The 62785-nt window shown below is 43.5% G+C and overlaps 1 protein-coding gene and 1 long non-coding RNA gene across 2 annotated transcripts; one reads left to right on the plus strand and one right to left on the minus strand.

Moving 5' to 3' along the window:
- Positions 1 to 36477: 36477 nt before the first annotated feature.
- LOC123169104 (pentatricopeptide repeat-containing protein At5g06540) lies at positions 36478 to 38466 on the minus strand. Its single transcript, XM_044586949.1, has one exon. It carries the CDS (start codon positions 38414 to 38416, stop codon positions 36617 to 36619), a length of 1800 nt encoding a protein of 599 aa, XP_044442884.1. The 5' UTR covers positions 38417 to 38466; the 3' UTR covers positions 36478 to 36616.
- An 871-nt stretch (positions 38467 to 39337) lies between these two features.
- LOC123171066 (uncharacterized) lies at positions 39338 to 41576 on the plus strand. Its single transcript, XR_006485266.1, has 3 exons — positions 39338 to 39549; positions 39626 to 40142; positions 40751 to 41576. It is a non-coding gene; the product is annotated as an uncharacterized lncRNA (long non-coding RNA).
- The last annotated feature ends 21209 nt before the right edge of the window (positions 41577 to 62785 follow it).

Below are 62785 nucleotides of genomic sequence, written 5' to 3' on the forward strand. Positions count from 1 at the left end.
GCCCGAGGGCCATCTTTATTTTAAACCCCCGGGCCAGTGCTCCTCTAAGTATTGGTCCAAACTGTCAGTCGCCGGTGGCCACCAGGGGCAACTCTGGTCTGGCCTATCGGAAGCTTGGACAATCCGGTGTGCCCTGAGAACGAGATATGTGCAGCTCCTATCGGGATTTGTCGGCACATTCGGGAGGCTTTGCTGGTCTTGTTTTACCATTGTCGAGATGTCTTGTAAACCGGGATTCCGAGACTGATCGGGTCTTTCCGGAAGAAGGTTTATCCTTCGTTGACCGTGAGAGCTTATGATGGGCTAAGTTGGGACACCCCTGCAGGGTATTATCTTTCGAAAGCCGTGCCCGCGGTTATGAGGCAGATGGGAATTTGTTAATGTCCGGTTGTAGATAACTTGTCACTTGACCCAATTAAAATACGTCAATCGCGTGTGTAGCCGTGATGGTCTCTTCTCGGCGGAGTCCGGGAAGTGAACACGGTCTGTGTTATGCATGACGTAAGTAGGTGTTCAGGATCACTTCTTGATCATTGCTAGATGACGTCCGTTCCGTTGCTTCTCTTCTCGCTCTCATTTGCGCAAGTTAGCCACCATACATGCTTTTGCCGCTGCAGCTCCACCTCTTTGCACCTCCTTGTTCTACAAGCTTAAATAGTCTTGATCTCGCGGGTGTGAGATTGTTGAGTCCCCGTGACTCACAGATACTTCCAAAACCAGTTGTAGGTGTCGACGAAGCCAGTGCAGATGATGGCGTCGATCTCAAGTGGGAGTTCGACGAGGAACGTGGTCGTTACTATGTGTCTTTTCCTGATGATCAGTAGTGGAGCCCAGTTGGGACGATCGGGGATCTAGCATTTGGGGTTGTCTTATTTTCATCTGGATTTTGACCGTACTCGGTCTATATGATTGTATTTTGGATGATGTATGAATGATAGTTATGTATTGTGTGAAGTGGCGATTGTAAGCCAACTCTTTATCCCATTCTTGTTCATTACATGGGATTGTGTGAAGATGACCCTTCTTGCGACAAAACCACTATGCGGTTATGCCTCTAAGTCGTGCCTCGACACGTGGGAGATGTAGCCGCATCGTGGGCGTTACAGGATCATGCATTACGGTACGAGTAAACTGACTTGCCGGTAACGAGATTGAACAAGGTATTGGGATACCGACGATCAAATCTCGGGCAAGTAACGTACCGATTGACAAAGGGAATTGTATACGGGATTGATTGAATCCTCGACATCGTAGTTCATCCGATGAGATCATCGTGAAACATGTGGGAGCCAACATGGGTATCCAGATCCCGCTGTTGGTTATTGACCGGAGAGTCGTCTCGGTCATGTCTGCATGTCTCCCGAACCCGTAGGGTCTACACACTTAAGGTTCGGTGACGCTAGGGTTGTAGAGATATTAGTATGCGGAAATCCGAAAGTCGTTCGGAGTCCCGGATGAGATTCCGGACGTCACGAGGAGTTCCGGAATGGTCCGGAGGTAAAGATTTATATATGGGAAGTCCTATTTTGGCCACCGGAAAATGTTTGGGATTTTTCGGTATTGTACCGGGAAGGTTCTAGAAGGTTCCGAAGTGGGGCCCACCTGCATGGGGGACCCACATGAACGTGGGTAGTGGGGGCAAGGCCCCACACCCCTGGTCAAGGCGCACCAAGATCCCACCTTAAAGGAATAAGATCATATCCCGAAGGGATAAGATCAAGATCCCTAAAAAAGGGGGATAACAATCGGTGGGGAAGGGAAATGATGGGATTTCTTTCCCCCACCTTTGCCAACGCCCCAATGGACTTGGAGGGCAAGAAACCAGCCCCCTCCACCCCTATATATAGTGGGGAGGCGCATGGGAGCAACACCCCAAGCCCTGGCGCCTCCCTCCCTCCCGTGACACCTCTTCCTCCCCGCTTGCGCTTGGCGAAGCCCTGCCGGGATCCCGCTACTTCCACCACCAGGCCATCGTGCTGCTGGATCTCCATCAACTTCTCCTCCCCCTTGCTAGATCAAGAAGGAGGAGACGTCCTCACTCCGTACGTGTGTTGAACGCGGAGGTGCCGTCCGTTCGACGCTAGGATCATCGGTGGTTTGGATCACGACGAGTACGACTCCATCAACCCCGTTCTCTTGAACGCTTCCGCTCGCGATCTACAAGGGTATGTAGATGCACTCCTCCCCTCTCGTTGCTAGCATCTCCTATATTGATCTTGGTGACACGTAGGAAAATTTTGAACTTCTGCTACGTTCCCCAACAGTGGCATCATGAGCCAGGTCTATGCGTAGATTCTATGCACGAGTAGAACACAAAGTAGTTGTGGGCGATGATTTGTTCAATTTGCTTGCCGTTACTAGTCTTATCTTGATTCGACGACATTGTGGGATGAAGCGGCCCGGACCGACCTTACACGTACTCTTACGTGAGACAGGTTCCACCGACTGACATGCACTTGATGCATAAGGTGGCTAGCGGGTGTCTATCTCTCCCACTTTAGTTGGATCAGATTCGATGAAAAGGGTCCTTATGAAGGGTAAATAGCAATTGGCATATCACCGTTGTGGCTTTTTCGTAGGTAAGAAATGTTCTTGCTAGAAACCCATAGCAGCCACGTAAAACATGCAACAACAATTAGAAGACGTCTAACTTGTTTTTGCAGGGTATGCTATGTGATGTGATATGGCCAAAAGGATGTGATGTATGAGATTGATCATGTTCTTGTGATAGGAATCACGACTTGTATGTCGATGAGTATGACAACCGGCAGGAGCCATAGGAGTTGTCTTAATTTATTGTATGACCTGCGTGTCAATGAAAACACCATGTAATTACTTTACTTTATTGCTAACCGTTAGCCATAGTAGTAGAAGTAATAGTTGGCGAGACAACTTCATGAAGACACGATGATGGAGATCATGATGATGGAGATCATGGTGTCATGCCGGTGACGAAGGTGATCATGCCGCGCCTCAAAGATGGAGATCAAAGTTGCAAGATGATATTGGCCATATCATGTCACTTTATGATTTGCATGTGATGTTTGTCATGTTTACATCTTATTTGCTTAGAACGACGGTAGCATAAATAAGATGATCCCTCACTAAAATTTCAAGAGATGTGTTCCCCCTAACTGTGCACCGTTGCGAAGGTTCGTTGTTTCGAAGCACCACGTGATGATCGGGTGTGATAGATTCTAACGTTCGCATACAACGGGTGTTGACGAGCCTAGCATGTACAGACATGGCCTCGGAACACAAGCAAAACACTTAGGTTGACTTGACGAGCCTAGCATGTACAGACATGACCTCGGAACACAAGAGACCGAAAGGTCGAACATGAGTCGTATAGTAGATACGATCAACATGGAGATGTTCACCGATGATGACTAGTCCGTCTCACGTGATGATCGGACACGGCCTAGTCGATTCGGATCATGTATCACTTAGATGACTAGAGGGATGTCTATCTAAGTGGGAGTTCATTAAATAATCAGATGAACTTAATTATCATGAACATAGTCAAAAGGTCTTTGCAAATAATGTCGTAGCTTACGCTTTAGTTCTACTAAGATATGTTCCTAGAGAAAATTTAGTTGAAAGTTGATAGTAGCAATTATGCGGACTGGGTCCGTAAACTGAGGATTGTCCTCATTGCTGCACAGAAGGCTTATGTCCTTAATGCACCGCTCGGTGTGCTGAACCTCGAGCGTCGTTTGTGGATGTTGCGAACATCTGACATACACGTTTTGATGACTACGTGATAGTTCAGTGCGTAATGTTGAACGGTTTAAAATTGTGGCACCAAAGATGGTTTTGAAACGTCGCAGAACATATGAGATGTTCCAAAGACTGAAATTGGGATTTCAGACTAGTGCCCACGTCAAGAGGTATGAGACCTCTGACAAGTTTCTTAAGCCTGCAAACTAAGGGAGAAAAGCTCAATCGTTGAGCATGTGCTCAGATTGTCTGAGTACTACAATCACTTGAATCGAGTGGGAGTTAATCTTCCAGATGAGATAGTGATGGTTCTCCATAGTCACTGCCACCAAGCTATTAGAGCTTCGTGATGAACTATAACATATCAGGGATAGACATGATGATCCTTGAGCAACTCGCGATGTTTGACACCGCGAAAGTAGAAATCAAGTAGGAGCATCAATTGTTGATGGTTAGTAAAACCACTAGTTTCTAGAAGGGCAAGGGCAAGAAGGGATACTTCATGAAACGGCAAATCAGTTGCTGCTCTAGTGAAGAAACCCAAGGTTGAACCCAAACCCGAGACTAAGTGCTTCTGAAATGAGGGGAACGGTCACTGAAGCAGAACTACCCTAGATACTTCGTAGATGAGAAGGCTGGCAAGGTCGACAGAAGTATATTGGATATACATTATATTAATGTGTACTTTACTAGTACTCCTAGTAGCACCAGGGTATTAGATACCGGTTCGGTTGCTAAGTGTTAGTAACTCGAAATAAAAGCTGCGGAATAAACGGAGACTAGCTAAAGGTGAGATGACGATATGTGTTTCCAAGGTTGATGTGATCAAGCATCGCATGCTCCCTCTACCATCGAGATTGGGGTTAAACCTGAATAATTGTTATTTGGTGTTTGCGTTAAGCATAGACATGATTGGATTATGTTTATCGCAATACGGTTATTCATTAAAGGAGAATAATGGTTACTCTGTCTATTTGAATAATACCTTCAATGGTCTTGCACCTAAAATGAATGGTTTATTGAATCTCGATCGTAGTGATACACATGTTCATGCCAAAAGATATAAGATAGTAATGATAGTACCACATACTTGTGGCACTGCCACTTGAGTCATATTGGTATAAAACGCATGAAGAAGCTCCATGTTGATGGATCTTTGGACTCACTCGTTTTTGAAAAGATTGAGACATGCGAACCATGTCTATTAGTATATATGCATGAAGAAAGTCCATACAGATGGATCATTTGGACTCACTTGATTTTGAATCACTTGAGACATGCAAATCATACCACATGGGCAAGATGACTGAAAGGCCTCGTTTTCAGTAAGATGGAACAAGAGAGCAACTTGTTGGAAGTAATACATTTGATGTGTGCAGTCCAATGAGTGCTGAGGCACGCAGTGGATATCGTTATGTTCTTACTTCACAGATGATTTGAGTAGATGCTGAGAATATTTACTTGATGAAACACAAGTCTGAATTATTGAAAGGTTCAAGTAATTTCAGAGTGAAGTTGAAGATCGTCGTGACAAGAGGATAAAATGTCTGTGATATGATCATAGAGATGAATATCTGAGTTACGAGTTTGGCACACAATTAAGAAATTGTGGAAATTGTTTCACGACTAATACCGCCTGGAACACCATATTGTGATGGTGTGTCCGAACATCATAACTGCACCCTATTGGATATGGTGCATACCATGATGTCTCTTATCGAATTACAACTATCGTTTATGGGTTAGGCATTAGAGACAACCGCATTCACTTTAAATAGGGCACCACGCAATTCCGTTGAGACGACACCGTATGAACTATGGTTTAGAGAAACCTAAGCTGTCGTCTCTTAAAAGTTTGGGGCTGCGACGCTTATGTGAAAAAGTTTCAGGCTGATAAGCTCGAACCCAAAGCGGATAAATGCATCTTCATAGAATACCCAAAACAGTTGGGTATACCTCCTATTTCAGATCTGGAAGCAAAAGTGATTGTTTCTAGAAACGGGTCCTTTCTCGAGGAAAAGTTTCTCTCGAAAGAATTGAGTGGGAGGATGGTGGAGACTTGATGAGGTCATTGAACCGTCACTTCAACTAATGTGTAGCAGGGCACAGGAAGTTGTTCCTGTGGCACCTACACCAATTGAAGTGGAAGCTTATGATAGTGATCATGAAACTTCAGATCAAGTCACTACCAAACCTCATAGGACGACAAGGATGCGTACTACTTCAGAGTGGTACGTAATCCTGTCTTGGAAGTCATGTTGCTAGACAACAATGAACCTACGAGCTATGGAGAAGCGATGGTGGGCCCGGATTCCGACGAATGGCTTGAGGCCATAAAATCCGAGAGGATCCATGTATGAAAACAAAGTATAGACTTTGAAAGAACTACTTGATGGTCGTAAGGCTGTTGGGTACAGATGGATTTTAAAAGGAAGACGGACAATGATGGTAAGTGTCACCATTAAGAAAGCTCGACTTGTCGTTAAGATGTTTTCCGACAAGTTCAAGGAGTTGACTACGATGAGACTTTCTCACTCGTAGCGATGCTAAGAGTCTGTTGGAATTATATTAGCAGTTACTGCATTATTTATGAAATCTTGCAGATAGGATGTCAAAACATTGTTTCCTCGACGATTTTCTTGAGGAAAGGTTGTATGTGATACAACCAGAAGGTTTTGTCAATCCTGAAAGATGCTAACAAGTATGCAAAGCTCCAGCAATCCTTCTAAGGACTGGAGTAAGCATCTCGGAGTTGGAATGTACGCTTTGATGAGATGATCAAAGATTTTGGGTTTATACAAAGTTTATGAGAAACTTGTATTTCCAAAGAAGTGAGTGGGAGCACTATAGAATTTTTGATGAGTATATGTTGTTAACATATTGTTGATCAGAAATGATGTAGAATTTCTGGAAAGCATCCAGGGTTATTTGAAAAGTGTTTTTTAATGGAAAACCTGGATTAAGCTACTTGAACATTGAGCATCAAGATCTATAAGGATAGATCAAAAACGCTTAATAGTACTTTCAAATGAATACATACCGTGACAGGATTTTGAAGGAGTTCAAAATAGATCAGCAAAGAAGGAGTTCTTGGCTGTGTTACAAGGTGTGAGTATTGAGTAAGACTCAAGACCTGACCACGGCAGAAGAGAGAGAAAGGACGAAGGTCGTCCCCTATGCTTTAGACGTAGGCTCTACAGTATGCTATGCTGTGTACCGCACCTGAAGTGTGCCTTGCCATGAGTTAGTCAAGGGGTACAAGAGTGATCCAGGAATGGATCACATGACAGCGGTCGAACTTATCCTTAGTATCTAGTGGACTAAGGAATTTTCTCGATTATGGAGGTGGTAAAAGAGTTCGTCGTAAAGGGTTACGTCGATGCAAACTTTGACACTAATCTGGATGATTCTGAGTAGTAAACCGGATTCGTATAGTAGAGCAGTTATTTGGAATAGTTCCAAGTGGCGCGTGGTAGCTGCATCTACAAGATGACATAGAGATTTGTAAAGCACACACGGATCTGAATGTTGCAGACCCGTTGACTAAAACCTCTCTCGTAAGCATAACATGATCAAACCCTAGAACTCATTGAGTGTTAATCACATGGTGATGTGGACTAGATTATTGACTCTAGTAAACTCTTGGGTATTAGTCACATGGCGATGTGAACTTTGGGTGTTAATCACATGGTGATGTGAACAAGATTATTGACTCTAGTGCAAGTGGGAGACTGTTGGAAATATGCCCTAGAGGCAATAATAAAATGGTTATTATTGTATTTCCTTGTTCATGATAATTGTCTGTTGTTCATGCTATAATTGTATTAACTGGAAACCGTAATACATGTGTGAATACATAGACCACAACATGTCCCTAGTAAGCCTCTAGTTGACTAGCTCGTTGATCAATAGATGGTTATGGTTTCCTGACCATGGACATTGGATGTCATTGATAACGGGATCACATCATTAGGAGAATGATGTGATGGACAAGACCCAATCCTAAGCATAGCACAAGATCGTGTAGTTCGTTTGCTAGAGCTTTTCTAATGTCAAGTATCATTTCCTTAGACCATGAGATTGTGCAACTCCCGGATACCGTAGGAATGCTTTGGGTGTACCAAACGTCACAACGTAACTGGGTGGCTATAAAGGTGCACTACAGGTATCTCCGAAAGTGTCTGTTGGGTTGGCACGAATCGAGACTGGGATTTGTCACTCCGTATGACGGAGAGGTATCTCTGGGCCCACTCGGTAATGCATCATCATAATGAGCTCAATGTGACCAAGTGTTTGGTCACGGGATCATGCATTACGGTACGAGTAAAGTGACTTGCCGGTAACGAGATTGAACAAGGTATTGGGATACCGACGATCGAATCTCGGGCAAGTAACGTACCGATTGACAAAGGGAATTGTATACGGGATTGATTGAATCCTCGACATCGTGGTTCATCCGATGAGATCATCGTGGAACATGTGGGAGCCAACATGGGTATCCAGATCCCGCTGTTGGTTATTGACCGGAGAGTCGTCTCGGTCATGTCTGCATGTCTCCCGAACCCGTAGGGTCTACACACTTAAGGTTCGGTGACGCTAGGGTTGTAGAGATATTAGTATGCGGAAATCCGAAAGTCGTTCGGAGTCCCGGATGAGATCCCGGACGTCACGAGGAGTTCCGGAATGGTCCGGAGGTAAAGATTTATATATGGGAAGTCCTATTTTGGCCACCGGAAAATGTTCGGGATTTTTCGGTATTGTACCGGGAAGGTTCTAGAAGGTTCCGAAGTGGGGCCCACCTGCATGGGGGGACCCACATGAACGTGGGTAGTGGGGGCAAGGCCCCACACCCCTGGTCAAGGCGCACCAAGATCCCACCTTAGAAGGAATAAGATCATATCCCGAAGGGATAAGATCAAGATCCCTAAAAAGGGGGATAACAATCGGTGGGGAAGGGAAATGATGGGATTTCTTTCCCCCACCTTTGCCAACGCCCCAATGGACTTGGAGGGCAAGAAACCAGCCCCCTCCACCCCTATATATAGTGGGGAGGCGCATGGGAGCAGCACCCCAAGCCCTGGCGCCTCCCTCCCTCCCGTGACACCTCTTCCTCCCCGCTTGCGCTTGGCGAAGCCCTGCCGGGATCCCGCTACTTCCACCACCACGCCGTCGTGCTGCTGTATCTCCATCAACTTCTCCTCCCCCTTGCTGGATCAAGAAGGAGGAGACGTCCCCGCTCCATACGTGTGTTGAACGCGGAGGTGCCGTCCGTTCGGCGCTAGGATCATCGGTGATTTGGATCACGACGAGTACGACTCCATCAACCCCGTTCTCTTGAACGCTTCTGCTCGCGATCTACAAGGGTATGTAGATGCACTCCTCCCCTCTCGTTGCTAGCATCTCCTAGATTGATCTTGGTGACACGTAGGAAAATTTTGAATTTCTGCTACGTTCCCCAACATCCACAACCTTGTTACTTCCGCTATTTGGATTGAGGTAATTGGTACTTACGTTATTTTATGCATGTGATTTACCTCTGTTACAAATCCTTCGAGTACTGTGTGTGTCAGCATACCGATCCAGGGATGACACTTAAGCACAGAGACTTGACCGTCTGAGGTCGGGTCGCTACAGCCTATGCCGATACCTGAATGGAAGTAGGATAAGCTTGGCATGGATTTCATTACCGGATTTCCCAGAACCCGAACGGGATATGATTCTATCTGGATAGTAATTGATTCGCTTGACCAAAGTGGCTCACTTTATCCTAGTGAAAACCACCTATACAAGTGCGAAGTTGGCCAAGATATATATGACCAGGATCGTATGTCTGCATGGAGTTCCGAGGACCATCGCATCGGATAGAGGAACACAGTTTACCTCAAAGTTTTGGAATCAGCTGCACCAGACTTTGGGTACTAGGCTAGAGTTCAGTACAACCTTTCATCCGCGGACAGATGGATAGACCGAGAGAGTCAATCAGATTCTGGAGGACATGTTGAGAGCGTGTGCACTAGATTATGGATCTAGTAGGGATGATAATCTACCTTACGCGGAGTTCTCATACAACAACAGTTACCAAGCCAGTTTGAAGATGGCCCTTTTGAAGCTTTGTATGGGAGAAGGAGCCAGACACCGTCGATGTGGGATGAAGTTGGAGACCGTCGGTTGCTTGGACCAAATGTGATCAAGGAGTCAGAAGAGAATGTTAAGTTGATTCGAGATAGACTGAAGGTAGCTCAGTCGAGGCAGAAGAGTTATGCAGACTCAAAATGCAAGGAGGTAGTCTATGAAATCGGAGACAGAGCATATCTACGTGTGCCACCTTTGCGAGGAGTTAAACAATTGGAGTTAAGGAAAAGTTAGCCCCGAGATTTAAAGGACCCTACCGAGTTTTGGAGCGTATGAGAGAAGTGGCCTACAAGTTGGAGTTACCCGAAGGACTGTCAGGAGTTCATGATGTGTTTCACGTTTCCCAGTTGAAGAGTGCCATGTAGAGATGGCCAATATTCCCCTGTAAGGACGCTTGACCCAGGAAAGGATAATGATGTTCCACGAAGTGGAGTATGGACTTCATAAGTATAAGTTTTTATCTCGGTAGGTGGGATATCCCACGAGGATGAAGAGATGAATTACTATTGAATATAAAGGAGGTATGATGTTGGAAATATGGATCAATGGAAATTCCATGACGAGTCTGAGTAATCATGTCCTAGTTTGGTTCCAATAGAAGGAAGGAACACAATACAATTGGATGGATCTAAGAATACTAGGAAGTTGGAAGTTGGAATAATGATCAGTTGTTCGATGATGAGTTCAAGGACTACAAGTGATGAGATGGGCCATAACCCACAGGCCCCAGGACCTGCCAAGAAGCAAGCACATTCTTGCTGAAGGAAAAACCCTGGAAGAGGATATACCTTTGTCGACACACGATTTTATAGGAGTTTACGCAAAACCTGAGAGTTGTGAAGGAACGATAGATGTTTGTTTGGCTTGCAGAATCCATGGATTTATCCGAACTTAGTTCGCCGACAAGAAAAATTCTGCAATGCTTGTGAGGATGACAGAGTGTTAGAATGCGAGATTCGCTAAACCATATACATGGTAATGATTTGGGTGCGGGATGGATTGATCACCATACCAACTTACTCTTATTATTCGCCTTGCTATATGGGATGGTAAATCTGAGTGACTTACCTATAGTCGAGAGACGACGGTATTAAACCTTGTTTGAACCTTAGAATGGTATAAGTATTTTCCCTTGTACAAGGCAACTCTTGTCAACCGTAGGTTATACGGTGAGGTTCAACCCAGACCCATTTCCTGCAGGAGAAACCATAAATGGTTGACCACCATGAGATATCGATAGTTGTTTAGTATTGGCGCCAGACCCATCAGCTAAGAAGACCCAGTCTCGGAATAACCTTATCAAGATGAAAGGACAGAAGAATTGAGGAAAAGGTTATGCCGCTATCGGAAGAGCCAGAGAAGGAATTTTTTCCGAGAATTTGAGAAGACCAACCCTGTCAACAAGAAGGATGAAGTATATGAGTTTTGATGGAACCGTAACCATGTTTCTAAGGGTGGTAGCACCCCAGACCCCCTGTGATGATCGACGGATTTTGAGAAGACCCCAAACCTAACCTATTTCTTGCTAGCCTCTCCGAATCTCGAGGACGAGATTCATTTTAAGGGTGGTAGGTTTGTAACATCCCAAAATTCTAAATTTTGGAATGTTATAATAAACACATAGATTGGATTGATTGACTGAAAGTGAGTGAATTCGAAATCTTTTGAAAGTTAAATGAGAGGGAATAAAAGGACTTTCCCAAACTTTCATTTTGGTTTATGATCTCCATGAATTCAAATTCTTTTCATACAAAACCCTTGAGCGAAGATGATATGACTTCTTCCATTTAATTAAATAAAAGGGTATTTGAAAATATTTGAATTTCAATTGGAAATATTTCAATTCATAAACTTCATGCAACTCAATGATTTTCATGAGAGAAGATAAAATGACTTCTTCAAAACAGATGAAATATGAGTTGGAAGTTTAAAAGGATCAAATTAAAATCCTTTTGAAAATTATTTTCAATTTGGAGTTATTTGGGTTTTATTCAAATTATTTTTCTCCAAAACTAAAATATATGGAAATTAGGGTAACATGATTCCCAACAACAGAAAATTGGAGAGAAAAAAATTTGAAATCATTTTGGTATTTTTAAAATGATTTTTATTGGATTTTATTAGAACAATAGCACTCTTTGCTTTATTCAAATTTGTGTGGATTTTATTTGACTTCACAAAAATGTCCATGTTGTTGGAAATCTTTTTCTGAAAATTTTGATATATTATATGCCTATATAATATTCTTATTTTGTTTTGTGTTATTATTTTTGTTTGTCTGAAAAAATGTTTTCAAAAAAATCACTCTGGACCGACGGACCGGGCCGGCCCACGCCAGTGCCCCGCCGTCCCCGAGCTCCCGTAGGAGTTCGTCTCCCGCACGTGAGCGCCGCCGCCAAAGTCCGACCGGACTCCGCGTCCGCTTTGCCCCTTCCGCACGCAAGAGCCGCCGCCTCTCCCTCCTATAAAGCTGCCCCTCTATCCCGCCTCGCCTCGCCTCGCATCCGAGCTGCCGCCACCGCATATCGCCGCCGCCGCCCGCGCCCAATCCGAGCCGCCGCCGCCGCTTTGGTTCGCCGCCGCCGCCTGCTGCTGCCGCTGTTACCGTCGCGGCCGCCGCACGCGCGCCGCCTCGCCTCGCCCCCGCCGCCGACGCCCGTCGCCGGACTCACCGGAGCCGCCGCCTGCCGCCCGCTGTTCGCCGTCCCGCCAGCGGTTTTCTCCGCCTAAACCACCAAGCCGGCCGAACCGGTATAACTCCGATCCGGTTTTTTTTAGTTTTTGGTTTTTCTTTTTAGGCCGGTTTAGTTTTTTTAGTTAGATCTATTCAATGAACGTTCTCTGTTTAGAACTTGTTAACGAACGTTCGCTTTTTAGGTTTTTCCTTTTCTGTTATTTTTTTGTCAGGGACCTATCTGCGATTAAAGTTTTACAAATTAGTCCTTAGTCTTCAAACGACCACATCTTTTTACCCGTTTATCCAAATCCAACAAAACCAACGCCCACTTCTTCGTTATGATCCCTTCTATCCAGTAAAACAACTTAAACATATTTTTGAAAGTTTTAAAATTTGAATTCAAATAGATTTGTATTTGAACTTCGTTTGATCATAACTTGAGTTTTATAACTCCGATTTAGTTGATTCTTTTTGCAAATCGAAGCTCTTGACCTAAACTTTCTGATAAGGCCAAATTTACATAATTTTGGTACTGTTAGAAATTGTTTTATGTTGCAAGAGTTATTTGCTTGGTTTTGAAGTTTTCCGAATTGTTTTCTTTGTTCTTTCCGATCTTTTGAGTGATTGCTTATGTCTGGTTACTATTGTTTGCTTATGATAGATTGATCGGAGTGTGACGAGTAGAACTATCAAGAGTTATGAGTGCGAATCATCTTCATCAACATTGCAGGCAAGTTCACACTTTGATCATATCCCTTCCATACCCAATTTTTATGCATTAGTTTCACCCTCAAACATTGCATGTGTAGGATTGATAACATGTGGGTATTGGGAAGTAGTTGATGAGGTAGGAACCTATTGCCCTGCATTCAAACCTTGGGATTTACTATTACGTTATGCTTATACTGTTATGCTATGCTCGTAGACGTGGATTGGGTTTGAGAGTATTCATGACAGATGTGAGATTGTTAATTAATGGTTCAACTTAAGGTGGCAACTCGAACACACATCTGGGTGGATTGAGGCACCTGGGCATTCCAGCGATTGCCTGTTTTTTTTACCGCCACCCAGGCTCAAAGGGATCATGAGATTATTCATGCTAGAAACTTCCGTGTGCAGCCACAAGCTATTATGGGCTCTAGCATAGTTGATTAAGTTGTGTGAACTCTTACAGTGGTAGACTAGCAGATGTAGGGGTTGTAGGTGGTACTGTCTACCCGATCGTAAGGTGCAAACGCTTCTGAAAGACTATGTCTCGGTCATCCGTTTCTCAAACATCATGTAGTGCGAGAATCCCAACGGAGGAGATCGAGTCTTGTGGGGAAAAGTGCGCAAACCTCTGCAGAGTGTACAAACTAATCATGGTTAGCCGTGTCCCCGGTTATGGACAATCTTGAGTATCTGGTTCTTGGATTATCCTGTTGATCTCATCACGTTACTTAAATAATTTGTTGGGTTGTTAATGATTACTTTTAATTGGTATTGAGAGGGTTTACCTTCTCAATATTTTTCAACAAACTTTGTAGTTAAATAAAATATATTCCTTTGCAGTAGGGAAAAATTGGCTTTTCACAAAACTGTAACCATAGAGCTTTCCACCAGCCATATATGCATGTAGTGATAGCATTTATCCTGTTCATTAGTCTCCTGTGTTATCTTGCCAGTACATTCAATGTACTGACCCGTTTCGGGCTGCAACGTCTTATGTTGCAGGATTCTTACGACGAGTAAGTGATACGTTAGGGTTACGATTTCTACACTCAACTTTGCCGTTGGTGTTGATGGGAATCCACAACCTTGTTACTTCCGCTATTTGGATTGAGGTAATTGGTATTTACGTTATTTTATGCATGTGATTTCCCTCTGTTATAAATCCTTCGAGTACTGTGTGTGTCAGCATACCGATCCAGGGATGACACTTAAGCACAGAGATTTGACCGTCTGAGGTCGGGTCGCTACATTAGTTTAGTAAGATGTGCCACAACAGTTTCAGATTCATAGCCATAAAAAGGATCAGATTGAACCAAAGTAATTATATCAGGATCAATAGAGAATTCATAATCCTTATCAGTAACAAAGATAGGTGAAGTAGGATAAGCAGGATCATATTTCATTCTAGCATTCAGAGTTTTTTGTTTAAGCTTAGCTAATAATTTCTTAAGATCACTTCTATCATTGCAAGCAAGAAAGTCTCTTTTAGTTTCTTCATCCATAACATAGCCCTCAGGCACAACAGGCAATTCATATTTATTGGGAGAGCCTTCATCATCACTTTCATCAATATTATCAGTTTCAATAATTTCATTCTCTCTAGCCCTAGCAAGTTGTTCATCAAGAAATTCACCAAGTGGCACAGTAGTATCAAGCATAGAAGTAGTTTCATCATAAGTATCATGCATAGCAGAAGTGGCATCATCAATAATATGCGACATATCAGAATTAATAGCAGAAGCAGGTTTAGGTGTCGCAAGCTTACTCAAAACAGAAGGTGAATCAAGTGCAGAGCTAGATGGTAGTTCCTTAACTCCCCTCGTAGTTGAGGGATAAATTTTTGTTTTCTCATCTTTCAAGTTCTTCATAGTGACCAGCAGATATAAATCCCAAGTGACTCAAAGAATAGAGCTATGCTCCCCGGCAACGGCGCCAGAAAATAGTCTTGATAACCCACAAGTAGAGGGGATTGCAACAGTTTTCGAGGGTAGAGTATTCAACCCAAATTATTGATTCGACACAAGGGGAGCCACAGAATATTCTCAAGTATTAGCAGTTGAGTTGTCAATTCAACCAGACCTGCATAACTTAGTATCTGCAGCAAAGTATTTAGTAGCAAAGTAGTATGGAAGTAACGGTAACGGTAGCAAAAGTAATATTTTTGGTTTTGTAGTGATTGTAACAGTAGCAACGGAAAAGTAAATAAGAGGAGAACAATATGTGAAAAGCTCGTAGGCATTGGATCGATGATGGAGAATTATGCCGGATGTGGTTCATCATGTAACAATCATAACATAGGGTGACACAGAACTAGCTCCAATTCATCAATGTAATGTAGGCATGTATACCGAATATAGTCATACGTGCTTATGGAAAAGAACTTGCATGACATCTTTTGTCCTACCCTCTAGTGGCAGCGGGGTCCTAGCGGAAACTAAGGGATATTAAGGCCTCCTTTTAATAGAGTACCGGACCAAAGCATTAACACATAGTGAATACATGAACTCCTCAAACTATGGTCATCACCGGGAGTGGTCCTTATTATTGTCACTTCGGGGTTGCCGGATCATAACACATAGTAGGTGACTATAGACTTGCAAGATAGGATCAAAAACTCACATATATTCATGAAAACATAATAGGTTCAGATCTGAAATCATGGCACTCGGGCCCTAGTGACAAGCACTAAGCATAGCAAAGTCATAGCAACATCAATTTCAGAACATAGTGGATACTAGGGATCAAACCCTAACAAAACTAACTCGATTACATGATAAATCTCATCCAACCCATCACCGTCTAGCAAGCCTACGATGGAATTACTCACGCACGGCGGTGAGCATCATGAAATTGGTGATGGAGGATGGTTGATGATGACGATGGCGACGAATTCCCCTCTCCGGAGCCCCGAACGGACTCCAGATCAGCCCTCCCGAGAGAGTTTAGGGCTTTGCGGCGGCTCCGTATCATAAAACGTGATGAATCTTTCTCCCTGATTTTTTTCTCCCCGAACACGAATATATGGAGTTGGAGTTGAGGTCGGTGGAGCACCAGGGGGCCCATGAGGCAGGGGGGCGCGCCCCCACCCTCGTGATAAGGGTGTGGGCCCCCTGGCCTTGATTCTTTCGCCAGTATTTTTTATTATTTCCAAAAATAATCTTCGTGGAGTTTCAGGTCATTCCGAGAACTTTTGTTTCTGCACATAAATAACACCATGGCAATTCTGCTGAAAACAGCGTCAGTCCGGGTTAGTTCCATTCAAATCATGCAAGTTAGAGTCCAAAACAAGGGCAAAAGTGTTTGGAAAAGTAGATACAACGGAGACGTACCACTGTCCTACAAACCTCTGCACTTGGAGGCCCAACAACGTCTACAAGAAGAAGGTTGTGTAGTAGACATCAAGGATCTTCAACATATACCAGGATCCTAATCACAAATCTCATCTCCTCGCAATTTACATTATTTTCCATTTACCTCTCATTTTCCTCTCCCCCACTTCACAAAAATTTGCCGTTTTATTCGCCCCTCTCTTCCATTCTCCGTTCTCTTGCTTTCCAGTCTTGATGGCTAGCTGATACGTCTCCAACGTATCTATAATTTTTTATTGTTCCATGCTATATTATATTCTGTTTTGGACATTATTGGGCTTTATTATACACTTTTATATTATTTTTGGGACTAACCTATTAACCGGAGGCCCAGCCCAGAATTGCTGTTTTTTGCCTATTTCAGAGTTTCGCAGAAAAAGAATATCAAACGGAGTCCAAACGAAATGAAACCTTCGGGAACGTGATTTTCGGAACGAACGTGATCCAGAGGACTTGGACCCTACGTCAAGACATCAACCAGGAAGGCACGAGGTAGGGGGGCGCGCCTACCCCCCCCAGGCGCGCCCTCCACCCTCGTGGGCCCCATGTTGCTCCACCGACGTACTCCATCCTCCTATATATACCTACGTACCCCCAAACTACCAGATACGGAGCCAAAAACCTAATTCCACCGCCGCAACCTTCTGTACCCGTGAGATTCCATCTTGGGGCATGTTCTGGAGCTCCGCCGGAGGGGGCATCGATCACGGAGGGCTTCTACATCAACACCATAGGCCTCTCCGATGATGTGTGAGTAGTTTACCTCAGACCTTTGGGTCCATAGTTATTAGGTAGATGGCTTCTTCTCTCTTTTTGGATCTCAATACAATGTTCTCCCCCTCTCTCGTGGAGATCTATTCGATGTAATCTTCTTTTGCGGTGTGTTTGTTGAGACCGATGAATTGTGGGTTTATGATCAAGTTTATCTATGAACAATATTTGAATCTCCTCTGAATTCTTTTATGTATGATTGGTTATCTTTGCAAGTCTCTTCGAATTATCAGTTTGGTTTGGCCTACTAGATTGATCCTTCTTGTAATGGGAGAAGTGCTTAGCTTTGGGTTCAATCTTGCGGTGTCCTTTCCCAGTGACAGTAGGGGCAGCAAGGCACGTATTGTATTGTTGCCATCGAGGATAACAAGATGGGGTTTATATCATATTGCATGAGTTTATCCCTCTACATCATGTCATCTTGCTTAAAGCGTTACTCTGTTCTTATGAACTTAATACTCTAGATGCATGCTGGATAGCGGTCGATGTGTGGAGTAATAGTAGTAGATGCAGGCAGGAGTCGGTCTACTTGTCTCAGACGTGATGCCTATATACATGATCATACCTAGATATTCTCATAACTATGCTCAATTCTATCAATTGCTCAACAGTAATTTGTTCACCCACCGTAATACTTATGCTCATGAGAGAAGCCACTAGTGAAACCTATGGCCCCCGGGTCTATTTTCCATCATATTAATCTCCCGACAACAAGCTATTTCTGGCGCCGTTTTTTATTTTGTTTTCTTTACTTTGCATCTTTATCATAAAAATACCACAAATATCATCTTATCATATCTATCAGATCTCACTCTCGTAAGTGACCGTGAAGGGATTGATAACCCCTTATTGCGTTGGTTGCGAGGATTTATTTGTTTGTGTAGGTGCGAGGGACTCGTGCGTGGCCTCCTACTGGATTGATACCTTGGTTCTAAAAAACCGAGGGAAATACTTATGCTACTTTGCTGCATCACCCTTTCCTCTTCAAGGGAAAACCAAGGCAGTGCTCAAGAGGTAGCAAGAAGGATTTCTGGCGCCGTTGCCGGGGAGTCTACGCAAAAGTCAACATACCAAGTACCCATCACACACCCTTATCTCCCGCATTACATTATTTGCCATTTGCCTCTCGTTTTCCTCTCCCCCACTTCACCCTTGCCGTTTTATTCGCCCTCTCTTTTCCGTTCGCCTTTTCCTCGCTCGCTTCTTGTTTGCTCATGTGTTGGGTTGCTTGCTTGTCACGATGGCTCTACTAGATTTGGTGATCTTCACCTTAAAAGGTTAGAAGAGATCGAAAGCAACGTCAGGAGTTTTATGGTCTTACAATTTGAGCATAATAATTTCTTTAGAAACGAGCTTAAGGAACAAAAAAGCTTTATGGGTTATATGAATAAAGAGCTCGATGATATGTCTAAAGAATTTGATGGTTTGAAATCTCAGATTGCTCATCTTGAGAAGTTAATAGCTGAAGCTTCGGATAAGCAGGCCACCTTAGTTAATAAGATGGCCGCTAAGCCGGATTTTTTTTTTATGAAAATAAAAATGAAGATCTAAAAGTTATTGATGTGTCCCCTATTAAATCTTTGTTTTGCAATATGAATCTTGATAATGATGGGACTGAATATGACCCACCTTTACCTAGAAGGCGTTCCAAAAATTCGGAGTTTTTAGACCTTGATGCTAAAATTGGTAAAAGTGGGATTGAAGAGATCAAAACTTTAGATGTTAATTAACCCACTATTTTGGATTTCAAGGAATTTAATTATGACAATTGCTCTTTGATAGATTGTATTTCCTTGTTGCAATCCGTGCTATATTCTCCACATGCTTATAGTCAACATAAAGCTTTTACTAAACATATCGTTGATGCTTTGATGCAAAATTATGAAGAAAAACTTGAGTTGGAAGTTTCTATTCCTAGAAAACTTTATGATGAGTGGGAACCTACTATTAAAATAAAAATTAGAGATCATGAATGCTATTCTTTGTGTGATTTGGGTGCTAGTGTTTCCACGATTCCAAAGACTTTGTGCGATTTGCTAGGTTTCCGTGATTTTGATGATTGCTCTTTAAACTTGCACCTTGCGGATTCTACTATTAAGAAACATATGGAAAGAATTAATGATGTTCTTATTGTTGCAAATAGGAATTATGTGCCTGTACATTTTATTGTTCTTGATATAGATTGCAATCCTTCATGTCCTATTATTCTTGGTAGACCTTTCCTTAGAACGATCGATGCAATTATTCATATGAAGGAAGGAAATATTAGATTCCAATTTCCGTTAAGGAAAGGCATGGAACATTTTCCTAGAAAGAAAATAAAATTAACTTATGAATCTATTATGAGAGCCACTTATGGATTGCCTACCAAAGATGGCAACACCTAGATCTATCCTTGCTTTTATGCCTAGCTAGGGGCGTTAAACGATAGCGCTTGTTGGGAGGCACCCAATTTTATTTTTAGTTTTTTTATTTTTGCTTCTGTTTAGGAATAAATATTTTTTCTAACCTCTGGTTAGATTTTTTTTTATGTTTTAATTAGTGTTTGTGCCAAGTTTAACCTATAGGATCTTCTTGGATGATAGTTATTTGATCTTGCTGAAAATTGCAGAAACTTTCTGTTCACGAAAATAATTGTTAAAAATCAGCCGAACGTGATAAAATATTGATTCCAATTTCTGCTGATCAATAAACAAATTGTCCAGGTCTTCCTATTTTGGATGAATTTTTGGAGTTCCAGAAGTTTGCGTTAGTCACAGATTACTACAGACTGTTCTGTTTTTGACAGATTCTGTTTTTCGTGTGTTGTTTGCTTATTTTGATGAATCTATGGCTAGTAAAATAGTTTATAAACCATAGAGAAGTTGGAATACAGTAGTTTTAACACCAATATAAATAAATGAGTTCATTACAGTACCTTAAAGTGGTGTTTTGTTTTCTTTCGCTAACGGAGCTCACGAGATTTTCTGTTAAGTTTTGTGTTGTGAAGTTTTCAAGTTTTGGGTAAAAGATTTGATGGATTATGGAACAAGGAGTGGCAAGAGCCTAAGCTTGGGGATGCCCAAGGCACCCCAAGATAATCTAAGGACACTAAAAAGCCAAAGCTTGGGGATGCCCCGGAAGGCATCCCCTCTTTCGTCTACTTCCATCGGTAACTTTACTTGGAGCTATATTTTTATTCACCACCTGATATGTGTTTTGCTTGGAGCGTCTTGTATGATTTGATTCTTTGTTTTTTAGTTTGCCACAATCATCTTTGCTGTACACACCTTTTGAGAGAGACACACATGATTCAGAATTTATTAGAATACTCTATGCGCTTCGCTTATATCTTTTGAGCTATATAGTTTTTGCTCTAGCACTTCACTTATATCTTTTAGAGCACGGTGGTGGATTAGTTTTATAGAAACTATTATTCTCTCATGCTTCACTTATACTATTTTGAGAGTCTTAAACCACATGGTAATTTGCTTAAATAATCCTAATATGCTAGGTATTCAAGACTAGTAAAAACTTTCTTATGAGTGTGTTGAATACTAAGAGAAGTTTGATGCTTGATGATTGTTTTGAGATATGGAGGTAGTGATATTAAAGTTGTGCTAGTTGAGTAGTTGTGAATTTGAGAAATACTTGTGTTGAAGTTTGCAAGTCCCGTAGCATGCACGTATGGTAAACGTTATGTAACAAATTTGAAACATGAGGTGTTCTTTGATTGTCCTCCTTATGAGTGGCGGTCGGGGACGAGCGATGGTCTTTTCCTACCAATCTATCCCCCTAGGAGCATGCGCGTAGTGCTTGGTTTTTGATGACTTGTAGATTTTTGCAATAAGTATGCGAGTTCTTTTTGACTAATGTTGAGTCCATGGATTATACGCACTCTCACCTTTCCATCATTGCTAGCCTCTTCGGTACCGTGCATTGCCCTTTCTCACATTGAGAGTTGGTGCAAACTTCGCCAGTGCATCCAAACCCCGTGATATGATACGCTCTTTCACACATAAACCTCCTTATATCTTCCTCAAAACAGCCACCATACCTACCTATTATGGCATTTCCATAGCCATTCCGAGATATATTGCCATGCAACTTTCCACCGTTCCATTTATCATGACACGTTCATCATTGTCATATTGCTTTGCATGATCATGTATTTGACATAGTATTTGTGGCAAAGCCACCATTCATAATTCTTTCATACATGTCACTCTTGATTCATTGCATATCCCGGTACACCGCTGGAGGTATTCATATAGAGTCATACTTTGTTCTAGTATCGAGTTGTAATCATTGAGTTGTAAATAAATAGAAGCGTGATGATCATCATTTTCTAGAGCATTGTCCCAAGTGAGGAAAAAAAGGCCATAAAAAAAAGAAGAAGGCCCAAAAAAATGAGAGAAAAAGAGAGAAGGAACAATGTTACTATCCTTTTTACCACACTTGTGCTTCAAAGTAGCACCATAATCTTCATGATAGAGAGTCTCTTGTTTTGTCACTTTCATATACTAGTGGGAATTTGTCATTATAGAACTTGGCTTGTATATTCCAACAATGGGCTTCCTCAAATGCCCTAGGTCTTCGTGAGCAAGCAAGTTGGATGCACACCCACTTAGTTTCTTTTGTTGAGATTTCATGCATTTATAGCTCTAGTGCATCCGTTGCATGGCAATCCCTACTCCTTGCATTAACATCAATCGATGGGCATCTCCATAGCTCATTGATTAGCCTCGTTGATGTGAGACTTTCTCCTTTTTTGTCTTCTCCACATAACCCCCATCATTATATTCTATTCCACCCATAGTGCTATATCCATGGCTCACGCTCATGTATTGCGTGAAGGTTGAAAAAGTTTGAGATTACTAAAGTATGAAACAATTGCTTGGCTTGTCATCGGGGTTGTGCATGATGAGAGCATTCTTGTGTGACGGAAGTGGAGCAAGACTAAACTATATGATTTTTTAGGGATGAACTTTATTTGGCCATGTTATTTTGAGAGGACATAATTGCTTAGTTAGTATGCTTGAAGTATTATTACTTTTATGTCAATATTGAACTTTTATCTTGAATCTTTCGGATCTGAATATTCATACCACAATTAAGAAGAATTACATTGAAATTATGCCAAGTAGCATTCCACATCAAAACTTATGTTTTTATCATTTACCTACTCGAGGACGAGTAGGAATTAAGCTTGGGGATGCTTGATACGTCTCCAACGTATCTATAATTTTTTATTGTTCCCAGTGACAGATGTATCAGATCTCTATAAAAAATACCAAAAATATTTATCTTATTATCTCTATCAGATCTCACTTTTGCAAGTGGTCGTGAAGGGATTGACAACCCCTTTATCGCGTTGGTTGTAAGGTTCTTATTTGTTTGTGTAGGTACGAGGCGACTTTCATGTAGTCTCCTACTGGATTGATACCTTGGTTCTCAAAAACTGAGGAAAATACTCACCCTTTCCTCTTCAAGGGAAAAACCAACGCAAGCTCAAGAGGTAGCAAGAAGGATTTCTGGCGCCGTTGCCGAGGAGATCTACGCCAAGTCAAGTCAAGATTTGATCTCCGAGCGCCATTGCTGGTGCAGTTGCCAAGTCAAGTCAAGACATACCAAGTACCCATCACAAACTCTTATCCCTCGCATTACATTATTTGCCATTTGCCTCTCGTTTTCCTCTCCCCCACTTCACCTTTGCCATTTTATTCGCCCTCTTTTTTGTCCGTCCGTTTCTTTTCGCTTGCTTCTTGTGTGCTTGTGTGTTGGATCGATTGTCACGATGGCTCAAGACAATACTAAATTATGTGACTTTTCCAATACCAACAACAATGATTTTCTTAGCACTCCGATTGCTCCTATTACCGATGTTGGATCTTGTGAAATTAATGCTGCCTTGTTGAATCTTGTCATGAAAGATCAATTCTCTGGCCTTCCTAGTGAAGATGCCGCTACCCATCTAAACAACTTTGTTGATTTGTGTGATATGCAAAAGAAGAAAGATGTGGATAATGATATTGTTAAATTGAAGCTATTTCTGTTTTCGCTTAGAGATCGTACACCTAAAAATAGTATTGATTCATGGAATAAGTGCAAAGATGCTTTTATCTCTAAGTTTTTTCCTCCCGCTAAAATCATCTGTCTTAGAAACGATATTATGAATTTTAAGCAACTTGATCATGAGCATGTTGCACAAGCTTGGGAGAGGATGAAATTAATGATACGTAATTGCCCTACACACGGTTCGAATTTATGGATGATTATACAAAAAAATTATGCCAGATTGAATTTTGCTTCTAGAAATCTTTTAGATTCGGCTGCGGGAGCCACTTTTATGGAAATCACTTTAGGAGAAGCTACTAAACTCCTAGATAATATTATGGTTAATTATTCTCAATGGCACACCGAAAGATCTACTAGTAAAAAGGTTCATGCGATAGAAGAGATTAATGTTTTGAGTGGAAAGATGGATGAACTTATGAAATTGTTTGCTAATAAGAGTCTTCTTCTGATCCTAATGATATGCCTTTGTCTGCTTTGATTGAGAATAATAATGAATCTATGGATGTGAATTTTGTTGGTAGGAACAATTTTGGTAACAACGCGTATAGAGGAAACTTTAATCCTAAGCCGTTTCCTAGTAATTCCTCTAATAATTATGGTAATCCCTACAACAACTCTTGTGGAAATTTTAATAAGATGCCCTCTGATTTTGAGACTAGTGTTAAAGAATTTATGGTTTTGCAAAAGATTTCCAATGCTTTGCTTGAAGAAAAATTGCCTAAGATTGATGAGTTGGCTAGGAACGTGGATAGAATTTCTCTTGATGTTGATTCTTTGAAACTTAGATCTATTCCACCTAAGCATGGTATCAATGAGTCTCCCAAAGCCATGAGAATTTCCATTGATGAGTGCAAAGAAAGAACCGCTAGGATGCGTGCTAAAAAAGATTGCTTTGTGAGAGTGTGTTCTTCTAGTTTTCATGATAATAAGGATGAATATCTAAAAGTGATTGATGTGTCTCCTATTAAATCTTTGTTTTACAATATGAATCTTGATAATGATGGGACTGGAGATGAGTCAACTTTAGTTAGAAGGCATCCCAATGATTCAGAGTTTTTAGATCTTGATGCAAACATTGGTAAAAGTGGGATTGAAGAGGCCAAAACTTTACATAGCAATGAACCCACTATTTTGGATTTCAAGGAATTTAATTATGATAATTGCTCTTTAATAGATTGTATTTCCTTGTTGCAATCCGTGTTAAATTTCCTCATGCTTATAGTCAAAATAAAGCTTTTACCAAACATATCGTTGATGCTTTAATGCAATCCTATGGAAAAGCTTGAATTAGAAGTTTCTATCTCTCGAAAACTTTATGATGAGTGGGAACCTACTATTAAAATTAAGATTAAAGATCATGAATGCTATGCTTTGTGTGATCTGGGTGCTAGTGTTTCCACGATTCCGAAAGCTTTGTGTGATGTGCTAGGTTTCCGTGAATTTGATGATTGTTCTTTAAACTTGCATCTTGCGGATTCCACCATTAAGAAACCTATGGGAAGAATTAATGATGTTCTTATTGTTGTATATAGGAATTATGTGCCCATAGATTTCGTTGTTCTTGACATAGATTGCAATCCTACATGTCCTATTATTCTTGGTAGACCTTTCCTTAGAACGATTGGTGCAATTATTGATATGAAAGAAGGAAATATTAGATTCCAATTTCCATTAAGGAAAGGCATGGAACACTTTCCTAGGAAGAAAATTAAATTATCTTATGAATCTATTAGAGAGCCACTTACGGATTGCATACCAAAGATGATAATACCTAGATCTATTCTTGCCTTTATGCCTAGCTAGGGGCGTTAAACGATAGCGCTTGTTGGGAGGCAACCCAATTTTATTTTTGTTTCTTGCTTTTTGGTTCTGTTTAGTAATAAATATTTGATCTAGCCTCTGGTTAGATCTGTTTTATGTTTTAATTAGTGTTTGTGCCAAGTGAAACCTATAGGATCTTCCTGGATGATAGTTATTTGATCTTGCTGAAAAAGTCAGAAACTTTCTGCGCACGGAAACAATTGTTAAAAATCACCAGAACGTGATAAAATACTGATTCCAATTGCACTAGATCAATAAACATATTATCTAGGTCGTCCCATTTTAGTAGATTTTTATGAGTTACAGAAGTTTGCATTAGATACAGATTACTACAGACTGTTCTGTTTTTGACAGATTCTGTTTTTCGTGTGTTGTTTGCTTATTTTGATGAATCTATGGCTAGTATCAGAGGTTATGAACCATAGAGAAGTTGGAATATAGTAGGTTTAACACCAATATAAATAAAGAATGATTTCATTACAGTACCTTAAAGTGGTGGTTTGTTTTATTTCGCTAACGGAGCTCATGAGATTTTCTGTTGAGTTTTGTGTTATGAAGTTTTCAAATTTTTGGGTAAAGATTTGATGGATTATGGAATAAGAAGTGGCAAGAGCCTAAGCTTGGGGATGCCCAAGGCACCCCAAGGTAAAATTCAAGTACAACCAAAAGCCTAAGCTTGGGAATGCCCCGGAAGGCATCCCCTCTTTCGTCTCCGTCCATCGGTAACTTTACTTGATGCTATATTTTTATTCACCACATGATATGTGTTTTGCTTGGAGCGTCTTGTATGATTTGAGTCTTTGCTTTTTAGTTTACCATAATCATCCTTGCTGTACACACCTTTTGGTAGAGACACACATGAATCGGAATTTATTAGAATACTCTATGTGCTTCACTTATATCTTCTGAGCTAGATAATTTTGCTCTAGTGCTTCGCTTATATCTTTTAGAGCACGGTGGTGGTTTTATTTTATAGAAATTGTTGATCTCTCATGCTTCACTTATATTATTTTGAGAGTCCTTTACAACAGCATGGTAATTTGCTTTGGCTATAAAATTGGTCCTAATATAATAGGCATCCAATTTGGATATAATAAAAACTTTCATAAAAAGTGCATTGAATACTATGAGAAGTTTGATACTTGATGATTGTTTTGAGATATGGAGATGGTAATATTCGAGTCATGCTAGTTGAGTAGTTGTGAATTTGAGAAATACTTGTGTTGAAGTTTGCATGTCCCGTAGCATGCACGTATGGTAAATGTTGTGTAACAAATTTGAAGCATGAGGTGTTCTTTGATTTTCATCCTTATGAGTGGCGGTCGGGGACGAGCGATGGTCTTTTCCTACCAATCTATCCCCCTAGGAGCATGCGCGTAATGCTTGGTTTTTGATGACTTGTAGATTTTTGCAATAAGTATGTGAGTTCTTTATGACTAATGTTGAGTCCATGGATTATACGCACTCTCACCTTTCCATCATTGCTAGCCTCTTCGATACCGTGCATTGCCCTTTCTCACCTTGAGAGTTGGTGCAAACTTCGCCGGTACATCCAACCCCCGTGATATGATACGCTCTATCACACATAAACCTCCTTATATCTTCCTCAAAACAGCCACCATACCTACCTATTATGGCATTTCCATAGCCATTCCGAGATATATTGCCATGCAACTTTCCACCGTTTCATTTACTATGACACGCTTCATCATTGTCATATTGCCTTGCATGATCATGTAGTTGACATCGTATTTGTGGCAAATCCACCATGCATAATTTATCATACATGTCACTCTTGATTCATTGCCCATCCCAGTATACCGTCGGAGGCATTCATATAGAGTCATATTTTGTTCTAAGTATCGGGTTGTAATCATTGAGTTGTAAATAAATAGAAGTGCGATGATCATCATTAATAGAGCATTGTCCCAAATAAAAAGAAGAAGAGAAAAAAAAAGAAAAAAGGCCAAAAAAAGGAAAGGTCAAAAAAAGAGAAAAGAAATAAAAAGGGACAATGCTACTATCCTTTTTTCCCACACTTGTGCTTCAAAGTAGCACCATGATCTTTATGATAGAGAGTCTCTTGTTTTATCACTTTCATATACTAGTGGGAATTTTTCATTATAGAACTTGGCTTGTATATTCCAACAATGGGCTTTCTCAAATGTCCTAGGTCTTCGTGAGCAAGGAAGTTGGATGCACACCCACTTAGTTTCTTTTGTTGAGCTTTCGTACATTTATAGCTCTAGTGCATCCGTTGCATGGCAATCCCTATTCCTTGCATTCACATCAATTGATGGGCATCTCCCTAGCCCGTTGATTAGCCGCGTCAATGTGAGACTTTCTCCTTTTTTGTATTCTCCACATAACCCCCATCATTATATTCTATTCCACCCATAGTGCTATATCCATGGCTCACGCTCATATATTGCGTGAAGGTTGGAAAAGTTTGAGATTACTAAAGTATGAAACAATTGCTTGGCTTTTCATCGGGGTTGTGCATGATGAGAGCATTCTTGTGTGACGAAAATGGAGCATGACCAAACTATATGATTTTGTAGGCATGAACTTTCTTTGGCCATGTTATTTTGAGAAGACATAATTGCTTAGTTAGTATGCTTGAAGTATTATTATTTTTATGTCAATATTAAACTTTTGTCTTGAATCTTTCGGATCTGAACATTCATGCCACAATAAAGAAAATTACATTGAAAATTATGCTAGGTAGCATTCCACATCAAAAATTCTGTTTTTATCATTTACCTACTGGAGGACGAGCAGGAATTAAGCTTGGGGATGCTTGATACGTCTCCAACGTATCTATAAATTTTTATTGTTCCATGCTATTATATTATCTGTTTTGGATGTTTAATGGGCTTTATTATACACTTTTATATTGTTTTTGGGACTAACCTATTGACCGAAGGCCCAGTGCAAATTGTTGTTTTTTGCCTATTTCAGTGTTTCGCAGAAAAGGAATATCAAACGGAATCCAAACGGAATGAAACCTTCGGGAGAGTGATTTTTGGAACAAACGTGATCCAGGGGACTTGGAGTGGACGTCAAGAAAGAAGCGAGGAGGTCACGAGGTAGGGAGGCGCGCCTGCCCCCCTGGGCGCGCCCCACCCTCATGGGCCCCTCGCAGCTCCGTCGACCTACTTCTTCCTCCTATATATATCCATATACCCTGAAAACATCCAGGAGCACCACGAAACCCTATTTCCACCGCCGCAACCTTCTGTACCCGTGAGATCCCGTCTTGGGGCCTTTTCCGGCGCTCCGCCGGAGGGGGAATCGATCACGGAGAGCTTCTACATCAACACCATAGCCTCTCCGATGATGTGTGAGTAGTTTACCACAGACCTTCGGGTCCATAGTTATTAGCTAGATGGCTTCTTCTCTCTCTTTGGATCTCAATACAAAGTTCTCCTCGATCTTCTTGGAGATCTATTCGATGTAACTCTTTTTGTGGTGTGTTTGTCGAGATCCGATGAATTGTGGGTTTATGATCAAGATTATCTATGAACAATATTTGAATCTCCTCTGAATTCTTTTATGTATGATTTGTTATCTTTGCAAGTCTCTTTGAATTATCAGTTTGGTTTGGCCTACTAGATTGATCTTTCCTGCAATGGGAGAAGTGCTTAGCTTTGGGTTCAATCTTGCGTTGCTCGATCCCAGTGACAGAAAGGGAAACGACACGTATTGTATTGTTGCCATCGAGGATAAAAAGATGGGGTTTATATCATATTGCTTGAGTTTATCCCTCTACATCATGTCATCTTGCCTAATGCGTTACTCTGTTCTTATGAACTTAATACTCTAGATGCATGCTGGATAGTGGTCGATGTGTGGAGTAATAGTAGTAGATGCAGAATCGTTTCGATCTACTTGTCGCGGACATGATGCCTATATACATGATCATGCCTAGATATTCTCATAACTATGCACTTTTCTATCAATTGCTCGACAGTAATTTGTTCACCCACCGTAATACTTATGATATCTTGAGAGAAGCCACTAGTGAAACCTATGGCCCCCGGGTCTATTCTCCATCATATAAGTTTCCAATCTATTTTACTTTGCAATCTTTACTTTCAATCTTTATCATAAAAAATACCAAAAATATTTATCTTATTATCTCTATCAGATCTCACTTTTGCAAGTGGCCGTGAAGGGATTGACAACCCCTTTATCGTGTTGGTTGCAAGGTTCTTATTTGTTTGTGTAGGTACGAGGCGACTTGCGTGTAGTCTCCTACTGGATTGATACCTTGGTTCTCAAAAACTGAGGGAAACACTTACGCTACTTTGCTGCATCACCCTTTCCTATTCAAGGGAAAAACCAACGCAAGCTCAAGAGAAAGAGGTGAACCTCGGTTGGGGGGGCATGCATTCATAGATTCGGATTCCCTTCGTGCCGACACGAGGGAGGGGGGCTGCTAGCTACTTCGCACTTTGCTAGGGTGAACCTCGTTCGGGAGGGGCATCCATTCATAACTTAGGATTCCCTTCGTGCCGACACGAGGGAGAGGGGGCTGCTAGCTACTTCGCACTTTGCTAGGGTGAACCTCGGTTGGGGGGCATGCATTCATAGCTTAGGATTCCCTTCGTGCTGACACGAGGGAGGGGGGGCTGCTAGCTACTTCGCACTTTGCTAGGTGAATGAACCTCGGTTGGGGGGCATGCATTCATAGCTTAGGATTCCCTTCGTGCCGACACGAGGGAGGGGGGGCTGCTAGCTACTTCGCACTTTGCTAGGTGAACCTCGGTTGGGGGGGCATGCATTCATAGCTTAGGATTCCCTTCGTGCCGACACGAGGGGGGTGGGGGCAAGCAATACCGTGCGCTTTGCGAGAGAGGTGCCACATCGAAGTTGCATTTGGTATTTGAAAATCAAACCACCCTTTTGATACATAAATTTGGTCCACATGCAAGTGTGTTCGTGTTCTGACCCTCTCCCGTGTCATTTTTTGCCAAATTTATGAACATTAGACAAGTCGGATGACACAACAGACATGGTTCACTCAAACTAACCGTGTGCCATGCCGGTGCACCTGTCACGCACACATCCGCACAGTACATTGGGCTCCACGAGGCTCCCGCTCTCAAAAATATCTGCCCGCCTCGAGGGTTTTTCTGTTTCATAACACACGGTTGTTATCTCCGGACCGTGTGCGATGCTTCTTGTTCCCAATCCCGCCTGCATCCCTAGAAAATATCTACCCGCCTCGTGGGTTTTTTGTTTCATAACACACAGTTGTTATCTCCGGACCGTGTGCAATGTTTCTTGTTCCCAATCCCGCCTGCATCCCTAGAAAATATCTGCCCGTCTCGAGGGTTTTTCTGTTTCATAACACACGGTTGTTTTCTTCGGACCGTGTGCGATGCACTATCATCAAAATTTTCAATAGCCCGGCATTTCACTCCCACGTAGTAAAATTTTCAGTACCCGCGTCATTTCCTCAAACACCCCGCGGCCCCCTCCACACACACACACACACACCAAAACCTCCTCGGGCATGCACGCACACACACACACGCACACCCCTTCCCTCGCTCGAAACCCTATAATAGTGAACCGTTTGTGATGGGCCGCACATCGTAACCGTAGCACCACAGAATACCGACTGCGATGGCAATGCGAGCAGAAACGAGTAGGAGTACTATAGGGGCCCTATCCCCGACGGTTTCTGGGTCGTGTGGGAAGAACCCCCTATCGCCCACACTCACTTGACGACGGTTCCAAATGTCGTCGCGGAAAGGGGTTAAAAACCGTTTGTTTAGGACTGACGCGTACCAGTGCAAGAAACTCAGAAAGATTGTTAGGATAAAGAAATTAGCGACGAAAAACAACAAGATCTTTGTCTGCACAATGAAGAAGACATCAATTTACTACATGGTGGTACTAACTATTATACCTTGCCTTTTTATTCCTTTGCCCCATTTCCAATATAGAGAAGATATTTATGCACATCCTTGTTTTCAGGCCTTTCCAAAGTAGTTCACTGATGATTACCTCTCAAACCACCTGTATGGTCAGGAGGCGAGGAAGGTATTCATACAACACCCACGGCTCAATTTTGAAGTGTTCCTGAAGAGAACGAAGGATGGACGGTCAATCATCCACAGGCAGTGGCCTAAAGTTACAAAGACCTTCAACATCAATGAAGGCTCAATATTCGCCTTTTGCTTCAACAGTTTTCCAGATGAGATACATATGTCTATGTATCATCTATGATGCTAATTTCGAATGGTTATAGATGTTGCATGTGAAACTTGGTGCTGGTGTAGTTGTGTAATGGGGTAGCTGAGTGCTGAAGCTATATGATGTTGTACTCTCATGTATTTCAATTATGAAAATGAAATATATTTTGGGCTTAATATGAAATGTCAATTAGATTAATAAATGGATTATTAATAATCAGATAATTAGCCTGCTAATTGGGTTTTTCTATTGCAAACGGTTATTGAGAAAACACCGTGTGTAATGCATTCAATAACGCACACAGTTTTTAGGAATAAACCATGTTAGATTAATGAACAATCACACACGACATCCTCTTGAAAACTGTTTGCGTTAGGCCACCTGGCACAAATGTTTACCACATAAAAATTGTGTGTGATGGACAGCCTTTGCCACACAGTTTCTTCTACGCACCGTGTGTGATGCATTCAATAACGCAAACGATAAAATTGTTAATATCGTGTGCAATGGCAACACTATCACAAACGATTTAACGGGGAAAATTGTGTGTGATGTACCTATGAACGGAAACGTTTTCCTTGGAGCGACTGTGTGGGATGTACATACGAACGAAAACGTTTAGCGGGGACTGACTGTGTGGGATGTACTTGCGACCGGAAACAATTTTGCCTGTATACTTGTATTTTTTAGCTCTACTGTATGTATTTCCGTATTTGAGGGCTCGTCGGTCTCACACGACCTCATTTTGCCGAGCGTGTGTGCCAGGAGGGAATATCCTCGACGGTTTCTGGGTCGTGTGGGAAGGACCCCCTTATCGCCGTCACTCACTAGGCGACGGTTCCGAATGCCGTCGCGGAAAGGGGTTAAAAACCGTTTGTATAGCACCTCGCTGTACTGGTGTTAGTGTCATCATCCAAGGAACATAAATTTGCATTTTACATACATGTCCATGTGAGGAAGAACATTTATCAAAAATGTAGAAAGGGACCAAAACTTGATTGTCATAATCCTAAATAATGACATCCCACATTTAGGAAGATAAAAATCCCTTTGCCACTCAAATTTACCAACTCACATTAGAGCCACATAAATAAAATGAACCCATATAATGGTACCTTCATAATATTAGAGTAGTCCTTGCCAGGAGGAAAATACTCTTCCAAATGGCAACACCTTCACTCCTAAGCTAATGGAGATCAATCTAGAGTAGCTAAATCCATCAGATCTCCTAACACTGTCGGTTGAAGAATTGGCTCATAGACATATGTAGAGTTACCCACTGCAACTTCAAGGAATTTTCCTTGTTCAAAGAAGCCAGGGGGAATACATGCACTTGAAGAGCCATTAGATGAATTAGAATCACTTTCTTCCCTTGTCATATTTGGGAGCATAGAATATCATAGGAGCTCAGAATTGTGGATGAGTTGACACTTTGACTTTACGACTTAAGCATTGGAGGAAGCAATCAACTCTCAATATCCAATAACTCATGACTCAGAGAAATTTCAGATATCATATGGTCCTTCATAGTTTCTTTGTAGGGCAGTTGACTAAGGTCCAGTCGGATTAGAAATGACCAAATCAGAGGGCGGAACAGTAGCTTGCACATGGGCAACAGATGGGGCAAGTTGGATTGCAAGAATAGGTACAGAAAGCACACCAACATTGAGAGAAGTTCCTCGGACAACTGATGTAGGAGTTGGCTTTTCAATATTAGCAGAGACATCATTAATCACAATGATACTAGTATTAATGGGCAGGTCACTACTACCTTCAACAAACATCATGCTGAAAGAAAAGACTCATGTCAAACTCATGATCATTAACCACAGTAGGTGCCAACCTATTAAAATTTAGAGCCATATCTGGTCAAGCTCAGGCATATGAGCAACCAAAGGTAATGGGCCAAAATTCATAGGCCCATCAAGGAGTATCATCTCTGGGCCAAGAGAAGCCAAATTCAAATCCAATGCGAGTTGAGCTACAAGTCCAGACCACCCAAAAAACTAGTTGTACTTGAATTACCAGAGATATTTAAAGAGAGAATGAGCCCATTATTATCTTCTAATTCATGTTGTGGATTTTTGATTGACTTCAATATCTAGTAGTCGGTCATGGAGTTCTAAAAATTCCTCATGCTGAATTTTAATATGAATCAGTTGTTGCCGATGTGGCATAGCCCAATGCCCCTAGTCAGGATCTTCCTCTATATTCATTTGGCCATGTGCATCTTGAGGTTTAGCAGCAGGTGCAACACGTGGATCATTCCAGGGAAAATGACCAATAATATGATTTTCCTTGTTTGGGTGAAACTGTTCCTGATCAGGCAATGGATGGCAATTTACATTTAGAGGAATTGTGCCCTCATGTTGTGCCCCCCTCAAAGGAGGTTTTGCTGCAAAAATGTAACAAGAACATATTACGACCTTCCCCCTCTCAAGCCATGTGATTTGGACTGCACCACTATGCTTTACATAAATATCTTTAAGTCATCCACTCTTATTTTGATGATGATACCAACTTTTGTGCTCCCCCTTTTATCACAAACTAACATCTTTACAAAGCTTCTAATATCATTAAAAATATAAAATTTCTAAGATCATCATGAAACCCTACAAGTATGAGCCAAGCTTCTCTATTGAGCAGAAACTTTCTCCAATTTAAACCCTAATCATGTTTTCAAAAACAATAGCAACATCGTCATAACTAAGTGGACTATTACCAACCAACTCATCTGTGTCAAAAATCGATTCGAGACTGACAAATGCTTGCCCATGGGGACAAGAGGTGACCTCCTTAAACCCTAATATGTCGAAATCTCTTAAGAATTCAGTAATGATCTCTCTCATATTTATGAAATGAACCTCACCTTGGGCATAGGAACAAATGTTACAATGGCAAGGTCTTCATTTGCAAGATGAATGTGTGGAAAGATTACCCTAACTCGGGGAAGCCGAGCGTCAACCTCAATCGCTTGATGCCCCAGCGACAGGAAGGGCGTCGGATCGAAGGGGAACGATGTAGTCGGTTCCGGCATACAATGGTCTTCAACATTGTTTGGAGCAGAGATTGGGAAAAGGAGGAATTGAGCAAGGAAGCTGAAGAGGCCACCTTTCTATGTTCTTTAGCTGCCCCGCTGACATCATCCCGAGAACCGCCAATGTTGATGATGATCCAGGGGAGATCACAACCTTCTGTACCAATGAGACTAATTAGGCTGATGACGTGAAATTTGAGTTGTAGTGGTTCCCACCTATGATTTGGGATGAGTGGAGGATTAGGAAGTCTAGGCTCGGAGGGGCAAGAGCATGCCACATGGCCCAACCCTTGGAGGCCCTACATCAAATCTTGTTAGTGCACGCAGGACGAAAGTGGCAAACACCTGACGGAGAACACAAAATGTTTGCCCATTGCGAGGCCTTGGGCTCGACCCATAAGAAGTTATAGCCTGCTTCTTAGACTTTTGAAATTCCTGAGATCCCACCCATGAATGATCCCTGAAGGTCTCTTCTGTTGCACCCCCCCCCCCCCCCCTGAAAATTCAAGGCCTTGGAAAACTAAATTTTGGTGCTTGCTTGGAAGAGGATTCTTCGGACGAACTCGGTCATAAAAAAATGAGGAGATCTAACAACATTTGCAAAAGATTTACCTTGGTCTTTTGAACGAGTGACCATGGTCCAATTCATCTTGTTCTTTGCAATATAATCCAAACTCCTTGGGAGAATTCATGCCTCCTTTGCCCCTAAGCCAGAATTGCAGATTGATTTTTTCATTAGCAATATTACCGCCATTATAATAGGAAACCCACATCTCTAGATGAAACAATGAATTTGAATGACCAATATTGAACATGAGAAAGTTTGAACCTGGCTGCATTTCGCCAAATCAAGATTAAAGAATAAGCGCAACTGATTCAACATTCAAATGGATCCTTGACCTCGAGACTTCAGCCACCAAGAGAAATTCATGAAGATTATGACCATCAAGAAAATTGACTGGAACTCCAAAGTTCTTCCAAATCATCGCTTCAAAATCTAGCTTTGGTTGAATTGGAGATCGTAAAACGCCATGCGGTGACGGGAAGGAAGGACAGTAATATGGTGCCTGACATGGTTGGAGTGGCCAACATCGGTTCTGTTTTTTTGGGCGGGGGGGGGGGGGGGGGGGGGGGGGGGGGGAGATGGCCACCAACGACGGTAGGTTGGAGGAGGAGGGGGGGTGATCTTTGCATGTATTTTAATTTAGCGAGAGCCAACCTTGAAAATAAATCTATGTTTCTTCAGTGCAACATAGTCATAGGCGCCAATCGAGTAAGTCACACGCCATTAGAAGGTGTTCTGACATGCGCTCTTTGACATGATTTGTCAGTGAACATAACTTCCAATGACAAAATATCACTTAGAAACCAAGTTCGGTGAAAACCGATGAAAACCACATGAAAACTGTAAGTTTTGGGAAAATCTAAAAAAATGGAATCTTAAGATGATGTTTTATTAGCATGTGAAATTCCCAAGTTCAAAAACATTACCATTTACAAACAAAATCAGCATTGAATAGTGTCAAATAGTAAACATCACTTAATAATTGCTGAATTTGTTTTTTATAGCTCGTAAATGGTAATGTGTTTGAACTTGGAATTTCGCATGGCAAGCTCTTCACATCTCTTTTTTTTCTTCAGATTTTTAAAATTTTCAAACATGGTTTTTATGAAATTTTCTTTGAAACTTGGTTTCCATCTGATATTCTCTCACTTATAATAAGGTGGGAGAGAATATCTGAAACTTGGTTTCCATGTGATATTCTCTCACTTATAATAAGGTGGGAGAGAATATCTGCTGCTCCCAGCGGTAAGGCGTTTCCATGCTCACATGTCTAAAAATGCAATTTCAAATGTTTCAAAAATTCTGAAAAAATGTGAATGTTCCCAAGACATCTGTCCATGACCTTTGAAAAATTTAGATCCAGACTCAAAATACACAATGCTCTATAAATATATAAAGACTACAGCAAAAATTACATTATTCACGTCAAGATTTTTCTTTTTTGTTTCTCAATGTGCATTTGGATTATCTAAATTGCTAGGGGTTATTTTCCCGAATAAGGCGGTATCTACTTTCACCAAGACGATTTTCTGCATATGTTTCGGGTATACTTACCAATAATCATTACACGAACACGCCCCATCCCTGAAATGGTGGAACCGGTTCCTGTCCCTCACCACGATCTCCCGCTCAAACACGCGAGATATCAATTTGGTCGCCTCATGGCAGTCTCCGCAAACCCGCAGGTTCTTCGTGACGCGCATCGTGTCACCTGGCCTGGTGCGCAGCAGCCCGAACGCGATGGCCAGCTTCTCGCTGTGATACAGCAGCGACGCCTCCTTCGCTTCCTCCGCGACGTCGTGCAGCACGTCGCTGGTGTCCGGCGCGTAGCCCTCCAGCCCGATCTTCCTCATCATGTCCTTCGCCATGGCGAATATCTCCTTCTCCTCGGGATGGCGCAGGGTCCCGCACTGGAACTCGCAGACCTCGCTGTCGATTTCGATCACGGACCGCCCCGCCTCCTTGCTCACGTTGCGCTCGTCCATCAGCTGCCGGACCCTGGCCACGTCTCCCCATCGGCCGGCGCTGGCCAGAAGGTTGGCCAGCAGCACGTACCGCCCGCTGTTCTGGGGATCCAGCTCGATGACACGCCATCCGATCGCCTCGCCTAGATCGAGGTCCCTGTGGATCTTGCATGCTCCGAAGAGTGCTCCGAGGACACCAATGTCAGGCTCCATTGGCATGTCGTCGATCACCTTCTTGGCTTCGTCCAGCAGCCCTGCCCTCCCGAACAGGTCGACCATACAGCCATAATGCTCCATCTTGGGCTCAATACCGTATCTCTGCACGATGTAGTCGAAGTAGTGGCGACCGCCGCTGACATTGCCGGTGTGGGCGCAGGCAGTGAGGACGTTCACCAGCGTGACATCATCGGGCGCCACATCTTCCCTCTCCATCTGGTGGAACAGCTCAATGGCTTCCTTGCACCTCCCGTGCACCGCCAACCCACCGATCATACAGTTCCACGACGTGAGCCCCTTCGTCGGCAGCCCCTGGAATACGCGCCATGCCTCCTCGACAGACCCACACTTGCAGTACATGTCGACCACCGCTGTAGCTAGCTTCTCATCCATCTGTATCCCGCTCTGCTCCACCCACCGGTGCACCTCCCTCCCACGGGCCAGCGCGCCAGCACCGGTGCACGCCACCACCGCGCTCGCCGCGACAAACCCATTCCCCTCTAGCCCCGTCACCCGCATTTGGTCGAACACCTCCAGCGCGTCCAAGAACCGCCCAGCCTTGACATACCCGGAGATCATCGCGTTCCAGGAAATAAGGTTTCTCTCGGGCATTCCGTCGAACAGCTCCCGCGCGTCGTCCACGTGGCCCAGCCTGCACAGCCCGCCCACCATGGTGGTCCACGACACGACGTCGAGGACCGCCGACGAGCCGCCGCCGACGAAGAGGCGGAAGGCGAGGTCCGCGCGCCCGTTGGCGTGGTAGGCGGCGAGGAGCGCGTTGAAGGAGTGCGCGTGGGAGTGGAAGTTGAGCTTGAGGAGGAGCGCGTGGAGCTGGACGGCGAGCGGGAGCGGCGCGGCGGGGAGGATGCGGGGCAGGGTGAAGTGGTCGGGGCGCAGGGGCAGGGAGAGCATGAGGGAGAGGAGCGCCGCGGCGTGGCGCGGCGGGAGGGAGGCGAAGAGCGGGTTGAAGAGCGCCGGGTGCGGGTCCGGGTGGTGCGCCAGGAGGCGCGCGGCGTAGGGGAGGCCGGCCGGGTCGCGCGCGAGGAAGGCGAGGAGGCGGCGCGCGTGGGCGGGGTGGGAGGCGAGGCCGAGGCGGACGAGCTGCGAGTGGTGCTGCTTCAGCTCGTAGATGGTGGTGATGGGGATGGGGGTCACGCTGGGGGCGGACATTGCCGGGGCTCAGATGAAGAGGGGGTGACCCGATGGCCGGGGAGAGCAGCTCCCGCGCTTCTGGTGGATAAGACACGACACGAGCGATGCTATTCCCACGCACTACAAGTTCTACAAAAACAAAAAAGTTACGCACTGGTTTATTAGTGCCATCATATTTTGGATCCAATTTTGATCACATATTTAAATAACAAAATATTAATGCATATTATTAAAATTTATATTGTTGAATTCGTATTTAAATATTGTTTTCAATGCTATTATTTTACTATATATACTACTCCTTTCGTAAAGAAATATAGGAGCTTTTAGATCACTAAAGTAGTGATCTAAACACTCTTATATTTATTTACAGAGAAAGTATATTTTTATTAGTTGATTCATGGTTAAAATATGACATAAAATAGGAGGAGAGCTAGTAAATTGGGACGAAGGTAGTGGTTTATTAAGACGGTTAACAAGAATCAAGGGGTACTTACCAGGCCGAATCAACCTAGTACGTAAATATTTTGTAGAAGCCGTAGGTAAGAATATGATTTTCGGATAAGATACCGTGGCTGCCTTTGATAGATCTAGAAACTACGAGTATGTTTTCACTCAAATATACAAAGCTTGTATTTTCGTTCTCTTACCTAAAGTTCAAATGTTTTCTCTTAGAAACATTACACCCAATAAGAGTCATACAAGACGCGGCCGCTACCTATAGCCACGTCATCTTTTTTTACTATGCCGAAGTAAGAAAGTAACAAAGCGAATGGGATAGGAAAATGCGATGGGGAGAGAAAAACGTGTTCACACCTACCGCCCTGAGATAACGCCTCCACCGAGTAAAAGTTCCTTACCCACGAAGCCAACCCGTCCCATTCTGCTCGTCTCTGCATCTCCCTCCTCCATGACCGTGGCCACTAGCTACCCCTTGCCTCTTCCCTTTCCGCTCCTCTTGTGGACGGTGAAGGAGAGAGCGACGGGGCACGAGTATCCTCACCACAGTATAAACGGAACACCCACCTTCTTAGTTGTGGCTAACTAACGGCTCGGCAAATTTGTGGCGGCGACGACCGCCCATGCTCCTCTTCCTCCGCTTTCTCGGAACCGTGGCCTCCTCTTTGATCAAGCTCGTCGTCTTCCACAAGGTACGACTCGCCCCGTCCTGGCCTAGCGACCTCCCAGATTCCCTCACCTCACGCCCTCAATCCATTGATTTATTAGGGCGGCGTCAACGCAGGAGGCTCTGGGTGGCCGTGGCGGCTGCGAGGAGGTAGCCTATGGAGTCTGGCGACCGGACAAGGGCAAGGGTGCTGATCCCCCCTACCCCCAATCCCGATGGGGCCACCATCGACCAGATCTTCAGCACGCCAGGTTCGCCCACTCTTTCCCTTTCCGCAACACTTGGATCCCTATTTTCTTCCCCGTTCTCTTTTACATCGAAATATCAACTGATGATGAACAAATTAATGTGTCGATGCATCTTGTTAGTTAGTAGTATTACTGATGGTGGCATTATTTTACCCTTGTCTATTAGATCAGAAATAGTTAGGAAATAAGCACATGTATCTCATATTTGGAAACAGTGGCAATGACTTCATCCATTAATTCGTGCACACAATCATGTTCCACTATGATGATTGAAGTTCAATTGGTAATCCTGTGGAAGCTAACTCATTGATTTACAAGGATGGAAGATCTATGATTTGATGGACGTAGTTAGCAAACAATTGGATTTCATGTAAGTTTCTTCGTCCTATATTCACTCGAATATTGTTACTGAACTGTGTCTCAGAGGTTCATTAGTAGAGTTGTCCTAGACTCCTAGTCATGAATTATTGAAATGGGTGCTTATGTCCTCAACTATCCGGGAGAATAGTTGTTGGATATCAAAATTTACATTATAGAAAGCACTTTTGGTATTATTTGTTTGTTCTCGATTTTCATTTAATATAAAGCCCTTGATTTTAATACAACAAGGATCTAGAGAAAATTTATCATTGGTCAATGGCGTGATGCTGAGTTTGCATAATTATATTCACGAGGTTCACAACTCTCGTCATCTCTTATCATTTTTCTATCTCGCTGTCTAATGCGTTGGTGAGACTCTAATTAGATGCATTAGTGATTTTCTTTTGAAGCATCATTATTGATGCCCACCACGATTTGTCAAAATGACGTGTTGAATGCGCCATGTGTATTAGTAATGCCTCTTTTGATGTTCACCTAGAGTAATTCCATTGAGTTACATCTTTGAACTTTCCCAAATTTCTCCTTCGCTTATTTTATGAATTTTCTATTGATTCAACTCTCTGTTGCATAATAGTTTTTGTAAAATGGTTTGCACAGACTTTGATTGAGCAAAAAATACACACACCATTATCGTCATGTCAATCAAACTGTAATTGAGGGAATGGTAGCAAAGGAGATGTTCCACAAGCACTAACAAACCATCGAGCAGACAAATCGACAAGTAAGTTTATTTGGCAACGCAATGATGTTATGTCAACTAGGGGTATATTAGGAGGATCTTATGAGTGATGCTTATTTTCATTTTGAGTAGTTAATTACACTTTCCATGGGTGCTTTGATTGCTTGACAGTTGTACTTAAAAACTCACATATTCTAATGGGCATGTCATTATCGTCAATGGCGGTGTCGGGACAGGTAGTAAGATATATAGATCTTGATTTTCATGAGCTATAAATCTCTGATCCTAAGCCTTTAGCTGCTGTCAATTTGTGGAATTTATGACAATACCCTTTTTCCTGTGCACTGTTTGAGTGTCCGTTCTCATATGTTTGCCTCGCATAAGCAGTTGCGCTAGTAGATCAGGAAATATGATGGGTTGGTAGAAGCTCACTAACTGGCTGAAATTTGTGCAATTCTTCCTATTCTACTTTCCCTTTTTTTGGAAGGTCCAGCAATAGCTGACCTTCATTGATCATTAGCAGAGAGCAGCGGCAGAATGTGACAAGGTGGTTGAAAGAACATGCGGTGCCCCCATGTTTGGTTTTGGTAATTGATGACAATCTCTATGGACTAATGGTTGCCTTGAGTTATATTTGAAGGATTTGTCCATAGGCATTTCTTGAAGTTCATGTGTTGGTTTCAAGGAGTTTATGTGGTGACCAAGGTGTTATTAAGGAATTATCCAAAGATTGGTCATGTGAGAGTTGAGCTTATTGCAAGCATGTCTTGGAGAAGAAGATTGTGTGATCATTCATGTATATCTTCAAGACATCATCCAAATGAAGAGAGTTGAAAAGATTCAAGGTTGATCAAGACTAAGTCAAGAGTGAATCAACTTGATCAACTCACAAAGCGTAGAAGATGTACCGAGAGGGATCAAGCGATCCCGTGGTGTGGTAAGCATTGTCAATTACGCTTCGTGTACTAACCCATGATCTTCGTGAGAGTTCTTTGTGGGGTTAGGTTGCGGTGTGCAAGTTCAAGTGAAGCATCATGAAGAGATCAAATGCTTGAAGCTTGCCGTCCATTGTGGTGACAATGGACTTGTGAAGATGTTGCGGTGTGCAAGTTCAAGTGAAGCATCATGAAGAGATCAAATGCTTGAAGCTTGCCGTCCATTGTGGTGACAATGGACTTGTGAAGATGTGCGGAAGAGTGGCTCACCCATAGTGGAGTATGGGGGAGCAATCAACTAGTCTTCATCGAGCCAACGCAACAGAGAAAGGTGGTCCAACTTGAGGGAGTCAAGATCGTCATCATCTAGCTCAAGTGGACCATGTGCAAGGCAAAGGTTTGCCCTTGATAGGTTTTCTATTTTACCGGTCTCATGATGGTAGTTGGGAGACCGTGTTATAGGATCGATTGCCGTACTATCAAGGGGGGCTCTCGATGAGTAGCTTGATCATATAATTCGTAGAGAGCTCAAACCATTGCATCCTTGCATCATCTTTCTTGGTTCTTGTTTGTTTTTTCTCTTTGTGAGTTTTGGAGCTTATGGTCATCTTGATGACAAGCTCGAATTCATCGAAAGCGGAGTTCACTTGCATCTTCTATGATGTTTTCGATGTTGGAAGGTTATGCCGGTTCTTCTCGGTTGGAGGTTTCACTCCTCTATTTTGATGCTACTCGTCGTCTTGTATCCAACAAGCTTGAGTTTGCTCAATTCGGAGCTCATATGCAGAAGTTATGGCAGTTTTGGTTTCCCGTGGAGTATACTTGTTTTCGTGGAAGTGGCTTTAGGATGGTCCCAGCGGTAGTACCGCGGTACCCAGCGGTAGTACCGCTTAGGGGTCATAAGCGGCAATACCGCTCCGCAGCGGTAGTACCGCTGGTGGGTCCTCAGCAGTAGTACCGCTACGGTACCAGGCCCCTACCACGTCGACTCGAGGGGTCATTTTTCGTGTCGGATAGTGCGGTACTTCGCAGCGGCAGTACCGCTCACGAGCGGTAGTACTGCCCAACCACCGCGGCAGTACCGCTCGGGTCTGTCTCTCTCCTGCCCTCCAGACTCCACGGTAGTACCGCCCGGGGGAGCGGTAGTACCGCTGTGATCAGCGGTAGTACCGCTGCCTCCTGCGGTAGTACCGCCCTCTGCGGGGCTGTTTTGGGGGTAACGGTTGGATTGTTCCCCCCACTATATAAGGGGGTCTTCTTCCCCATTCTACCTTATCTCTTGAGCTCGTGTTCTTCCCCCATTGTTGACCTTCTTCAAGCTTGCTAACTCTCAATCCCTCCATGGATTCTTGCTAGTTTTTGAGGGAAAAGAGAGAGGAGATCTAGATCCACATTTCCACCAATCACTTTCTCCTCTATGTGAGGGGAACCCCTTGGATCTAGATCTTGGAGTTCTTGGTGTTCTCCTTCTTGTTCTTCCTCTCTTTTTCCTCCCTAGCATTAGTTGCTTTGGTGGGATTTGAGAGAGAAGGACTTGGGCACTCCGTGTGCCCTTGCCATTGCATTTGGTGCATCGGTTTGAGTTCTCCACGGTGATACGTGGAAGTTACAAGTTGAGAAGCTTATTACTCTTGGGTGCTTGGTGCCCTTGAGCTTGTTCCTCTTGGGTGCTTCTTGGGCGCCCTAGACGGTTGGTGGTGTTCGTAGCTCAATCATTGTGGTGTAAAGCTCCGGGCAAGCGTCGGGGTCTCCAATTAGGTTGTGGAGATCGCCCCGAGCAATTTGACGGGTACCGGTGACCACCCCCAAGGGTTGCCAAAGTGTACGAGTTCGGTGACCGCCCCCAAGGGTTGCCATTTGTACGGGTTCGGTGACCGCCCTCAAGGGTCCCTTAGTGGAATCACGGCATCTTGCATTGTGCGAGGGCGTGAGGAGATTACGTGGCCCTAGTGGCTTCTTGGGGAGCATTGTGCCTCCACACTGCTCCAAACGGAGATTAGCATCCGCAAGGGTGTGAACTTCGGGATACATCGTCGTTTCCGCGTGCCTCGGTTATCTCTTACCCAAACCGTTTACTTATGCACTTTACTTTGTGATAGCCATATTGTTTCTTGTCATATACCTTGCTATCACTTAGTTGTTTATCTTGCTTAGCAAAAGTTGTTGGTGCACATAGGTGAGCCTAGTTGTTGTAGGTTTTGTGCTTGTCAAATTAACCGCTAGGTTTATTCCGCATTTGTTCAAGCCTAAACCATAATTATTTTAAAGCGCCTATTCACCCCCCTTCTAGGCGACATCCACGATCTTTCAGTGGTGATCTATGGATCAAAGAAGAAACCAAAAAGAAAGTAGAAAAACTAGATGCCCAAAGGCAAAACCTGTTGGGGAACGTAGTAATTTCAAAAAAAATCCTACGCGCATGCAAGATCAAGGCGATGCATAGCAACGAGAGGGGAGAGTGTTGTCCACGTACCCTCGTAGACCGTAAGCGGAAGCGTTATGACAACGTGGTTGATGTAGTCGTATGTCTTCACGATCAACCGATCCTAGTACCGAAAGTACGACACCTCCGCGATCTGCACACGTTCGGCTCGGTGACGTCCCACGAACTCACGATCCAGCAGAGTGTCGAGGGAGAGCTTCGTTAGTACGACGGCGTGATGACGGTGATGATGAAGCTACCGGTGCAGGGCTTCTTCTACGCACTGCAATGATATGACCGAGGTGGATTATGGTGGAGGGGGGCACCGCACACGGCTAAGAGATCAATGATCAACTTGTGTGTTCTAGGGTGCCCCTGCCCCCGTATATAAAGGAGCAAGGGGGGAGGCCGGCCGGCCCTTGGGGCGTGCCAAGGAGGGGAGGAGTCCTGCTCCTAGTAGGAGTAGGACTCCCCCTTTCCTAGTCCAACTAGGAGGAGGAAGGGGGGAGGAAGGAGAGGGAGAGAGGGAGGGAAAGAGGGGGCGCCGCCCCCCTCCTTGTCCAATTCGGACTCCCAAGGGGGGGCGGCCAGCCCTATGGCCCCTCCTCTCTCTCTCACAAGGCCCATGTTGGCCCATTAGTTCCCCCGGGGGTTCCGATAACCCCCCGGCACTCCGATAATTATCCGGTGACCCCCGGAACTCATCTGGTGTCCGAATATAGTCATCCAATATATCAATCGTTATGTCTCGACCATTTCGAGACTCGTCGTCATGTCCGTGATCACATCCGGGACTCCGAACTATCTTCGGTACATCAAAACACATAAACTCATAATACTGATTGTCACCAAACGTTAAGCATGCGGACCCTACGGGTTCGAGAACTATGTAGACATGACCGAGACACGTCTCCGGTCAATAACCAATAGCAGAACCTGGATGTTCATATTGGCTCCCACATATTCTACGAAGATCTTTATAGGTCAAACTGCATAACAACATACGTTATTCCCTTTGTCATCGTTATGTTACTTGCCTGAGATTCGATCATCGGTATCTCAATACCTAGTTCAATCTCTTTACTGGCAAGTCTCTTTACTCGTTCCGTAATGCATCATCCCGCAACTAACTCATTATTCACATTGCTTGCGAGGCTTATAGTGATGTGCATTACCGAGAGGGCCCAGAGATACCTCTCTGACAATCGGAGTGACAAATCCTAATCTCGATCTATGCCAACTCAACAAGTACCATCCGAGACACCTGTAGAGCACCTTTATAATCACCGAGTTACGTTGTGAGATTTGGTAGCACACAAAGTGTTCCTCCGGTATTCGGGAGTTGCATAATCTCATAGTCATAGGAACATGTATAAGTCATGAAGAAAGCAATGGCAACATACTAAACGATCAAGTGCTAAGCTAACGGAATGGGTCAAGTCAATCACATCATTCTCTAATGATGTGATCCCGTTAATCAAATGACAACTCATGTCTATGGCTAGGAAACTTAACCATCTTTGATTCAACGAGCTAGTCAAGTAGAGGCATACTAGTGACACTCTGTTTGTCTATGTATTCACACATGTACTAAGTTTCCGGTTAATACAATTCTAGGATGAATAATAAGCATTTATCATGATATAAGAAAATATAAATAACAACTTTATTATTGCCTCTAGGGCATATTTCCTTCAGTCTCCCACTTGCACTAGAGTCAATAATCTAGATTACACAGTAATGATTCTAACACCCATGGAGTCTTGGTGCTGATCATATTTTGCTCGTGAGAGAGGCTTAGTCAACGGGTCTGCAACATTCAGATCTGTATGTATCTTGCAAATCTATATGTCTCCCTCCTTGACTTGATCGCGGATGGAATTGAAGCGTCTCTTGATGTGCTTGGTTCTCTTGTGAAATCTGGGTTCCTTTGCCAAGGCAATTGCACCAGTATTGTCACAAAAGATTTTCATTGGACCCGATGCACTAGGTATGACACCTAGATCGGATATGAACTCCTTCATCTAGACTCCTTCATTTGCTGCTTCCGAAGCAACTATGTACTCCGTTTCACACGTAGATCCCGCCACGACGCTTTGTTTAGAACTGCACCAATTGACAGCTCCACCGTTCAATATAAACACGTATCCGGTTTGTGACATAGAGTCATACGGATCAGTGTCAAAGCTTGCATCGACGTAACCATTTACGACGAGCTCTTTGTCACCTCCATAAACGAGAAACATATCCTTAGTCCTTGTCAGGTATTTCAGGATGTTCTTGACCGCTGTCCAGTGATCCACTCCTGGATTACTTTGGTACCTCCCTGCTAAACTGATAGCAAGGCACACATCAGGTCTGGTACACAGCATTGCATACATGATAGAGCCTATGGGTGAAGCATAGGGAACACCTTTCATTTTCTCTCTATCTTCTGTAGTGGTCGGACATTGAGTATGAATCAACTTCACACCTTGTAACACAGGCAAGAACCCTTTCTTTGCTTGATCCATTTTGAACTTTTTCAAAACTTTATCAAGGTATGTGCTTTGTGAAAGTCCAATTAAGCATCTTGATCTATCTTTATAGATCTTGATGCCCAATATATAAGCAGCTTCACCGAGGTCTTTCATTGAAAGACTCTTGTTCAAGTATCCTTTATGCTATCCAGAAATTCTATATCATTTCCAATCAACAATATGTCATCCACATATAATATTAGAAATTCTACAGAGCTCCCACTCACTTTCTTGTAAATACAGGCTTCTCCAAAAGTCTGTATAAAACCATATGCTTTGATCACACTATCAAAACGTTTATTCCAACTCGGAGATGCTTGCACCAGTCCATAAATGGATCGCTGGAGCTTGCACACTTTGTTAGCATCCTTTGGATCGATAAAACCTTCAGGTTGCATCATATACAACTCTTCTTCCAGAAATCTATTCAGGAATACAGTCTTTACATCCATTTGCCAAATTTCATAATCATAAAATGCAGCAATTGCTAACATGATTCAGACGGATTTAAGCATCGCTATGGGCGAGAAGGTCTCATCGTAGTCAACTCCTTGAACTTGTTGAAAACCTTTCACAACAAGTCGAGCTTTGTAGACAGTAACATTACCGTCAGCGTCAGTCTTCTTCTTGAAGATCCATTTATTCTCGATGGCTTGCCGATCATCGGGCAAGTCAACCAAAGTCCACACTTTGTTCTCATACATGGATCCCATCTCAGATTTCATGGCCTCAAGCCATTTCGCGGAATCTGGGCTCATCATCGCTTCCTCATAGTTCGTAGGTTCGTCATGGTCAAGTAACATGACTTCCAGAACAGGATTACCGTACCACTCTGGTGCGGATCTTACTCTGGTTGACCTACGAGGTTCAGTAGTAACTTGATCTGAAGTTACATGATCATCATCATTAGCTTCCTCACTAATTGGTGTAGGAGTCACAGGAACAGATTTCTGTGATGAACTACTTTCCAATAAGGGAGCAGGTACAGTTACCTCATCAGTTCTACTTTCCTCCCACTCACTTCTTTCGAGAGAAACTCCTTCTCTAGAAAGGATCCATTCTTAGCAACGAATGTCTTGCCTACGGATCTGTGATAGAAGGTGTTCCCAACAGTCTCCTTTGGGTATCCTATGAAGACACATTTCTCCGATTTGGGTTCGAGGTTATCAGGTTGAAGCTTTTTCACATAAGCATCGTAGCCCCAAACTTTAATCAACGACAACTTTGGTTTCTTGCCAAACCACAGTTCATAAGGTGTCGTCTCAACGGATTTAGATGGTGCCCTATTTAACGCGAATGCAGTCGTCTCTAAAGCATAACCCCAAAACGATAGTGGTAAATCAGTAAGAGACATCATAGATCGTACCATATCTAGTAAAGTATGATTACGACGTTCGGACACACCATTACGCTGTGGTGTTCTGGGTGGCGTGAGTTGCAAAACTATTCCGTATTGTTTCAAATGAAGACCAAACTCGTAACTCAAATATTCTCCTCCACGGTCAGATCATAGAAACTTTATTTTCTTGTTACGATGATTTTCCACTTCACTCTGAAATTCTTTGAACTTTTCAAATGTTTCAGACTTATGTTTCATCAAGTAGATATACCCATATCTGCTCAAATCATCTGTGAAGGTGACAAAATAACGATACCCGCCGCGAGCCTCAACATTCATTGGACCACATACATCGGTATGTATGATTTCCAACAAATCTGTTGCTCGCTCCATTGTTCCGGAGAACGGAGTTTTAGTCATCTTGCCCATGAGGCATGGTTCGCAAGTACCAAGAGATTCATAATCAAGTGATTCCAAAAGTCCATCAGAATGGATTTTCTTCATGCGCTTTACACCAATATGACCCAAACGGCAATGCCACAAATAAGTTGCACTATCATTATCAACTCTGCATCTTTTGGCTTCAATATTATGAATATGTGTGTCACTACTATCGAGATTCAACAAAAATAGACCACTCTTCAAGGGTGCATGACCATAAAAGATATTACTCATATAAATATAACAACCATTATTCTCTGATTTAAATGAATAACCGTCTCGCATCAAACAAGATCCAGATATAATGTTCATGCTTAACGCTGTCACCAAATAACAATTATTCAGGTCTAAAACTAATCCCGAAGGTAGATGTAGAGGTAGCGTGCCAACCGCGATTACATCGACTTTGGAACCATTTCCCACACGCATCGTCACCTCGTCCTTAGCCAATCTTCGCTTAATCCGTAGTCCCTGTTTCGAGTTGCAAATATTAGCAATAGAACCAGTATCAAATACCCAGGTGCTACTGCGAGCATTAGTAAGGTACACATCAATAACATGTATATCACATATACCTTTGTTCACCTTACCATCCTTCTTATCCGCCAAATACTTGGGGTAGTTCCGCTTCCAGTGACCAGTCCCTTTGAAGTAGAAGCACTCAGTCTCAGGCTTAGGTCCAGACTTGGGCTTCTTCACTTGAGCAGCAACTTGCTTGCCGTTCTTCTTAAAGTTCCCCTTCTTCCCTTTGCCCTTTTTCTTGAAATTGGTGGTCTTGTTTACCATCAACACTTGATGCTCCTTCTTGATTTCTACCTCCGCGGCCTTTAGCATTGCGAAGAGCTCGGGAATTGTCTTATCCATCCCTTGCATGTTATAGTTCATCACGAAGCTCTTGTAGCTTGGTGGCAGTGATTGAAGAATTCTGTCAATGACACTATCATCAGGAAGATTAACTCCCAGTTGAATCAAGTGATTGTTATACCCAGATATTTTGAGTATATGCTCACTGATAGAACTATTCTCCTCCATCTTGCAGCTGTAGAACTTATTGGAGACTTCATATCTCTCAATTCGGGCATTTTCTTGAAATATTAACTTCAACTCCTTGAACATCTCATATGCTCCATGACGTTCAAAACGTCGTTGATGTCCCGGTTCTAAGCCGTAAAGAATGGCACACTGAACTATTGAGTAGTCATGAGCTTTGCTCTGCCAAGCGTTCATAACATCTGGCGTTGCTCCTGCAGCAGATTTGGCACCTAGCGGTGCTTTCAGGACGTAATTCTTCTGTGCAGCAATGAGGATAATCCTCAAGTTATGGACCCAGTCCGTGTAGTTGCTACCATCATCTTTCAACTTAGCTTTCTCTAGGAACGCATTAAAATTCAACGGAACAACAGCATGGGCCATCTATCTACAACAACATAGACATGCAAAGTACTATCAGGTACTAAGTTTATGATAAATTAAAGTTCAATTAATCATATTACTAAAGAACTCCCACTTAGATATACATCCCTCTAATCATCTAAGTGATCACGTGATCCATATCAACTAAACCATGTCCGATCATCACGTGAGATGCAGTAGTTTTCAATGGTAAATATCACTATGTTGATCATATCTACTATATGATTCACGCTCGACCTTTCGGTCTCAGTGTTCCGAGGCCATATGTGCATATGCTAGCCTCGTCAGGTTTAACCCGAGTATTATGCGTGTGCAAAACTGGCTTGCACCCGCTGTATGTGAACATAGAGCTTATCACACCCGATCATCACCTGGTGTCTCGGCACGACGAACTTTCGCAACGGTGCATACTCAGGGAGAACACTTGTACCTTGAAATTTAGTGAGAGATCATCTTATAATGCTACCGTCGAAGCAAAATAAGATGCATAAAGGATAAACATCACATGCAATCAATATAAGTGATATGATATGGCCATCATCATCTTGTGCCTTTGATCTCCATCTCCAAAGCACCGTCATGATCACCATCGTCACTGGTGACGGTGTCCTGGACTAGGGGGTACTCACCACGTCGTCTCCCGATTAGTTAGATTGGGCCGAGGACCCCCATGGCCGTTTACTCATGGGCCAGTTCGGACATCCGATGTATACACGAGGAAGATTTCACAAGACTTGGTGATCAAGAAAAGGACTCCTCTCCACTGGCGTATTCGACTAGGACTCTTGTTATCATAGGCCTCTGGTACATTATATAAGCTGAGGCCAGGCTAGTCGTTAGATTATTATGACATTACTCATCATACCCTTAGGTCTTAGACCACAACATATGATCTCGAGGTAGGTCAACTCTTGTAACCCTATATTCATCAAGATCAATCAAGCAGGAAGTAGGGTATTACCTCGATTGAGAGGGCCCGAACCTGGGTAAAACATCGTGTCCCCTGTCTCTTGTTACCCATCGATCCATGATGCACAGCTTGAGACCCCATACCTGAAGGAAATATGCCCTAGAGGCAATAATAAAGTTATTATTTATTTCCTTATATCATGATAAATGTTTATTATTCATGCTAGAATTGTATTAACTGGAAACTTGATACATGTGTGAATACATAGACAAACAGAGTGTCACTAGTATGCCTCTACTTGACTAGCTCATTGATCAAAGATGGTTATGTTTCCTAGCCATAGACATGAGTTGTCATTTGATTAATGGGATCACATCATTAGGAGAATGATGTGATTGACTTGACCCATTCCGTTAGCTTAGCACTCGATCATTTAGTATGTTGCTATTGCTTTCTTCATGACTTATACATGTTCCTATGACTATGAGATTATGCAACTCCCGTTTACCGGAGGAACACTTCGTGTGCTACCAAACGTCACAACGTAACTGGGTGATTATAAAGGTGCTCTACAGGTGTCTCCAAAGGTACTTGTTGGGTTGGCGTATTTTGAGATTAGGATTTGTCACTCCGATTGTCGGAGAGGTATCTCTGGGCCCACTCAGTAATACACATCACTATAAGCCTTGCAAGCATTGTGACTAATGAGTTAGTTGCGGGATGATGTATTACGGAACGAGTAAAGAGACTTGCCGGTAACGAGATTGAACTAGGTATCGAGATACCGACGATCGAATCTCGGGCAAGTAACATACCGATGACAAAGGGAACAACGTATGTTGTTATGCGGTCTGACCGATAAAGATCTTCGTAGAATATGTGGGAACCAATATGAGCATCCAGGTTCCGCTATTGGTTATTGACCGGAGAGGTGTCTCGGTCATGTCTACATAGTTCTCGAACCCGTAGGGTCCGCACGCTTAACGTTACGATGACAGTTATATTATGAGTTTATATGTTTTGATGTACCGAAGGTCGTTCGGAGTTCCGGATGTGATCACGGACATGACGAGGAGTCTCGAAATGGCCGAGACATAAAGATTGATATATTGGAAGCCTATGTTTGGACATCGGAAGTGTTCCGGGTGAAATCGGGATTTTTCCGGAGTACCGGGAGGTTACCGGAACCCCCCGGTAACTTAATGGGCCTTAGTGGGCCTAGGTGGAAGAGAGGAGAGGAGGCCAGGGCAGGGCTGCACGCCCCTCCCCCCCAATCCGAATAGGACAAGGAGAGGGGGGCGGCGCCCCCCCTTTCCTTCCTCCCCTCCACCTCTTCCCCCTCTCTCTCCTAGTCCAACATGGAAAAGGGGGGAGTCCTACTCCCGGTAGGAGTAGGACTCCTCCTGGCGCGCCTCTCCTCTTGGCCGGCCGAACCCCCCTTGCTCCTTTATATACGGGGGCAGGGGGGCACCTCTAGAGACACAATTGATCATTGATCTCTTAGCCGTGTGCGGTGCCCCCCTCCACCATATTACACCTCGATAATATCGTAGCGGTGCTTAGGCGAAGCCCTGCGTCGGTAGAACATCAACATTGTCACCACGCCGTCGTGCTGACGAAACTCTCCCTCAACACTCGGCTGGATCGGAGTTCGAGGGACGTCATCGAGCTGAACGTGTGCTGAACTCGGAGGTGCCGTGCGTTCGGTACTTGATCGGTCGGATCGTGAAGACGTACGACTACATCAACCGCGTTGTGTTAACGCTTCCGCTTTCGGTCTACGAGGGTATGTGGACAACACTCTCCCCTCTCGTTTCTATGCATCACCATGATCTTGCGTGTGCGTAGAATTTTTTTGAAATTACTACGTTCCCCAACAGTGGCATCCGAGCCTGGTTTTATGCGTTGATGTTATATGCACGAGTAGAACACAAGTGAGTTGTGGGCGATATAAGTCATACTGCTTACCAGCATGTCATACTTTGGTTCGGCGGTATTGTGAGATGAAGCGGCCCGGACTGACATTACGCGTACGCTTACGCGAGACTGGTTTCACCGTTGCGAGCACTCGTTGCTTAAAGGTGACTGGCGGGTGTGTGTCTCTCTCACTTTAGTTGAACCGAGTGTGGCTACGCCCGGTCCTTGCGAAGGTTAAAATAGCACCAACTTGACAAACTATCGTTGTGGTTTTGATGCGTAGGTAAGAACGGTTCTTGCTAAGCCCGTAGCAGCCGCGTAAAACTTGCAACAACAAAGTAGAGGACGTCTAACTTGTTTTTGCAGGGCATGTTGTGATGTGATATGGTCAAGACATGATGCTGAATTTTATTGTATGAGATGATCATGTTTTGTAACCGAGTTATCGGCAACTGGCAGGAGCCATATGGTTGTCGCTTTATTGTATGCAATGCAATCGCCATGTAATTGTTTTACTTTATCACTAAGCGGTAGCGATAGTCGTAGAAGCAATAGTTGGCGAGACGACAACGATGCTACGATGGAGATCAATGTGTCGCGCCGGTGACGATGGTGATCATGACGGTGCTTCGGAGATGGAGATCACAAGCACAAGATGATGATGGCCATATCATATCACTTATATTTGATTGCATGTGATGTTTATCTTTTATGCATCTTATCTTGCTTTGATTGACGGTAGCATTATAAGATGATCTCTCACTAAATTTCAAGATAAAAGTGTTCTCCCTGAGTATGCACCGTTGCCAAAGTTCGTCGTGCCCAGACACCACGTGATGATCGGGTGTGATAAGCTCTACGTCCATCTACAACGGGTGCAAGCCAGTTTTGCACACGCAGAATACTCAGGTTAAACTTGACGAGCCTAGCATATGCAGATATGGCCTCGGAACACTGAGACCGAAAGGTCGAGCATGAATCATATAGTAGATATGATCAACATAGTGATGTTCACCATTGAAAGCTACTCCATTTCACGTGATGATCAGTTATGGTTTAGTTGATATGGATCACGTGATCACTTAGAGGATTAGAGGGATGTCTATCTAAGTGGGAGTTCTTAAGTAATATGATTAATTGAACTTAAATTTATCATGAACTTAGTCCTGATAGTATTTTGCAAATTATGTTGTAGATCAATAGCTCGCGTTGTTGCTTCCCTGTGTTTATTTTTGATATGTTCCTAGAGAAAAATTATGTTGAAAGATGTTAGTAGCAAAGATGCGGATTGGATCCGTGATCTGAGGATTATCCTCATTGCTGCACAGAAGAATTATGTCCTTGATGCACCGCTAGGTGACAGACCTGTTACAGGAGCAGATGCAGACGTTATGAACGTTTGGCTAGCTCAGTATGATGACTACTTGATAGTTTAGTGCACCATGCTTAACGGCTTAGAATCGGGACTTCAAAGACGTTTTGAACGTCATGGACCATATGAGATGTTCCAGGAGTTGAAGTTAATATTTCAAGAAAACACCCGAGTTGAGAGATATGAAGTCTCCAACAAGTTCTATAGCTAAAAGATGGAGGAGAATAGCTCAAGCAGTGAGCATGTGCTCAGATTGTCTGGGTACTACAATCGCTTGAATCAAGTGGGAGTTAATCTTCCAGATAAAATAGTGATTGACATAATTCTCTAGTCACCATCACCAAGTTAGTAGAACTTCGTGATGAACTATAGTATGCAAGGGATGATGAAAGTAATTCCCGAGCTCTTCGTGATGCTGAAATCGACGTGGTAGAAATCAAGAAAAACATCAAGTGTTGATGGTTGACGAGACCACTAGTTTCAAGAAAAGGGCTAAGGGAAGAAGGGGAACTTCAAGAAGAACGGCAAGCAAGTTGCTGCTCAAGTGAAGAAGCCTAAGTTTGGTCCTAAGCCTGAGACTAAGTGCTTCTATTGCAAAGGGACTGGTCACTAGAAGCGGAACTACCCCAACTATTTGGTGGATAAGAAGGATGGCAAAGTGAACAAAGGTATATTGGATATACAGGTTATTGATGTGTACTTTACTAGTGTTTATAGAAACCCCTCAGTATTTGATACTGGTTCAGTTGCTAAGAGTAGTAACTCGAAACGGGAGTTGCGGAATAAACAGAGACTAGTAAAAGGCGAGGTGACGATGTGTGTTGGAAGTAGTTCCAAGATTGATATGATCATCATCGCACACTCCCTATACTTTCGGGATTAGTGTTGAAACTAAATAAGTGTTATTTGGTGTTTGCGTTGAGCATGAATATGATTTGATCATGTTTGTTGCAATACGGTTATTCATTTAAATTAGAGAATAATTGTTGTTCTGTTTACATGAATAAAACCTTCTATGGTCATACACCCAATAAAATGGTTTGTTGGATCTCGATCGTAGTGATACACATATTCATAATAATGAAGCCAAAAGATGCAAAGTTAATAATGATAGTGCAACTTATTTGTGGCACTGCCATTTAGGTCATATTGGTGTAAAGCGCATGAAGAAACCCCATACTGATGGGATTTTGGAATCACTTGATTATGAATCACTTGATGCTTGCGAACCGTGCCTCATGGGCAAGATGACTAAAACGCCGTTCTCCGGAACTATGGAGAGAGCAACGGATTTGTTGGAAATCATACATACAGATGTATGTGGTCCGATGAATATTGAGGCTCGTAGCAGGTATCATTATTTTCTGACCTTCACAGATGATTTGAGCAGATATGGGTATATCTACTTAATGAAACATAAGTCTGAAACATTTGAAAAGTTCAAAAAATTTCAGAGCGAAGTTGAAAATCATCGTAACAAGAAAATAAAGTTTCTACGATCAGATCGTGGAGGAGAATATTTGAGTTACGAGTTTGGCCTACATTTGAAACAATGCAGAATAGTTTCGCAACTCACGCCACCCGGAACACCACAGCGTAATGGTGTGTCCGAACGTCGTAATCGTACTTTACTAGATATGGTGCAATCTATGATGTCTCTTACTGATTTACCGCTATCGTTTTGGGGTTATGCTTTAGAGACGGCTGCATTCACTCTAAATAGGGCACCATCGAAATCCATTGAGACGACGCCTTATGAACTATGGTTTGGCAAGAAACCAAAGTTGTCGTTTCTTAAAGTTTGGGGTTGCGATGCTTATGTGAAGAAACTTCAACCTGATAAGCTCGAACCTAAATCGGAGAAATGTGTATTCATAGGATACCCAAAGGAGACTGTTGGGTACACCTTCTATCACAGATCCGAAGGCAAGACATTCGTTGCTAAGAATGGATCCTTTCTAGAGAAGGAGTTTCTCTCGAAAGAAGTGAGTGGGAGGAAAGTAGAACTTGATGAGGTAACTGTACCTGCTCCCTTATTGGAAAGTAGGTCATCACAGAAACTAGTTTCTGCGACACCTACACCAATTAGTGAGGAAGTTAATGATAATGATCATGAAACTTCAGATCAAGTTATTACTGAACCTCGTAGGTCAACCAGATTAAGATCCGCACCAGAGTGGTACGGTAATCCTGTTCTGGAGGTTATGTTACTAGACCATGACGAACCTACGAACTATGAAGAAGCGATGGTGAGCCCAGATTCCGCAAAATGGCTTGAGGCCATGAAATCCGAGATGGGATCCATGTATGAGAACAAAGTATGGACTTTGGTTGACTTGCCTGATGATCGGCAAGCTATTGAAAATAAATGGATCTTCAAGAAGAAGACTGACGCTGATGGTAATGTTACTGTCTATAAAGCTCGACTTGTTGCGAAAGGTTTTCGACAAGTTCAAGGGATTGACTACGATGAGACCTTCTCACCCGTAGCAATGCTCAAGTCTGTCCTAATCATGTTAGCAATTGCCACATTTTATGATTATGAAATTTGGCAAATGGATGTCAAAACTGCATTCCTGAATGGATTTCTGGAAGAAGAGTTGTATATGATGCAACCGGAAGGTTTTGTCGATCCAAAGGGAGCTAACAAAGTGTGCAAGCTCCAGCGATCCATTTATGGAGTGGTGCAAGCCTCTCGGAGTTGGAATAAACGCTTTGATAGTGTGATCAAAGCATTTGGTTTTATACAGACTTTTGGAGAAGCCTGTATTTACAAGAAAGTGAGTGGGAGCTCAGTAGCATTTCTGATATTATATGTGGATGACATATTGCTAATTGGAAATGATATAGAATTTCTGGATAGCATAAAGGGATACTTGAATAAGAGTTTTTCAATGAAAGACCTTGGTGAAGCTGCTTACATATTGAGCATCAAGATCTATAGAGATAGATCAAGACGCTTGATAAGTTTTTTCAATGAGTACATACCTTAACAAGATTTTGAAGTAGTTCAAAATGGAACAGTCAAAGAAAGAGTTTCTTGCCTGTGTTACAAGGTGTGAAATTGAGTAAGACTCAAAGCCCGACCACGGTAGAAGATAGAAAAAGAATGAAAGTCATTCCCTATGCCTCGGCCATAAGTTCTATAAAGTATGCCATGCTGTGTACCAGATCTATTGTATACCCTACACTGTTTGGCAAGGGAGTACAATAGTGATCTAGGAGTAGATCACTGGACAGCGGTCAAAATTATCCTTACTGGAATAAGGATATGTTTCTCGATTATGGAAGTGACAAAAGGTTCGTCGTAAAGGGTTACGTCGATGCAAGTTTTGACACTAATCTAGATGACTCTAAGTCTCGGTCTAGATACATATTGAAAGAGGGAGCAATTATCTAGAGTAGCTCCGGGCAGAGCATTGTAGACATACAAATTTGCAAAATACTTACGGATCTGAATGTGACAGACCCGTTGACTAAAATTATCTCACAAGCAAAACATGATCACACCTTAGTACTCTTTGGGTGTTAATCACATAAGCGATGTGAACTAGATTACTGACTCTAGTAAACCCTTTGGGTGTTGGTCACATGACGATGTGAACTATGGGTGTTAATCACATGGTGATGTGAACTATTGATGTTAAATCACACGGCGATGTGAACTAGATTATTGACTCTAGTGCAAGTGGGAGACTGAAGGAAATATGCCCTAGAGGCAATAATAAAGTTATTATTTATTTCCTTATATCATGATAAATGTTTATTATTCATGCTAGAATTGTATTAACTGGAAACTTGATACATGTGTGAATACATAGACAAACAGAGTGTCACTAGTATGCCTCTACTTGACTAGCTCGTTGATCAAAGATGGTTATGTTTCCTAGCCATAGACATGAGTTGTCATTTGATTAACGGGATCACATCATTAGGAGAATGATGTGCTTGACTTGACCCATTCCGTTAGCTTAGCACTCGATCGTTTAGTATGTTGCTATTGCTTTCTTCATGACTTATACATGTTCCTATGACTATGAGATTATGCAACTCCCGTTTATCGGAGGAACACTTTGTGTGCTACCAAACGTCACAACGTAACTGGGTGATTATAAAGGTGCTCTACAGGTGTCTCCAAAGGTACTTGTTGGGTTGGCGTATTTCGAGATTAGGATTTGTCACTCCGATTGTCGGAGAGGTATCTCTGGGCCCACTCAGTAATACACATCACTATAAGCCTTGCAAGCATTGTGACTAATGAGTTAGTTGTGGGATGATGTATTACGGAACGAGTAAAGAGACTTGCCGGTAACGAGATTGAACTAGGTATCGAGATACCGACGATCGAATCTCGGGCAAGTAACATACCAATGACAAAGGGAACAACATATGTTGTTATGCGGTCTGACTGATAAAGAGCTTCATAGAATATGTGGTAACCAATATGAGCAACCAGGTTTCGCTATTGGTTATTGATCGGAGAGGTGTCTCGGTCATGTCTACATAGTTCTCGAACCCGTAGGGTCCGCACGCTTAACGTTACGATGACAGTTATATTATGAGTTTATATGTTTTGATGTACCGAAGGTCGTTCGGAGTCCCGGATGTGATCACGGACATGACGAGGAGTCTCGAAATGGTTGAGACATAAAGATTGATATATTGGAAGCCTATGTTTGGACATCGGAAGTGTTCCGGGTGAAATCGGGATTTTTCCGGAGTACCGGGAGGTTACCGGAACCCCCCGGTAACTTAATGGACCTTAGTGGGCCTAGGTGGAAGAGAGGAGAGGAGGCCAGGGAAGGGCCGCACGCCCCTCCCCCCCAATCCGAATAGGACAAGGAGAGGGGGGCGGCGCCCCCCCTTTCCTTCCTCCCCTCCACCTCTTCCCCCTCTCTCTCCTAGTCCAACATAGAAAAGGGGGGGAGTCCTACTCCCGGTAGGAGTAGGACTCCTCCTGGCGCGCCTCTCCTCTTGGCCGGCCAAACCCCCCTTGCTCCTTTATATACGGGGGCAGGGGGCACCTCTAGAGACACAATTGATCATTGATCTCTTAGCCGTGTGCGGTGCCCCCCTCCACCATATTACACCTCGATAATATCGTAGCGGTGCTTAGGCGAAGCCCTGCGTCGGTAGAACATCAACATTGTCACCACGCCGTCGTGCTGACGAAACTCTCCCTCAACACTCGGCTGGATCGGAGTTCGAGGGACGTCATCGAGCTGAACGTGTGCTGAACTCGGAGGTGCTGTGCGTTCGGTACTTGATCGGTCGGATCGTGAAGACGTACGACTACATCAACCGCGTTGTGTTAACGCTTCCGCTTTCGGTCTACGAGGGTACGTGGACAACACTCTCCCCTCTCGTTGCTATGCATCACCATGATCTTGCGTGTGCGTAGAATTTTTTTGAAATTACTACGTTCCCCAACACTACCCGAGATCTGCCGGTTTTGACACTAACAATGGTGCTTTCATTGAGAGTTCCGTTGTGTGATCGGCAAAGGATCAATGGCTCGTCTGCAGATTAACTGCGACGTCGGAATCTTCGTCACCGGCTCGACTGGTCACCTTGGCTCGACCGAGGACAGCACTCCACGTCGGATCGTCATGTCCGGACAATGACCTTCATCAACATCAACTCCGATCTCTCTCAAGATCATGAAGGAATCATCCATGGAGCCTGGGGGCTCAACGTCAACATTGCCCCCGTGTGACCGTGCTGTTTTTCTGGACAGCAAAGTTGTATCCGCTGCCACCACCTCCTCGAGCATCGCTTTGACGATTCCTTCAGTGGAATTGTGCGGAATTAATTCTACAACAACCATGCAAAATTTCGTCGAGTTCCGATGGAGGAATCTCCGGCAATCTACGATAATACCGGAGCCCTGTCAAATCTGGACGGGGATTCGGACGAGTTTAGGGCGTGGTCTGCAGAGCCCGGCTTGTAGGTCCTTTGGAAGATCCAACCGTTCATCTGCTGCGGAATTCCCATATCTACCACCCCTCCAAATTTCAGCTCGATCTGATGGTTCAAACTCCGGGAACCTTCTGATGAGTGGACCAATTTTTCGGATCTGTTTTCTGCGCGAATAGGAATCCGGCCCGAGTTCATGTTTCTTCATGAACGGGATATTGGACAACCTCTTTGAAGGATTTTTTTCTAGGTTATTATGCATTGTTTTTAAACACGTGCCCATAAAATTTTAAGCCTCCTCTGAGGTAATCTTCACCATCACGCTGGTGTCAAACCAGTCCGGCAATATTGCTCCACGGCTGCCGACCTGTGCTAGACACGTCGTCGCTTTGTTGAGCCGAGCTCAACTTCTTCGGATCCCCATCTCGGCGAGCCGAACAAGAGTTCGGAATCGCCAAGGATAAATCATCACCAACATCGCCGCCCCGCGGATTACACAGAGCGGGCACACCGGCATCACCACATGGTCACTTTATCAAACCGGCATTGACCGTGTCACAAGTTATGACCTGCGTCGGCATGGCCGCACTGTTGCTTCTTCAAGCCGATGTCCATCACGCCGAACTACTTCAACACCTCGGCTGACATGTTAGCTACAATGTCTCCTTACCGACCTGCTCCGTCACCTCGTCTGGACCGGGGGCTTCGCCATCTCTTCATCAACCTACTCCGGAGACTTCGGCATCACCAGCCGACCGGCTTCATCACATTAGCTGGACCGGGGCTTTGCCTCGACGAGCCAACCTTTGCCAGCATCGCCATGCCGTCATTTCATCGCCCATCAGGCAATGGGTGTGCGGATCGAGTCCCAATTTTGGGTGCCACTTTCCTTCGAACTGCTACAACAAATAAACCAGGTGCTATTAATCCTAGCAATTTTTGCTTGTTTGGGTTTATTTTTCCCAAGGAATTATTACTCTCGTTTGTTCCATCATCTGTACACTGGTCTATCAAATGGTGGCCGCATTAATGACGGTCGCGTTGTGGTTCGGTCTGTTTCCGTACATAGTTCGGCGAACGCCGCATCCGGAACTCGGACCGACCTGTGAATTCAGGCTTTGCCACGCCTTTACCGCATCACGCCGACGCCCTACATCTACATTGACTTCGGCGCCAGGCCACATATCTTTAAATAAATTATTTTGCGTAAATTAATTACGCGAGGATTTTTATGTATTTATATTATTATTGTTGGCCTGCACTATTCTACATGTGCAGGTAATGGACTTCGACTGCGTCACGTGTTCTCTTCTGCAAGCCAACGCCGTCGTCCCAATCGGCGTAAATCGGCTCACATGATCACCTTGTTGGTTGTGTTGCCATACCAACATGTTCGACTGGCTCGGGGACTTCGGCATCGCCGAGAGAGCTCTACCTCATCCAATGTAAATGATTCGGGCCGGGCAGTGTTGTCACCTCGGCGTACTGACATGCCACATCACGTCGGCTGGACAGGGGGTTTCGTCAACACTTCATTAACCCACGCCGGGGGCTTTGGCGTCACTCTGCCGGCCTGCGTTAGCCGTGCTATGTCACCACTTCGGAGTGCCGAGCTCTTCGCTCCGCCACCTCGGGACCGGCTTGGGGGATGGAACCTTGTCCTGCATCAAGCTCGGACCGTGTCATCAATGCCGAACACATTAACCAGCTAAGTCGTTTTCATGCTCAAAAACTTTCAGTTTTAAATTTTGATTCGGTTCGACCAAGCATTATACTTTTTTGGCAAAAAGTAGTTTGCGAAAAACTTCCTTGTCAAAACTTTGTTTGTGACACACAAATTCAAATACCCCATTTGCTTGGGGGCTTCCTTTATGAAGCCTTTCTTCTTGCATATGATTATACTTGTATGGCTTCGTTCCTTGTTCGTGTATTACGCCACAATATGCACCATGTTGACTTAAGTGTTCCGCAAGTTGGGTTGCCTTGCTCCTGTGTTTACCCCTACGTTCCCGATTGTTCGGCTAGGGAGTAAAGGGAGCACCTCTGCGATTGTCACGATCAGGTCATCCGAGCTCGGACCTCAGACTGGGTGAAGCCGAAAGCTAGCGCTCTTATTGTTTTCAATCATGGTCGGCACACAACGGAACTCATGAGTACAAAAAATCTATTGCAAAAGTCTCTGTTGGGGAATGTAGTAATTTCAAAAAAATTCCTACGCACACACAAGATCATGGTGATGCATAGCAACGAGAGGGGAGAGTGTTGTCCACGTACCCTCATAGACCGAAAGCGGAAGCGTTAGCACAACGCGGTTGATGTAGTCATACGTCTTCACGATCCGACCGATCAAGTACCGAACGCACGGCACCTCCGAGTTCAGCACACATTCAGCTCGATGACGTCCCTCGAACTCCGATCCAGCCGAGCTTTGAGGTAGAGTTCCGTCAGCACGATGGCGTGGTGACGATGATGATGTTCTACCGACGCAGGGCTTCGCCTAAGAACCGCTACGATATTATCGAGTTGGAATATGGTGGAGGGGGGCACCGCACACGGCTAAGAGATCAATGATCAATTGTTGTGTCTATGGGGTGCCCCCCTCCTCCGTATATAAAGGGGGGAGGAGGAGAGGGCCGGCCAAGGGGAGAGGCGCGCCCAAGGGGGGGCAATCCTACTCCAAGTAGGTTTGCCCCCCTTCCTATTCCAACTAGGAGAAGGGGGGAGGAGGAGGAGGAGAGAAGGAAGGAGAAGGGGGGCCGCCGCCCCCTT

Source organism: Triticum aestivum, chromosome 7D (genome assembly GCF_018294505.1).
Source record: "Triticum aestivum cultivar Chinese Spring chromosome 7D, IWGSC CS RefSeq v2.1, whole genome shotgun sequence".
In the NCBI taxonomy this organism is placed as follows: domain Eukaryota; kingdom Viridiplantae; phylum Streptophyta; class Magnoliopsida; order Poales; family Poaceae; genus Triticum; species Triticum aestivum.

Coding starts and splice junctions, on each gene's coding strand:
- LOC123169104 (XM_044586949.1), bottom strand. CDS start 38,416: ATGTCCGCCCCCAGCGTGACCCCCATCCCCATCACCACCATCTACGAG.